Source organism: Somniosus microcephalus, chromosome 9, assembly GCF_052327205.1.
Source record: "Somniosus microcephalus isolate GS21.2 chromosome 9, FLI_Smic_1.0, whole genome shotgun sequence".
NCBI lineage: Eukaryota > Metazoa > Chordata > Chondrichthyes > Squaliformes > Somniosidae > Somniosus > Somniosus microcephalus.
In genome coordinates, this window is record NC_140995.1 from 141,437,978 (window position 1) to 141,510,066 (window position 72,089).

Below are 72,089 nucleotides of genomic sequence, written 5' to 3' on the forward strand. Positions count from 1 at the left end.
GGCCGGAGGTCACTGTGATGAGGTCTACCACGGCAGAGAAAACAAGTGAGAAACTTGGTGAGATGTTCAGCCGTTATGGCTCACCGGAACAACTCGTAAGTGACAACGGTCCACAATTTGTATCACAGGAGTTTGCAACCTTCCTGCATGTGAATGGTGTCCAACACATCAGGTCTGCACCCTATCATCCCTCTACTAACGGCCTGGTGGCAGAAAGGTTCGTGCAAACTTTGAAGCACGCCTTGAAGGCATCGCAAGGTCAGGGCTCAATCCACCAACGTCTGAACAGCTTCCTGTTGTCCTGCAGGAACGAGCTGCATGCCACAACCAAAACTACCCCCGCTTCGCTCATGATGAAGAGGCAGTTGCGGACAAGTTTTGACTTACTCAAACCTCCAAGGGCAGAGCAGGTTGTCCATCATCAACAACAAGCTCAAGTTGAAAAGAGAGAGAAAAGAGCCAAGAAGAGATGGTTTCACCCTGGAGAGCACGTCCTAGTTCGAAACTACAACACTGGACTGAAATGGGTTCCTGCTACGGTGATCGCGCAGATGGGCCCTGTGTCTTACATGGTTGAGACTGCTGAGGACGTCATCTGGAGAAGACACACAGATCAACTGTTGCTAGGAGCAGAGACAGCCACAGAGGCTCCAACGGCTGGTTGGCCTGAACTGTTTCCGGATGATACCGCAAACCAGCATCCTTTGCCACAGTGCTCTTCTCCAACACAGGAAGTCAAAGAGACTGTTCCACCTGTGCAAACTCCTGACTTTCGACTGACACAGGCACCTTCTCTATCTAGGCCTGTGTCAATGCCTACTGCTGTGGAAGCCAGTGATGATCGCCGGTATCCTGTCAGAGAGCAGCGGCCACCAAGACACTTGGATCTGTAGGCTTAGTGACTTACCCACAAGACTGGGGCAGGATAAACCCCAGGGTAAAGTCAGGGTTTGAGGCAGTCTACCTCTACCCTTGGTTAGTTGAGTGCATTGAAAGTAACTTACCTGTTGAGGAATAATGTGGACCTTTCATTTAAGAGGGGAGGAATATGTTATGTATTGTGTGTTCTCCTCCCACCTGCGGTGGCGCTGTCACAGCAGATAAATGGTTGGGGTTGTTCTCTTGGTTAAATTTTAGTTCTCTTTATTCAGTACTCTCCAGAACCTTCTTTTTGAATAAAGCACTTCATGTTTGAATCTCTGAGTTCTGAGTTCTTATTGTGTCTAGGTAGAAAGGTACAGACACAACACATGTCACTATTCAAAGAAAAGCAGGGGAGTTCTCCTCGGCATCCTGGCCAATATTTATCCCTCGACTGACATCAGAAAAATGGATTATCTGTTTCTGTCAGAAGCCCAATTTCTGTCTGGCCTCAGGGGTCTTCTTGAGTTTGGGCATGCACTGAAAAATGGGTCATAATAAGTTTTTTCCCCGGTATATTTTTAGTCCAACAAGAAAGGAGGCAGTCCTGGATCTATTCCTAGGAAATGAGGTAGGGCAACTAGGTAATAGAAGAGAAGGGGAAACTTGTAAGAAACAATAACCATAACAAAACCAGTGGGCGAGGTTTTAATGGCTGTGTTTACTGTAGAGTACGTGAGATGACCACTACATTCTCCTGTCACTTTTCAGGGCACAAATTATCACCAGTCCAATAGACACAGGCTAATGTTGTGTCAAATACATTTACAGGTGAAATGATATACAGAAGGAAGATACTAAAAGTAAAATAACCACACTTAAGCAAGAAATGTTTTTTTTAATCAAAATTCTTTTTCAGTATATAGAGGTGAGGTAAATAGGTGGAAAGGAAATAAGGAACTCATGATCCCAACAAACTTGATTCAGAACATTTTTTTCTTTGAAGAACACTTTCTTCACAATAACCAGGTGATTTAGGTTTTTAAAGGCATGAACTGAGGCTTCTATGCAAACTAATATGAAACTAAATTAGGAGAGACAGTAAGTGGTGCAGATGGGAGCAGGAAATTGCTATCCTCCGCCTGCTTCACGATGACATGCAAGCCATGATCCTGACCAACGGTTCCACCACAGACCCAATTCACGTACGAACCGGGGTCAAGCAAGGCTGTGTCATCGCACCAATGCTCTTCTCGATCTTCCTTGCTGCAATGCTCCATCTCGCCCTCAGTAAGCTCCCCACTGGAGTGGAGCTAATTTACAGAACAAACGGGAAACTGTTCAACCTCCGTCACCTCCAGTCCAGATCCAAAGTTGTCCCATTCTCTGTCGTCGAAATACAGTATGCAGACGACACTTGCGTCTGCGCTCACTCGGAGGTCGAACTCCAAACCATCGTCAACACCTTCACCGAAGCGTACGAGAGCATGAGCCTTACTCTAAACATCCGTAAGACAAAGGTCCTCTACCAACCTGCCCCCGCCACACAGTACTGCCCCCCAATTATCAAAATCCATGACAAGGCCTTGGACAACTTGGACCACTTTCCATACCTTGGGAGCCTACTGTCAACAAGGGCAGACATCGACGACGAAGTCCAACACCGCCTTCAGTGTGCCAGTGCAGCCTTCGGTCGCCTTAGGAAGAGAGTGTTTGAAGACCAGGACCTCAAACCCGGCACTAAGCTTATGGTCTACAGAGCAGCACTGATACCAGCCCTGCTGTATGCCTCAGAGACATGGACCATGTACAGCAGGCACCTCAAAGCACTGGAGAGGTACCACCAACGCTGCCTCCGCAAGATCCTGCAAATCCATTGGCAGGATAGGCGCACCAACATCAGTGTCCTTGCTCAGGCCAACATCCCCAGCATCGAAGCTTTGACCACGCTCGATCAGCTCCGATGGATGGGTCACATCATCCGCATGCCCGATACGAGACTCCCAAAACAAGCGCTCTACTCGGAGCTCCGGCACGGCAAGAGAGCTCCAGGTGGGCAGAGGAAACGCTTCAAGGACACTCTCAAAGCCTCCTTGAAAAAGTGTAACATCCCCACCGACACCTGGGATTCCCTGGCCCAAGACTGCACAAAGTGGAGGAGAAGCATCTGGGAAGGCGCCAAACACCTCGAGTCTCTTCGCCGGGAGCAAGCGGAAGCCAAGCGCAGGCAGCACAGGAGCGCACGTCAACCCAAGCACCCCACCCACCCGCCCCTTCAACCACCGTCTGCCCCACCTGTGACTGAGACTGTAGGTCTCGCATTGGACTCATCAGTCACCTGAGAACTCATTTTTAATGTTGAAGCAAGTCATCCTCAGTTCCGAGGGACTGCCTAAGAAGAAGAATATGAAACTAAATTAGGAGAGACAGTAAGTGGTGCAGATGGGAGCAGTAAATTGCAATGGGACATTGATAAAACTATGGCAGATGAAGTTTAATGTGGGAAAGTGTGAGGTCATCCAATTGGAATATTTTCTAAATGGTGAGAAACTAAGAACTGTAGAGGAGCAGAGATTTGGGAACCAAGTACACGAATCATTTAAAGCCAGTGGACAGGTACAAAAATCAAAGGTGAATGGAATGTTGGCCTTTATTTCAAGGGGGCTGAATTACAAAGAGGAGGGAGGTATGCTTCAGTTGCACAGAGAGCCTTGGTCCGAACCTATCTGGAGTACTACATTCAGTTTGAGCACCGAACCTCAGGAAGGATATATTGGCCTTACAGCAGGTGCAGCACATGCCATTTAGCATCAAAAATCAGCTTGAAATGAAATCTGCTAAAGGGAGTAGTGTTAATAAAGTTATACTGACATCACTGAACATAAGAACATAAGAAATAGGAGCAGGAGTAGGCCATTTGGCCCTTCGAGTCTGCTCTGCCATTCAATAAGATCATGGCTGATCTTCTACCTCATCTCCATTTTCCTGAACTATCCCCATATCCCTTGATTACCTTACTATTCAAAAATCTATTGATCTCTGTCTTGAATATACGTAACAACTGAGCCTCCACAGCCTTCTGGGGTAGAGAATTCTAAAGATTTATTATTTAAATCTCAGCAGTATAAATAAGGGAGGCTAGAGTGCAGTTTGCCACAGAGTGCAGCTTGGAACAGAGTGTAAACCTGTGAGTTTGCCTCCAGGAGAGCAGGAGTTAAAAAGCTGCACAAGAGGGGACAGCGAACCAGCAGGAGTTCAGCTCTGTGACACCTCCCAACCACATTTGGAGAAAAATAAAAGGTGACATCACAGGGAAAAGGTAAGTGCTTGGTTGGTGAGTATTTTGCTCACTTCTCTTATCTTTTAAAGCCCTGGAAATGTATTAATAATTGTAAGGTTTCATTAGTATTAGTAAAGTTTAGTAGCAGTAATAAATCTTATTAGGTGTAGTAGGGTTTATTAATTATTAATTAATAAAAATAAATTAATTAAGACTCAATAACGATGGCAGGGCAGGTGATGTGTTGCGACTGCAGTATGTGGGAGCTGCTGGATGCCAGAGTGATCCAGGATGAACACATTTGCAGTAAGTGTCTGCGGCTCAAGGAGCTTCGGCTCAGAGTTGATGAACTGGAGGCTGAGCTGTGGACAATGCGGTGCATCAGGGAGGGGGAAAGTTACCTGGACACTTTATTCCAGGAGGCAGTCAGACCCCTTAGGATAGGGTCTTCTGATTTGGTCAGTGGTCAGGGACAGGAGGATGTGACTGAGAGTGAGGCAGGTATGGGGACCCAGGAGGTGGAGGAGCCTCAGCCTTTGCAATTGTCCAACAGGTTTGAGGTTCTTGCGGTCTGTATGGATGAAAGCGGTGGCTGCAGGGTGGATGAGCAAATTGACCATGGCACCGAGGTACAGGAAGCCATTCAAGCGGGGGGAGTTAATAGGAATATAGTGGTAATAGGGGACAGCATAGTCAGGGGGCTAGATACAGTTCTCTGCGGCCAAGGGCGAGAGTGCAGACTGCTGTATTGCCAGCCTGGTGCCAGGGTTCAGGACATCTGCTCTGGGCTGGAGAGGAACTTGCAGTGAAAGGGGGAGGAGCCAGTGGTCATGGTCTATGTACCAACAACATAGGTAGAACTGGGAAAGAGGTCCTGCTGAGAGAGTATGAGCAGCTAGGGGCTAAATTAAAAAGCAGAACCTCAAGGGTTATGTTTGCATTATTACCTGAGCCACGAGCAAATTAGCATAGTGTAAATAAAATTAGAGCGATGAATGCGTGGCTCAACGACTGGTGTGGGAGAAATGGGTTTTCGATTCCTGGGGCACTGGCACCAGTACTGGGGAAAGTGGGATCTGTATTGTTGGGACGGTCTTCAACTGAACCATGCTGGGACCAAGTGGCCACGTGGCCTATTCCTGCTCCTATTTCTTATGTTCTTGTGTTTTGGCGAGTCGTATAACTAGGGCGGTAGAGAGGGCTTTAAACTAAATAGTGAGGACAATGGATCAAATTTGGGAAGGTGTGGTAAATCAAAGAGCAGAGACAAGGCAAGAGAGAAAGGTCTTAATATGGGAAATGATAAACAGACTGTGACAGGAAGGGATAGAGAGTACAAATCTAAGAGTAAATCAACAGATAAGGCTAGAGGTTACAAAAATAATGAAAGGACAAAACTAAAGGCTCTGCATCTAAATGCACGTAGCATTCAAAACAAAACAGATGAACTGATAGCGCAAATAGAAATAAATATGTATGATCTGATAGCCATTACAGCAACATGTCTGCAGGATGACATAGATTGGGACCTGAATATTGAAGGGTACATGACATTTAGGAAGGACAGGAAGCTAGGAAAAGGTGGAGGGGTGGCTCTGTTAATTAATGATGGTATTAGCACAATAGAGAGGGATGACCCAAGTTCAGGAAACCAGGACGTAGAAGCAGTTTGGGTAGAGATGAGGAATGATAAAGGCAAGAAGTCACTTGTGGGAGTGGTGTACAGGCCCCCTAACAGTAACCACACGGTAGGATGGAATATAAAGGAAAAAATAATGGGAGCTTGTCAGAAAGGTACGGCAATAATCATGGGGGATTTTATTCTACACATAGGCCTCGATTTTCATTGGGCCGTGAGGCAGGCTTTTAGCCGTGTGGGGGGTTAAAATCGCAAAACCTAGGGGTCACGACCTCCCCGCCTGGTTCCCGCCTCCACGCCATTTTAACCTAGGTGTGTCTGATTGACTTGAATCAGTCCCGCCTGCAACAGGTGGGACTGGTCTTTAGGGCCCTTAAACAGCACTGATTGGCCTTTATAATCCCATTTTAACAGGCCCTTGCCTGTTTAACCCTTTCCCCACGTAAAACACGCCTGGTGGGGATGACGCCTGTGAAACCTGACGTGAACACTATTGGCTTGCTGACTATCAGCTGCAGGTCCAACATTAAAGAGGATATTTGATCAGTCATCATTTGCAGGTGGCAGGACTTTGTTGTCTCTGGTCTGAGGGAACTTTTACCAGGCCTAGCCACACCTGTGGAAGGTTGTAGCCTCACACACTTCTCCAGTGTGGCCTCCTGCGAGACCCCTCTCGCCACCCTCACTCAGCACTTCCTCAACTGAGGCATCTACCAGAAGCATGGGAGGCCTTTTTTTCCTTCCCTTCTTGGCATTAGAGGACCTCCAGCACCAGGCGTGCCAGCAGCAGAACTAGGCACAACAGCAGCACCAGCAACAGTTGCAGCAGCAGCAGCAGGAGCGACAGGCTGCTGCTCACACACCTGAGGCAGCACAGGCCAGAAGGGGCCATCGCATGGAAGCCCGTCGGCACAGGAGATACCCCCCAAACAGGGTCTACAGACACAGAGTCAGCTACCTCAAAATGACTGAGCAGCAGTACCAAAGGCGGCTCCGACTTTCACGACAGGTGGTGACTGACATCTGCGCAATGATACAGCAAGACCTGCAGCCCAGAGGACCAGGTGGACACACCTTACCAGTGGCCATCAAAGTCACCACCGCACTCAACTTTTTTGCCTCAGGCTCATTCCAAGGATCAGCAGCAGACATCAGCGGCATCTCCCAGGCGGCCACACACACTTGCATCACACAGGTAACCGATGCCCTCTTTGCCCTCGCGCACAATCACATCTATTTCACCAGGGATCGCGCAAATGTGACGGCACGAGCAGTTGGATTAGGTCATCTGGCAGACTTTCCAAGGGTGCAGAGCGCTACAACTACAGCCACATTTCCACCAGATCCATAATCGAGCAAACCATCGGCTTGCTGAAGATGCGCTTCAGATGCCTGGATAGATCAGGTGGAGCCCTGCAGTACTCAGCAGCCAGGGTCTCCGGAATCATCGTGGTTTGCTGTGCACTCCACAACATGGCGTCGTCGTCGTCGTCGCCGCGGCGGCGGCGGTGGTGGTGGTGGTTGTTTACGCGAGAACATTGCTGCCCGGGATGCAAGGAACGCACTCATCCTGGCCAGATTTGCTTAGCCTAGTAAATCAAACTCTTTTGCCTCACAGCTTCTTACTTGAGCATTGACAATGGCCAAACCCTGTGGATTCCGAGCTATTTGACCAGCATCCTGACAACTGCAAGTAATCCTAAGCCCTCAATGTGAAAGCCCCATTCGCGAAATGACACACGCCAGAACTGCAGCAGTTGCCATCAGAATTTTTATGAAACACACATAACTGATGGCATTTTTCCAAAATACACAGCATTTCACCCAAGTGACTACCCTTGTGAATATTTGTGCTTTATTTTCCTCTTCCGCATGCTCCTACGTAGTGGTTCCCCTGTGGCTTCAGCAGATGTGGAGGCCCCTTGCTCACTTTCCTGCTGCTCCTCTCTCGACACCTTTGGCCGGCGTCCTCTTGGGTGGCGAGCATGTGAGGGCTCACCAGCAGTCTGCTGCTCCTGCGGCTGTGCAGGAGCTGAGACGTCTATCTCCGTTGGGTGTGGACTCTGGCGGGGCTCTGACCGAGGGCTATGCAGTGGCATGGAACTGTGAGCGCTTGGAGAGGAGCCCCCACTTCCTTGAGGTCTGCCACCAACCTCCCTCTCATTGGTCAGGTCCCCCTCAGTGCCTGCAAGTGGCTTGAGAGCAGCTTGCTGCACATCAGGGGGGCCATGGGGACCCGTATCTGCAATGGCAGTCCTACTCAGAAGGACTTCCATGAAGGTCTGGTTTCTCTGTTCAATAGATGCCCATCGCTCCTCATTCCATTCTGAACACTCACCATGTTTTCCATACCCTGGCGACTAACCTCCTCCATGGCCATAGCCCTCCTCTCCTCTACCATAGCCAGCCTTACCACGGAGGCAGCAATCATTTCCACGTAGGTAGCCATCCTTTCCGTGTTCATGCGTTCATGCGCCACTGACTCCACAAAGGCTCTGCTCATGTTCGCTATGGACTCCTCCATTCGTTCCACACTCGCAGTGACCCTGGAGACAAAACCTGCCAGAGACTCCTGCATCTGTGCCTGGGGTTCCATCACCTCTGATCTTACGGATGGACCCAGAGGCAGAGGGTCGACATGCAGCTGAGCCGAGCTGGCAGAGTCCTGCGCCCACCGACGAGGACTCTCCACTGCTGTCCCTGCCTCCACAATCTGCTGATGCTCACTTGTGAGCTGTGATACACCAGGTGACAACTCTACTCTATGTCCCGAAGTTCCCACCGAGGCGTAAGTGACTGCGCTGGTGCTGGGTGCGCTTATTTCTGATGATGCTGTGCCCTCAGAGGTTGCAGATTCCTCTGAGGAGTCTGGCTGCTCAGGCTCTTCTTCCTGCAGAGTGGGGACGGGGGCTCTCGATGGTCCTGTGGGGGAGTCAAGGAAAAAGTTAGAGATGTGATGCCAAGGTTACATGCACATTGCATTTTGCAGATGATCATAAGTTCATATGATGTAGCTTCAGAATCATTATCAGCGACTCATGCAATGCCAATGAGAGGGAAAACTATTCTGTCACCAGCTTGCGGGGATGCTCCTGTCTGTCCTTCCCCAACGTCCACATCTCGGTCAGCCCCGACAATCTCCAGGACACCTTCCTCCCAGGGGGTGAGCTGGGTTAATGAGGGCGGCCCTCCTCCTGGCTCACTCTCTCCTGTTGTGAGCTCTCTTTTCCTGCAATGAGGGAGACAAGTGGAGGTTGAGTGAGAATGAAGGAGTGAGTGCAGAGATTGCATAGCATAGATACTTAGAAGGAGACAAAGATGGAGTGAGGTTGCAAGACCAAAGGCCCTCCCTGTGTGTAGTCAGTTGTGTTCAAAGCATCAGAGTGAGAGGGAGTGTGAGGGCTGCATGGTGGAATAGTTCTGTGATTGTGAGCATAGAGAGAGAGGGAATGGCTAAGGGTGCATGGATGTGAGTGTCTAGTGGGATGTGCAGGAAGAGATTGCTAAAGCTGAGTACTGGTGAGGAAAGGCAATGGGGAACAGATTGAGGGTGATGGAAACTTCATACAGTACTTAATTTTCCAGTGCGAAGAAGGTCATGGAATCTTTTCCTGCACTGCAACCATGTTCTTTGTGTAAGCCCCAAGGAGTTGACTTGACCTGCCACCTCTAGCCACACAGCCTTGGTCTGGCTGGGAGGCCTCTTCCTCCCTGAAGAAGGGAAGAGGTCCTCCCTGTGGGCCCTAGCACCATCCAGCAATGCCTGGAGTGAAGCCTCATCAAATTTGAGCACAGATCTGGCCCTTCCACTGGCCGTTCCTCCTGCAGGCTCCTGTGCCATCTTAATGCTGAAGGTTGGGAGCCTGCAGAGGAAGTAAGGCTTGCTGTGGACCTTAAGAGCAGCAGCAATGATGACGTCATATTCTGTGACTTTCTGACTGGAAATACTCAATTGCCAAGGCTTCTCACATGCTGGAAATCAATTGGCCAATTGTGTTAAATTTGCATCAATCTCACAGACCCATGTACAATCGTGTCAGAATCACTAAATTCGGGGAACCCGCCAATTCCCCGCACCTGAGCTAAAATCGACCCCATAGACTGGAAAACTCAGATGGGCAAAGGTAGCATAGATGAGTTCATAGAATGTTTTCCGCATAGTTTCTTAGAACAGCACATTCTGGAGCCAACCAGGGAGCAGGCTATACTCGGCCTGGTATTGTGCAACGAGATAGGATTAATTAATGACCTCACAGTGAAGGCGCCCCTAGGTAGCAGTGATCATAATATGATTGAATTTTGCATTCAGTTTGAGGGAGAGAAGAGTGGGTCCATGACTAGTATTTTAAACTTAAATAAGGGCAATTATGAAGGCATGAAAGCAGAGCTAGCTAAAGTGAACTGGCAAATTAGGTTAAGGGTGATATACCTATCAATTCAGTTCATGAAAAGCGACGAGTTAAGTTAGTAACTATAGGTTTTTATTGGCTAAATAACAGAGCCCACCCTCGTGGGTGATCAGATCCAACAAGGAGGAATACCAGCCAGTCGACCACCTTTATACCTGGGCAAGCAGGCGGAGCCATGGGCGGAGTCAGCTGTGGTCAGCCCAGGTATAACAGCGTGGCAAGAGGTAACCTTGTGTAGTGATACAACAGTGTAAACAGTGATAACCATAGTGTAACGATATAAACAGTGATAACCATAGTGTAACGATAGTGAACGATAAAAGTGGTTTACCACATTCACCCCTTGTTTAAATTTGAGTCCGGCGGGGTGAAGTGTACTACCAGTTCGGGTATGTCAGTCTATCCGGAGGCCTCGTAAGCCTTTCTGATCGGCGCACAGCGGCGGCGGAGGTGTAGTATTCGAAGTTAAGGCTGGTGTCTGCGTGGTCGGCAAAGGCTCATGGGGTTCCGGCATGCCGTCTACCGGGGCTGGATTTGGGGGAGTGGTGGGGGGTAATGGTGGTGTCTCAGGGATGCCCGAGGGTGCGAGGTTTCGTAAGGAGACTGTGTCCTCCCGCCCGTCTGGGTATGCCACATAGGTGTACTGGGGGTTGGCGTGCAGGAGGTCCACCCTCTCGACCAGGGGGTCCATTTTATGGGCCCTCACGTGCTTCCGCAGCAAGACGGGCCCCGGAGAAGTCAGCCATGTTGGTAGCGAGGTTCCCGTAGTCGACTTCCTGGGGAAAACAAACATTCGTTCATGGGGGGTGGCGTTAATGGCAGTGCAAAGCAGTGCCCGGATGGAATGCAGCGCTGCCGGGAGGACTTCCTGCCAGCGAGAGGTTGGGAGGCCCTTAGACTTTAAGGCTAAGAGAACGGCCTTCCAGACTGTCGCGTTCTCTCTTTCCACCTGGCCGTTCCCTCGGGGGTTGTAGCTGGTGGTCCTGCTTGCAGCAATACCTCTCGCTAGTAGGAACTGGCGAAGTTCCTCGCTCATGAAGGATGAGCCCCGGTCGCTATGTATATAGTTCGGGAACCCGAACAAGGCGAAGAGGTCGTTCAGGCATTTGATGACCGTGGTACTGGTCATGTCTGGGCGTGGGGAAGGCAAAGGGGAAACGGGAGTACTCGTCAATAATGTTGAGGAAGTACACATTACGGTCAGAGGACGGGAGGGGCCCCTTAAAATCGATGCTCAAGCGCTCGAAGGGGCGGGTGGCCTTGATCAGGCTTGCTCTGTCCGGCCTATAGAAATGCGGTTTGCATTCGGCACAGGTTTGGCAGTTCCTGGTCATGGTCCTGACCTCCTCGATGGAGTAGGGCAGGTTGCGGGCCTTAATGAAGTGGTAAAGTCTGGTGACCCCGCGGTGGCAGAGGTCGTTGTGGAGGGTCTGCAGTCTATCAATTTGCGCGTTGGCGCATGTACTTCGTGATAGAGCATCTGGGGGTTCGTTCAGTTTACCAGGCCGGTACAAGATATCGTAATCGTAGGTGGAGAGCTCAATTCTCCACCTCAAGATCTTGTCGTTCTTGATTTTGCCCCTCAGCTTGTTATTAAACATAAAAGCGACCGAACGCTGGTCGGTGAGGAGGGTAAATCGTTTGCCTGCCAGGTAATGCCTCCAACGTCGTACAGACTCCACGATCGCCTGGGCCTCCTTCTCGACAGAAGAGTGTCGGATCTCAGGGCCCTGGAGGGTCCTTGAGAAGAAGGCCACAGGTCTCCCCGCCTGGTTAAGGGTTGCAGCTAGAGCGAAGTCGGATGCATCGCCCTCCACTTGGAAAGGGATAGACTCATCCACCGCGTGCATTGTGGCCTTAGCAATGTCTCCCTTAATGAGGGAGAAGGCTGCGCATGCTTCTGCTGTCAGGGGGAAGGAGGTGGACTTCATGAGGGGTCTGGCTTTGTCCGCATAATTGGGCACCCATTGGGCATAGTAAGCGAAGAGCCCCAGGGTTCTCTTCAGCGCCTTTGGACAGTGGGGGAGGGGAAGCTCCATGAGGGGGCGCATTCTTTCGGGGTCGGGGCCGATGACTCCGTTCTCTACTACGCAGCCGAGGATGGCAAGGCGCGAGGTGTTAAACACACATTTCTCCTTATTGTAGGTGAGGTTCAGCCATTGGGCCGTACGGAGGAATTTCTCCAGATTAACATCATGGTCCTGCCGGTCGCGGCCGCAGATGGTGACGTTATCTAGATAAGGGAACGTGGCATGCAGCCCGTTCTGGTCAACCATCCGGTCCATCTCCCTTTGGAAGACCAAAACCCCGTTGGTGATGCCGAAGGGAACCCTAAGGAAGTGGTAGAGGCGGCCATTCGCCTCGAAGGCGGTATACTGGCGGTCCTCAGGGCGGATAGGGAGTTGGTGATAGGCCGACTTAAGGTCGATGGTAGATAACAGCGTGGCAAGAGGTAACCTTGTGTAGTGATACAACAGTGTAAACAGTGATAACCATAGTGTAACGATATAAACAGTGATAACCATAGTGTAACGAGTGAACGATAAAAGTGGTTTACCACAAAGGGATAGGTCAATAGAGTTGCAGTGGCAAACATTTAAGGGGATATTTCAGAATACACAGAAAATATACATTCCAATGAGAGAAAAATTCCAAGGGGAGGACCCACCATCCGTGGTTAACTAAAAAAGTTAAAGATAGTATTAAACTTAAAGAAAAAGCATATAATTGCGCAAAGATGGGTGGCAGGTCAGAAGATTGGACAGAATATAAAAAACAGCAAAGAATGACTAAAAGATTAATAAGGAGAGAAAAATTAGCATACGAGAGAAAGCTAGCTAGAAATATAAAAACAGATAGTAAGAGCTTCTAGAGGTATTTAAAAAAAGTTAACAATGTGAGCGTTGGTCCTATAAAAAGTGAGCCTGGGGAATTAATAATGGAAAGTAAGGAGATGGCAGTTGAATTGAACAGGTATTTTGCATTGGTCTTCACTATAGAGGATACAAGTAACATCCCAGAAATAGCTGTAAATCAGGAAATGGAAGGGAGGGAGGAACTCAAGAAAATTACAATCACCAGGGAAGTGGTACTGAGGAAATTGTTGGAGCTGCGGACTGACAAGTCCCCGGGTCCTGATAGACTTCATTCCAGGGTCTTAAAAGAAGTGGCTAGTGAGATAGTTGATGCATTGGTTTTAATTTTCCAAAATTCCCTAGATTCGGAGAAGGTTCCATTAAATTGGAAAATAGTGAATGTAACTCTTTTATTCAAAAAGGGAGGGAGACAGAAAGCAGGAAACCACAGGCCAGTTAGCTTAATATCTGTCATAGGGAAGATGTTAGAAGCTATTACTAAAGATGTTATAGCAGGGCACTTAGAAAAGTTCAAGGTAATCAGGCAGAGTCAACATGGTTTTGTGAAAGGGAAATCATGTTTAACCAATTTATTGGAGTTCTTTGAGCAAGTAACATGTGCTGTGGATAAAAGGGAACTGGTGGATGTACTGTACTTAGATTTCCAGAAGGCATTTGATAAGGTGCCACATCAAAGGTTATTGCAGAAAATAAAAGCTCATAGTGTAGGCGGTAACATATTGGCATGGACAGAAGATGCGCTAGCTAACAGGAAACAGACTGTAGGCATAAATGGGTAATTTTCTGATTGGCAAGATGTAATGCATGGTGTGCCACAGGGATCAGTGCTGGGGCCTCAACTTTTTACAATTTATATAAATGACTTGGATGAAGGGACTGAAAGTATGGTTGCTAAATTTGCTGATGACACAAAGATAGGTAGGAAAGTAAATTGTGAAGAGGACATAAGGAGGCTACAAAGGGATATAGATAGGTTAAGTGAGTGGGCAAAGATCTGGCAAATGGAGCATAATGTGGGAAAATGTGAAGTTGTCCATTTTGGCAGGAAAAATAAAAAGCATATTATCTAAATGGTGAGAGATTGCAGAGCTCTGAGATGCAGAGGGGTCTGTGTGTCCTAGTGCAGGAATCACAAAAGGTTAGTATGCAGGTACAGCAAGTAATTAGGAAAGCTAATAAAATGTTATTGTTTATTGTGAGGGGAATTGAATACAAAAGTAAGGAGGTTATGCTTCAGTTATACAGGGCATTGTTGAGACCACATCTGGAGTACTGTGTACAGTATTGGTCTCCTTATTTAAGGAAGGATGTAAATGCATTGGAAGCAGTTCAGAGGTGGTTTACTAGACTATTACCTGGAATGGGTGGGTTGTCTTATGAGGAAAGGTTGGACAGGCTAGGCTTGTATCCACTGGAGTTTAGAAGAGTAAGAGGTGACTTGATTGAAACATATAAGATCCTGAGGGGTCTGGACAGGGTGGATGTGGAGAGGATGTTTCCTCTTGTGGGAGAATCTAGAACTAGGGGTCACTGTTCAAAAATGTGTCGCCCATTTAAGACAGAGATGAGGAGAAATTTTTCCTCACAGAGGGTCGTGAGTCTTTGGAACTCTCTTCCTCAGAGGGCAGTGGAAGCAGAGTCTTTGAATACTTTTAAGGCAGAGGTAGATAGATTCTTGTAAAGCAAGGAGGTAAAAGGTTATCGGGGGTAGGCGGGAATGTGGAGTAATCAGATCAGCCATGATATTGAGCAGGCTCGAGGGGACGAGTAGCCTACTCCTGCTCCTAATTCGTACGTTCGTATTTAGCACTCACTGAGTGAAGACATTTCTCCTCATCTCAGTCCTAAATGGCCAACCCCATATTCTGAGACTGTGACCTCTAGCACTAGACTCCCCAGTCAGGGGAAACATCCTCCCTACATCTACCTGTCAAGCCCTGTAAGGATTTTGTATGTTTCAATGAGATCACCTCTCATTCTTCTAAACTCTAGAGAATATAAGCCTAGTCTACTCAATCTCCCCTCATAGGACAACACCCCCATCCCAGGAATCAGTCTGGTAAACCTTCATTGCACTCCCTCTATGGCAAGTATATCCTTCCTTAGGTATGGAGACCAAAACTGTAAACAATACTCAAGGTGTGGTCTCACCAGGGCCCTATAATTGAAGTAAGACATCTTTACTCTTATACTCAAATCCTCTTGTAATAAAGGCCAACATACCATTTGCTTTCTTAAATACTTGTTGTACCTGCATGTTAACTTTCAGTGATTTGTGTACAAGGACACCCAGGTCCCTCTGAACACCAACTTTTCCCAATCTCTCACCATTTAAAACTCTGCTTTTCTTTTTTTCCGACCAAAGTGGATAACTTCACATTTCTCTACATTATATTCTATTTGCCATGTTCTTGCCCACTCACTTAGCCTGTCTATATCCCCTTGAAGCCTCTTTGTATCCCCCTCACAACTTACATTCCCACCCAGCTTTGTATCATCAGCAAACTTGGGTATATTACTTTTGGTCCCCTCATCCAAATCATTGATATAGATTGTGAATAGCTGAGGCCCAAGCACTGACCCTATTAGTTACAGCCTGCCAACCCGAAAATGACCCGTTTATTCCTACTCTCTGTTTTCTGTCCGTTAACCAAGCCTCAATCCATGCTAGTATATTACCCCCAATCCCATGAGCCCTAATTTTGTTTAATAACCTCTTTTGTGGCACCTTATCGAATGCCTTCTGAAAATCCAAATACACCACATCTACTGGTTCCCCATTATCTATTCTGCTAGTTATAATCTCAAAAAACTCTTAACAGATTTGTCAAACACGATTTCCCTTTCATAAATCCATGTTGACTCTGCCCAATCCTATTATTATTTTCTAAGTGCCCTGTTACCATGTCCTTAATAATAGATTCTAGCATTTTCCCTACTACTGATGTCAGGGGTCTGTCGTTCCCAGTTTTCTCTCTCCCTCCTTTCTTAAATAGTGGGGTTACATTTGCCACCTTGCAATCCGTGGGAACCATTCTAAAATCTATGGAATTTTGTAAAATGACAACCAATGCATTCACCATCGCTATAGCCACCTCTTTCAAAACCCCAGGATGTAGGCCATCAGGTCCAGGGGATTTATCATCTTTCAGTCCCATTAATTTCTCCAGTACTTTTTTTTTTTTTACTAATATTAATTTCTTTCAGTTCCTCATTCTTGCTAGAGCCTTGGTTCTCCACTATTTAAGGGAAGTTTTTTGCATCTTCTTCTGTGAAGACACAAAGTATTTGTTTAATTTCTCTGCCATTTCTTTATTCCCAATTATAATTGCTCCTGTGTCAGGCTGTAAGGGACCCACATTTACTTTTGCTTATCTCTTCCTTTTTACATACCTATAGAAGCTTTTACAGTCTGTTTTTATGTCTCTATTTTGCTTTAATTCTAATTTCCCTTTCTTTATTAATTTCTTCATCCTCCTTTGCTGAACTCTAAAATCCTCCCAATCCTCAGGCTTACTATTCTTTTTGGCAACATTATAAGCCTCTTCCTTTGAACTAATATTATCTTTAACTTCTCGTTAGCCACGGTTGGACCACTTTACCTATGGGGTTTTTGCGTCTTAAAGGAATTGTTGTAAATTATGTATTAATTCATTAAATGCTAGCCATTGCTTCTCAGAATCACAGAATCACAGAAACCCCACAGTGCATATAGAGGCCATTTCGGCCCATCGAGCCTGCACCGACATATATCCCACCCGATCCCCGTAACCCATACACCAACACATAGCCCACCCTATCCCCGTATTTAATCCCCCTAACACTAAGGGTCAATTTATCATAGCCAATCAACCTAATCCGCACATCTTTCTCTACCATCATACCTTTTAATGTAGTTTCCCAATCTACCTTAGCCAACTCACCCCTCATACCTATGTAGTTTGCTTTGTTTAGATTTAAGACCCTCAGTTTCAGATTTAACTAAATCACTTTCAAACTCAGTATATAAAATTCTATATTATAGTCACTCTTCCCTACAGGCCCCTTTACTACAAGGTTATTAATTAACCCTTTCTCATTGCCAATACTAGATCTAAAATAGCCTGTTCCCTCGTTGGTTCCTTAACATACTGATCTAGAATGTATCTTGCATACATTCCATGAATTCATCCTCCAAACTATTACTGCAAATTTGTTTTGCCCAGTCTCTATGTAGGTTAAAGTCCCCCATGATTACTGTATTACCCTTGTTACATGCGCCTCTAATTTCCTGATTTATACTCTGCCCTACATTACAACTACTATTTGGGGGCCTATAAACAACTCCCACCAATGTTTTCTGCCCCTTGCCGTTTCTTAGCTCTACCCAAACTGATTCTACTTCTTGATTTTCAGAGAGTGAAGATCCTTTCTCTCTATTGTATTTATCTCATCCTTTATCAGGGCTACCCCTCCTCCATTTCCTTTTTGCCTATCTCTTTTAAAAGTTAAGTATCCTGGAATATTTAGTTCCCAACCCTGGCCACTTTGCAACCACGTCTCCGTTATAGCTATTAGATAAAACCTGCTCATTTCTATCTGCACTATTAATTCATCTATTTTGTTGAGAATGCTTTGCGCATTCAGCTTTGACCTATTTGTTTTTCCTTGGTGTCACTTTCGTCACTGAGGTCTTACCTTTGTTACTCTCTCTGTCCCTTCCTGACCCACTCTGCTTATTTTTACCCAAAACTCTACTCTGCTCTGGAGCCTTGACATTTCTCTTGCTGCTTTTAAATTTGCTTTTTCCCCAAATCCCATTAGCTTAAAGCCCTGTCTACTGCCCTCATTATTCAGTTCACCAGGACACTGGTCCCAGCCTGGTTTAAGTGGAGCCCATCCCAATGGAACAGCTCCCTCTTTCCCCAGTATTGGTGCCAGTGCCCCATGAACTGAAACCCCTTCCTCTCACACCACTCTTTGAGCCACACATTTAAACCTCTAATCTGTTTGTCCCTATGCCAACTTGCGTGTGGCTCAGGTAACAATCCAGAGATTATCACCTTTGAGGTTCTGCTTTTTAATTTGGATCCTAGCTCCTCAAACTCCCTCAACAGAACCTCTTTCCTAATTCTACCTATGTTGTTGGTTCTTATGTGGACCATGACAACTGGATCCACCCCCTCCCACTCCAAGTTTGTCTCCAGCCGCAAGATGTCTTTAACCTTGGCACTGGGCAGGCAACAACCTTCGGATCTCTCGGTCACGGCTGCAGAGAACAGAATCTATCCCCGACTATACTGTCCCCACCACAACCACATTCCCTTTCACTCCCCCCACTTGAATGGCACCATGGTCAGCATGCTCATCCATCCTGCAGGCTTTTCCCTCATTCACACAGGCACCAAGAACCTCATACCTGTTGGACAAGGGCAAAGGCGGATGCTCCTCCAGCACTGCACATGGGTCCCCTTACCTGCCCGAGTTGCAGTCACACCCTTCTGTCCCGGAGCACTAAACAGACCTGTACCACTACCTAACCTAAGGAGTGTGACTGCCTCCTGGATTGAAGTGTCCAGGTAACTCTCCCCATCCCTGATGCCCCAGCTCAAAAACTCAGCTGAAGTTCCTCAAGATGCAGGCACTTACTGCAAACGTGGTTGTCCGGGATCACAATGCTCTCCACAAAATCCCATGTTGTAGTTGTGGCACACCACCTGCACAGTCATCCCTATATGACCTTGTTTTATTTAATTAAATTTGTAATTAGGTAACTTAGTTTACAGTATAGTTTCTTGACTACTTACTTGATCTAGATTGTTAAGGGTACTAAAATTAAATATCTATCTATAACACAAAGCACAAGTAGTGTAGGCAAAAAGCAACAACTCTTTCCCCCTCTTCTCCAAATTCCCAAAAACATTCTGTTCAAGTCCACTCCATTTAATCCCGCTCTGTGCTCTGCAGAACTGCACTTTGCTCTGACAATTTTTTACCCAAGTAACACATTGCTACCCATCATCAAGTTCATAAAATAGCATAAGACCAAGGTGATTGAGAAGACATTACCTACGAGAGAAATTAAGATTTTAAACTATGACAAATAGAAAGGGCAAAAAGAAAGCGCAAATCCCTTAACACAGCACCATCTGTTTATTGTCTCATGTAAGTGAATGCCTTTGGGAGCCACCAGGAGAAAACTAGGGAGAAGTTTTAAATGCCTAACATTCTTGAGATCTGCATAATTCCAAGCTATTGGCAAAATTGTGCTGGTGAATAGAATAAAATCAGTTTTTACGACAAGCCAGACAACTTCATGTTCACTTTTACCGATGCTGACTTTTTATTTACAGATTCTTTTAAACTGAATTCAAATTCTCAAACTGCAATAGTGGGATCTGAATTAGTGTTCTCTGGATTACTAGTTCAATAACCTAACCACTACACTACCATACCCTAGAACCACTGGCTTTCCATCACACTTATGAAATATGCTACTCATCATGACAAGCAAGGAGGGACTATGCTACTATTATACAAACATGGACAGCAGTATCATCCTAATAAATCAAGAAACAGCCAAACAAAATGCATGCAGAATGTCAAATTCTTTTGGTGCTTTCTAAATGTGTTACCCATCCTCATGAGATTGCTGACCTTTGTAGCATGCATCTCCTTTTTCTACCACCTGCTATGCCTTAAAGCTGCAGTTCTACAATATGGCACCTCAAATAGAAAAGATTATCCAGTGATGTATTTCAGCCATATTCATAAATTTAGAGACACATAGCCCTTGTGGGTTAAGCTGCAGTTTATATACTGCACTTCCAGAAATAGCAAGATGGAATTTTTATTTTTATTCATCTGTCAGAATACAGTATATTCCATTCATAAAAATCCAAGTAGTCTTGTTATTTGTAAAAATTGGTTTTACATAGTGCACATGTAGCCAAAGATTACAACCATAATTAGAACTTGGTGAAATGAAGCTGGTCTTAGCTGCGTACCATCGCAGTGTCCAGTTTTGAGACAAATGTTCAGTCACTTGTACATTCAGTGCACATCTCCATCTGGATTTCACAGTGTAATTGGCACTGTTTACTTGGTTTTGGTAAAGACAACTCTTAGCCCCTTTTCCCCCCTCTTGCAGCTTCCCCCCAAAATGAACTCAACCATATGGTATGAAATTGTTTATTTTCTGTCATGTAATAACTAAGAACCAAAGCTGGTGTGTGATTTAAGGGAGATTAACATTTTTTCTTTGAAACATTATGAGCTGTGCAAAAAAAAACTAGCCATTCACCCATACGTGAACACTTTAGGACTGAGGACTGGATTTTCAACAAGCTGAAAATGCCGCAGTGCTAATAATACTTTGCTTTCCCTCAGCAGCCTATCTCTACATTATGATACAACTTTCCTTGTATATAACCTTCCTTATCCAATGCAAGTTACTGCCTTGTAGTAGAAATTACTTTGCCATCTGACAGACATCCATCAGGCTTGCATGAATAACATATACACTGGTGGACTTGTATCTTCAGGTGTGATTCGGCAATGCGGTTGCTTTCATTCAAATATGACAAATCACTTTTATTCAATTATTTTAATTACATAGGCCAAGTCAAAAATATCATACCATTTGATCATAGTTCTATTTAACCCCAGTTCTAGTTAGTAGCACCAACAGGAATAGAGCACTTCCATTTCCCCAAAATGTTACATTTCCAATTAATGACACTTAACTCTCATCTATGGCATCAGGTTTATTAATGTAAAGGACGGCTATGCATCAGCCAAAAGGACATATCACTGGATTCCTATGCTCTTCTTCCCTGTGGTGATAATGTTTATGACATTATTGTATCGGAATACCTGCTGCTGTGATGAGGCACAAGGATGTGGATTTCCCTCTTCCGCACTGCGATCTATGCCATATTTGTACTTTTAAAGTAATGTTATCATAATACAATATTCTTACAACAGCAGAAACACACTGCAAAACCATAACTCTGCATATACATAGTCATGTGTATCATGCATTGGCTTAAGTCACAAATGACAAATTTATATCAGCGCACCCACCATAGGGAAACTTAAGGGCTCAGACTTAAATCAGTCAGATTTTAAAACTTTACAAAAAAAATTGCATTTTGTATATGCCATGTTATATATAAAAATAAAATTGAGGCAGTTGCAAGCAATGTCCCTTGCTTATATTATATACCAATCGAGCTTCACTTTTGTGGTTTATGATGCAATCAGAACCTCTTTATATTGTTCCTTTGCGCTTCTCTCCTAAGTATCCAGTTTTATACAAAAAATGGCATTTAAACAGATTCCCTTACCCATCACTAACTGCTAATAAATCTGGCCCAATGAAACTGAAAAGGTAAAGTAAAATGAAATCTAAACAAGGCATGTTTGAACAATAACATTCAAGGGGCAATTCATGCCTTAGTTTGGTTTTATCCTGCAGCTATTACAGAATCACACACTGGTCTACAAAACATCTATAAGAATGCTAACTAGCCCATGATTGTGCAGCTGCACCACAGAGAGCAAGTACAAACCAAGTTGCACATCATTAACGATACAATGGAATAGTGCAGTCTCTTACTTTACAATACTCAGTTTCCATATTTGTACTGTTAAAGCTTTAAAGGGAAACAAATAGCTGCTTTTAAACCTTTAGCTGTATGCGATCAAACATCCCTGGTGCACTCTTTAGTTTAAGGCTAACTAAAATTCATCGAAACTCTACATGTTGCATTAAAATAGTACTTTAAAATTGGAATAGGATCATTTTTATACATTTATTGAACACTCATTTAGTGCAAGGCATTGTAGATAAATTATTTTGTCCATATCATCCAAGGAAGAAGAGTCCAATGATAATCCTTTGAACATACTGTTCTTTTTCTTTATAAAAAGGTCCCATTTGAGAATGCCTGAATTATTGTCAAGCTCAATTTTGCTCATTTTTTTTTTTTTTTTAAAACACAGATTGACCCTCACAGACACTTACACAACTAAGAATTGGACAAAGAAGACACGTTCTTATCCTCAGTTGATAAAGAAAGACACTGAGCTGGGCTTCAATGGTTCACAGGTGCTTGTAAACATTGGATATTTTGGGTCCCTTTGACTGAAGCCTGGAACTGATTCCATGTTGACTTGTGGTCATTTTCCCATACGTTGTTCACAGGCTGCGAAGTGTTGGAGGGCAGAAATAAACCTTTCATAACTTAAGTTGATGTGTGAAGGCAATGATCTATAGGGAGATGAGTAGAAAAGGGTATTTAGCTTCAAGAAAAAACACATTAAATGATAACATTCCATATTCCTGAAATTCAAAATGCACTCATTAGATGTTAAGAAACATTTAAATGATCTGGGTTAGCCACATTGAGGTTGATTTTGACTTTTACGCTACTAACCAGTGCAGCGTGCCAGCTGCTCACCTGCAACCACGCCAAAGAGGTGATCGCAATTTCGAGTCCCGGCCTCATTTAAAATCAGGTCGACGAGCTGCAGCATGCCAAATAGGCAGCTCACCGGATCAAGGCTTGCCACTATCCGGCCACCATCGAGGCAACTTCTTTGAGGGGGCTCGCGATCGTGGGGAGGGGGTCCAGGTCAGCAGTGGCCCAGATAATGTTTATGTGACCCAGAGGAGCCCTCCTGCTTCTTTGGGTCCCACAAAAATCTTTACAGTTTCCTTAGCTGAGCCTCTTTGGCTCTATTGCCCAGAGAAATGATTGGACGATGCTCCCACCAGTTCCAACCTAAAATGGCAACTGGGGAACCTAGGACCCTTATTTTCATATCGAAATGGGCCTACTGTCTGAAACAGGCAGGTGCTTTGGGCACTCAGAGGTAAGCCCCTTTCAAAATGGTACCTGCAGCATCATCGGGGTAACAGGATGGCAAGACCATCGACCCGAGGCAAAGCAAATTAAAAATCAACCCCTTAGACTTTCTGTAACTAACAATTTACAAGACCACAAGTTTGATTTGGACAGCCTTCAGCCACATCTGATTTCATCTTTTCTGAATACCAACCCTACTGTTTTCCTATTACAGCACCAAGCTGTTTCATAAAATGAGTCCAACACAATGACCTTAACCACCCTTCCTAGCGATTTTAGGTTTTCATTGCCTGCTGTAAAGAAATAATTGATGATATCAGTCTTAAATTTGCCTTTTACAGCCCGGAGTCTGTGTTCTTGTCTTGCTGTGCTGCTATATCCAACGTTGCTTTGGGTTTACTTTCTCTATCCTGTTTATCATCTTATCTCTGTAATGATGTTTTTAAGATAGTTTGAGACTGAAGACCCTTAGCTTATTAGGTTGCCTCTCAAAAACACAAGATGCTGGGGACCAGCCTCGTTGCTCACGTATTCACTGCCTCTAGGGCTTGGATGCCCCTTTATACTATGGTGAGCAGAACCACACAATACTCCAGCTGCAGGACACCATATAGCTTTAAATGTACGGGGCTTTGAATGCAACTGATTTGGCAATATTACCTAGCAGCCTATTATTTATTGCCACCTCACTGTTGGACATGGTGAGAAATGAGTCAACTAAAACACCCAATTTCTTCCAACCTCCTCCTTGGCAAGTTCTATCCCATCCATGGAGTACATGTGCACCCTTATTCTTACTTCCAGTATACATTTCTCCAAACTGAACTTCATTTCCTACTATCAGCTTAGATGCAAACCCCATCAAGCTCTGCGTTAGATCTCAGCTGCTTCCTTTTGAGTCCCACCCGGCTTGGTGTCATCTGATAATTTAATTAATTTACAACTAAAATGGTTCTGCGACTAAAAATACAATTAATATGAAAGTTTATAATATTTACAAGGACCACACAGATTGGCTTTTCTTTCCTCAAAATATTAAACGATTTAGGTTGGAGTTTAGAAACACTGAAATTTGCTTGGTTTTGTTGAAGTGAAAAAGGGGTTTTCTCAAAGTGCTGTCTCTCCAAACACATCTTTATCCACATACCACCAATCTTTTTAATATTTTGTTCAGATCTGTGCATTTCTAATTTCTCCTTTTCTAGGTCATTTGGCATCACCTTGTCTAGGTGACGGCACATAATGGTCTAGAACCAGTTAATCTATACTACTCTTTCATTTAGCAGATAGAAGATTTTCCTTTCTTCATGGCTGTAACATCTTATCACACTTAGGGACTAATGAGAGGGAGGAGCCGACAGAAATTAGTATCTCTAGGGATATGGTGTTGGGTAAGTTGAGGGGACTGAAGGCCGACAAATCCCCGGGGCCTGATAAACTACATCCTAGGGTACTTAAGGAGGTGGCCCTGGAGATAGCAGATGCTCTAAGGATCATCTTCCGGAACTCCATTGACTCGGGAACAGTACCCGTGGGGTAGCTAATGTTACCCCAATATTTAAAAAGGGGGGTAGAGAGAAAGCAGGGAATTATAGACCAGTAAGCCTTACATCGGTTGTGGGCAAAATGCTAGAGTCCATTATTAAGGATAAAATAGCGGAGCACTTGACAAATGGGGAAAGGATCGGACAGAGTCAACATGGATTTACAAAGGGTAAATCGTGTTTGACTAATCTGCTGGAATTTTTTGAGGAAGTAACTGGTAAAATAGATGGGGGAGAGCCAGTGGATGTGGTGTACCTTGACTTCCAGAAAGCCTTCGATAAGGTTCCACACAAAAGATTATCATGCAAAATTAAGGCTCATGGGATTGGGGGCAAAGTATTAACGTGGATAGAGAACTGGCTGGCGGATAGAAAACAGAGAGTTGGAATAAACGGCTCGTTTTCGGAGTGGCAGGCAGTGACCAGCGGGGTGCCGCAAGGATCTGTCCTGAGACCCCAGCTGTTCACAATATATATAAATGATCTGGATCAGGGAATTGGATGCAATATTTCCAAATTCGCTGACGACACTAAACTAGGAGGAGGGGTGGGCTCTGATGAGGATGTCAGGAGGCTACAGTGCGATTTGGACAGGTTGGGGGAATGGGCGGATACGTGGCAGATGCACTATAATGTGGATAAATGCGAGGTTATCCACTTTGGGGGTTAAAAACAGGAGGGTAGATTATTATCTAAATGGCAATAGATTGGGAGATGGGGAAGTGCAGAGGGACCTGGGTGTTCTTGTGCACCAGTCACTGAAGGAGAGCATGCAGGTGCAACAGGCGATTAAGGCGGCAAATGGTATGTTGGCCTTCATATCAAGGGGGTTCGAGTATAGGAATAGGGATACCTTACTACAGCTGTACAAGGTGCTGGTGAGACCGCATCTGGAGTATTGTGTACAGTTTTGGTCGCCCCATCTGCGGAAGGATGTTCTTGCCATGGAAAGAGTGCAGCGGCGATTCACCAGGCTGATACCTGGAATGGCGGGAATGACCTACGAGGAGAGATTGAATAGTTTGGGCTTGTACTCACTGGAGTTTAGAAGATTGAGAGGGGATCTCATCGAAACATATAAAATTATGGCAGGCCTGGACAGGCTGAATTCAGAGAGAATGTTTCCAATGGCAGGGGAGCACAGAACCAGGGGCCACAGTCTAAAAATAGCGGGCAAATCATTTAAAACAGAGATGAGGAAGAATTTCTTCACTCAAAGAGTGGTGAGCCTGTGGAATTCCCTGCCACAGAGGGCTGTGAAGGCTAATTCAATAAATATTTTCAAGAGAGAATTGGATATATTTCTGAAGGCTAAGGGGATTAAGGGTTACGGAGAAAAGGCGGGGACGGGGTACTGAACTGGTAAGATCAGCTATGATCTCAGACGAAGATCAGCCATGATCTCATTGAATGGCGGAGCAGGCTCGAAGGGCCGAATGGCCTACTCCTGTTCCTATCTCTATGTAACTATCTTGGAGCCAAATTATCAAAAACACCTGAAAAAGAGAACAAGCATCACCAAACCTGGTACTCTGGAAGTCAAAGTGATTTGCCTTGGGGAAAAAAAAAATTAAACACAATAGTGTCATAAGCCTTTAAATTCCCAGGTTGTGCTGTCGCAGATCTTATCTGGGGTGGCACTGGAGCAACAGAATTAGCTGTACTGCCCTCTACACAGGAGGAGGAAATATATTGCCAGGGTTCTTGCTCACTACTCAGTAACTTCTGCTGGATCACAAGAGAGTCAGATTCAGCCATGAATTTTTATACCCTGTAACCTCCTACCCTCACCGCTCAGTATTAGTAAGCAACATTACAGCACTCGTACAAAAACTGAGGCATTTTGGGAGTATGGACGTCTGTTGCTGTAATGGAATTCAAACTGCCCAAACCAAATTTCTGTTCCAATTAGATGGGCTCAAAGAATGGAGCTGCAAGTAGCTACACTAACGCAATTTCATTATTTTAATTCAGATTGGAGGCTAAGAGATTCTGTTCATGGGTTTTCCATTGATCATTCTATAATTCGATGATCTGAAATGATCAGCACAGGAGGTCAGCTCATCGTGCCTGTGACAGTTCTTTGAAAGCTATCCCACCCCTCAGCTCTTTCCCCACAGCCATGCAACTTTTTTCACTTCAAGTATTTATCCAATTCCCTTTTTGGAAGTTATTATTGAATCTGCTTCCACCACTCTTTCAGGCAGTGCATTCCAGATCATAACTCGATGCATATTTTTTTCCCCCTCACGTCACCTCTGGTCCTTTTGCCAATTACCTTAAATCTGTGTCCTCTGATTACTGACCCTTCGTCACTGGAAACCGTTGCGCCTTATTTACTCTATCAATACCTTCATGATATTAAATCTCCCCTTAACCTTCTCTGCTCCAAGGAGAACAACCCCAGTTTCTCTAGTCTCTCATCCTTGGTACCATTCTAGTAAATCTCCTCTGCACCCTCTCCAAGGCCTTGACATCCTTCCTAAAGTGCCCAGAATTGGACTCAATACTCCAGCTGGGGCCTAATCAGTGTTTTATAAAAAGGTTTAGCACAACTTCCTTGCTTTTGTACTCTATGGGTTCGATTTTCCAAGCCCCAAGGAGGCGGGCATGGAGGCGGGACAGCACGTAAAATCGGAAAAATTGGGGGCGGGTGGCAAACCCTCCCCCATCCCGCCTCCATGCCCTTTTGCCAGGAGGCGGGAGGATGTGCAGCTTTGAGTCCCATCTCCTGGAGGCGGGAAAGGCTTTTAATCCTTTTAACTGCCTGTTAACAGGCAGAAAAAGGGATTAGTGCCATTTTACCTTCACAGGTGAAGGCTTCCTGACCTCGGAGAACCCCGCAGGGTTGGAAGAGACGTGGAGGAGGCACCTGGAAGGTGTAGAGGTGAGTGATGGGTGCAAGTGTGGAGTGGTAAGTATGGAAGGTGAGTGACAAGTTTAAAAAAGTGTTCACTTACCTTTTTTAAAAAAAAACATCTGTAGCCTTTAGCCGTGCTGGATCGGGAGAGCAGACATCCACCTTGTCATTTTCAGGTAACGGCTGATGGAACCTCCGATCCATCAGTTACCTGAAATTTACTTTTTTTTTTTAAACAATGTTTTTTCAGTCCTCACCACAAAAATGAATCAGACTCAAGAGAATGTCAGTGTTTGACAGCTTCACAGAGCTGTCAAACACTGTAATTTCTTCTTTCAAGAAGTCTTGACAGATAGCACGTCTGACGTTGACGTGATCTGTCAGTGACTTCTTCCCTAATTGGCCTGCTGAGCCCGCCGGGTGGGCTTAACAAGCTCAATCAGGGGAAAATCCCTCAATGGTCAGGCGAGGATGGGGGCGGGACATTGACACGACAAGCAGCAGTCCTGCCTCCAAGTCACCTCCATTGACAAAATCCAGCCCTTTGCCTCTATTTATAAAGCCAAGGATCCCATAAGCGTTAACAGCCTTCTCAACATGTCCTGGTCACCTTCAAAAACATGTGTATGTACACACCCAGATCGGTGTTCCTGCACCCCCTTTAAGATTGTACCATCTAGTTTATATTGTCTCTCCTCATTCTTCCTACCAAAATGAATCACTTCACACTTCTCTGCGTTAATTTTCATCGGTCATCTGTCTGCCCATTTCACCAGTCTGTTACTATCCTCACTGTTTACTGTATTTCCGAGTTTTGTGGGACAGGCAAATTTTGAAATTATGCCCTGTAAACTTAAGTCCAGGTCATTAATGTACATCAAAAAGAGCAGTGGTCCCAACACCAACCTATTGGGACACCACTGCACATTTCCCTCCAGTCTGAACAACTGTTCACCACTACTTTTGTATCTATGCAGCCACTGCCCCTTTAATCCCATGGGCTTCAAATTTGCTAACAAGTCTATTATGTGGTACTTTATCAAACGTCTTTTGAAAGTCCATATATACATCAACCACACTACCCTGATCAACCCTCTCGGGTACTTCAAAGAACTCAAGTTAGTCATATCCGATTTGCCTTTACCAAATCAGTGGTGGCTTTCATTTATTAACCCATATTTTTTTCCAAGTACCAATTAATTTTGTCCTGGATTAACGTCGCAAAGTTTTCCCCACCACCGACGTTACAGGCCTGTAGTTGCCGAGTTTCTCTCTCTTTTTTTTATAAAAACAGGGGCGTAACATTTGCAATCCTCTAGCACCATTCCCATATCCAAGGAGAATTGAAAGATGGTGGCCTCCGCAATCATCAAGTTTACTTCCTTCAGTAACCTAGAATGCATTCCATCCGGACCGGGTGACTTTTCTACTTTGAGTGCTGCCAACCTTTAAGTATCTCTATTTTTATCCTATCCAATTTCTCTATTACCTCCTTTACCATGACATTTGTAGCATTCTCTTCTTTAGTGAAGACAGATGCAAAATACTCATTTAGCACCTCAGCCATGCCCTCTGCCTCATGATTATCTCCATTTTGGTCTCTAATTGGCCCCACCCCGCCACTATTTATATATGTTTATAAAAGCCTTTTGGGTTCCTTGCTAATCTAGTCTCATACACTCTTTGCCCCTCTCATTTCCTTCTTTAGTTCTTCTCTGTACTTTTTGTATTCTTTACTGAATAATGAACCAGACATTTACCATAAGCCTCCTTTTTCAGTTTCATTTTAATCTCTATCTTTAGTCATCCAGGGAGCTCTAGCTTTGGATGCTCTTCCTTTCCCCTTCATGGGAATGCACAGAGTCTATACCCGAACTATCTCCTCTTTAAAAGCCTCCCATTGATCATTTATTGTTTTATCTGCCAATCATGGATTCCAATCCACCTGGGCCAGGTCCCTTTTCAGCTCACTGAAATTAGCCCTCTTCCAGTTGAATATTTTCACATTTGATTTGTCCTTGTCCATAACTACTCTAAACCTAAATGATAGTGATCAACATTTCCCAAGAAGTTACCAGAATGTGCTGCCTGTGATTCAGTAATATTGTTCTGTTGTATTATTGAGTTACAATTAAGTTGAGACAGTGGATGCCTGCACAGAAAGCATGACAGCTACACACTGTCACCTAGTGGTTGCACAAAACAAGAACAGGAAAAGCACAAACAAACCACTTAAAGTTAAACACAAGAACATAAGAATTAGCAGGAGTAGGCTATACGGCCCTTCGAGCCTGCTCCACCATTCAATAAGATCATGGCTGATCTTCGACCTCAACTCCACTTTCCAGCCCAATCTCCATATCCCGTTATTTCCCCTAGAGTCCAAAAATCTCTCAGCCCTGAATATACTCAACAGCAGCATCCACAGCCCTTTGGGGTAGAGAATTCCAAAGATTCACAACCCTCTGAATGAAGAAATTCCTCCTCAACTCAGTCTTAAATGGCTGACCCTTGATCTTGAGACTATGCCCCCTAGTTCTAGACTCTCCAGCCAGGGGAAACAACCTGTCAGCATCGACCCTGTCAATCCTCCTCAGAATCTTATGTTTCAATGAGACCACCTCTCATTCTTCTAAACTCCAGGGTATAGGCCCAATCTACTCACTCTCTCCTCATAAGACATCCATCTCGTGAACCTTCATTGCACCGCCTCCAAGGCATGCATGACCTTTCTCAGATAAGGAGAGCAAAACTGAGCATCGTACTCCAGGTGTGGTCTCACCAAAGCCCTCTATAATTGTAGTAAGACTTCCTTACTCTTGTACTCCAACCTCCTTACAATAAAGGCAAACATGCCATTTGCTTTCCTAATTGCTTGCTGTACCTGCATGCTAACTTTTTGTGTTTCCTGTACGAGGACACCTAAATCGCTCTGAACACCAACATTTAATAGTTTTTCACCATTTAAAAAATTCTCTTCTTTCTATTCTCCCTACCAAAGTGAATAACCTCACATTTCCCCATATTATCCTACATCTGCCACCTTATTGCCCACTCACTTAACCTGTCTATATCCATTTGCAGGCTCTTTGTGTCCTCCTCACAGCTTACTTTCCCACCTAGCTTTGGATCATCAACAAACATGGATACATTGCACTCGGTCCCTTCATCCAAGTCGTTAATATAGATTGTAAATAGCTGAGGCCCCAACACTGATCCTTGCGGCACCCCACTAGTTACAGCCTGCCAACCTGAAAAAGACCCGTTTATCCTTATTCTGTTTTCTGTCCGTTAACCAATCCTCTATCCATGCTAATTTATTACCCCCAACCCCATGAGCCCTTATCTTGCGTAGCAACCTTGTGTGGCACCTGATCAAATGCCTTTTGGAAATCCAAATATACTACATCCACTGGTTCTCCTTTATCTACCCTGCTAGTTACATCCTCAAAAAAATGAATAAATTTGTTAAACATGATTTCCCTTTCATCAATCTGTGATGACTCTGCTTTTAAGTACCTTGTTACCACTTCCTTAATAATGGATTCCAGCATTTCCTGATGACTGGCTAACTGTCTCTCCTTTCTTGAATAGCAGGGTTACATTTGCTACCTTCCAATCCACTGGGACCGTTCTAGAACCTAGCGAATTTTGGAAGATCGCAACCAGTGCATCCACTGTCTCTGCAGCCACCTCTTAGAACCTCAGGATGTACGCCATCAAGTCCAGGGGATTTATTGGCTTTTAGTCCCATTAGTTTCTCAAGTATTTCTTCTCCACTGATGCTAATTAATTTAAGTTTCTCACTCATATTAGCCCCTTGGTTCCCCACTAATTTTGGCATGCTTATTTTGAAGTACCCCTGGAATGATTCCCTCTTTCAGTAACTTGGTCACAAACAGGTTGAATGGCTTTTATAAAAAAAGCCTTTCATGCTATCCTGTACCCAAGAAAACCATCACCCGTCACCGACCTTCAATGGCACTACCATCAACATCTTACGGATGACTGCTGACTAGAAGCTTAACTGGACCAGCCGCATGAACACCATGGCTCAAAGCACAAAGCAGAGGCTGGGTACTTTGCAATGACTGGTCCATCTCCTGATCCCTCAAAGCTGCTCCACTATCAGCAATGCTCAAGTCAGGTGCGTGATGGAATACACAACACTCACCCAGATGGCTGCAGCCGCAACTCTCAAGAAGCTCAACACCATCCAGGACAGCACAGTCCACTTGATTGTTGCTGCTGCCACTCTGCTCAATATCCACTCCATCACCGGTGCAGTGGGGCTGCAGTATGCACTACCTACAGGATGCAGTGCAGTAACTCACCAAGCTTACTTCAACAGCACATCCCTGTCCCGTGATCTCTACCTGCAAGAAGGACAAGAGCACTTTTTGGGGATCTGCAGGTTCCTATTCTACCAGTCAATTGCCTAATACAATGAAGTTCCAGTATGTTAAAGCACCTGTTGACACTAGTTTCAAAATACACTGAATATTTTGCTAAAATACAAAACAGCAATAACCTCCATCAACGGTGTCCTCAGCAGTAAACAGCCATTATGCTTTCATCAAAGATTTTAACTTGCAGCTCAGGACTTTAACTAGTACACAATGCATCTGATTACTTAAAACACTAAACAGACTTTTAATTAAATTGGAGTCCAAAAGACACTTACATAATCTCAGTAAGTCTGATGTGCCATGGCAGAAAGCCAAGAGTGCTGTCCACAGGGCCAAATTTCAACACTAGATCCGGGTCAGGTAAGCCTAAAGCACCTTCTAAAAGGGGAGAAAGTAAAATGTATTGAATACACGCATTAAATATGCAAGTATCAAATCATACAGTACAAGACTGCTTATGTGAGTATATACCCAAGAATAAGGCTGCTGACTACAGAACTTCTACATAAAAATAACTACCTACAGGGCAAGGAACTGACCAGCACCACAATACTGCCTCTGGTTTTACAAGTCTAGTACAAATGTGGAAAAATGCAATTATAGTGCAACTTGACTTAATGCACTAAAGTGCAGACAGGTAAAGAGCACTGCACATTTAAATAATTTTACAGTGGTGGTGTAGCCAGTGCTAGTTATCACTGTAGTTTAAAGAGAGGATCAATGAAGCAAAAACATTAAGTTCTGTAATTCAAACGTCAAATACATTGTACTGTGCTACTGAAATAATCTTTAAAAATTACATAGGCAGCTTGTACAGTGCATTGGTGCTGGGCAGTGGCTTTGCAGAGATTAGGGTGTGGTGGCCCCCTCCTATCTCATCTACTTGCTGCCCCTCAGCGACATCATCCGAAAACATGTCAGGTTCTACATGTATGCTGACGACACCCAGCTCTAGCTCACCACCACCTCCACCGTCACTAATTTCTCACACTGCTTATCTCACATCCAGTACTGAATGAGGAGAAACTTCATCCAACTAAATATTGGAAAGACTGAAACCACTGTCTTTGGTCCCCACCACAGATTGCATCCCTCTCCTGGCAACTGTGAGGCTGAACCAGACCGTTCATAACCTTGGTGTCGTATTTGACCCAGAGATAAGCTTCCGACCACATATTGGCTCCATCACTAAGACCGTTTACTTCCACCTCCGTAACATCGCCCAACTCCACCCCTGCCACAGATCGTCTGCTGCCGAAACCCTCATCCGTGCCTTGTTACTTCTAGACTTGACTTTTCCAACTCTCTCCTGGCCAGCCTTCCATCTTCCAACTTCCATGAACTTGGTCATCCAAAACTCTGCTGCCCGTGTCTTAACTCGTACCAAGTCTCGTTCACCCATCACCTCTGTGCTCGCTGACCTACATTGGCTCCCAGTCCGGCAACGCCTCAATTTTAAAATTCGCATCCTTGTTTTCAAATCCCTCCATGGCCTCACCCCCTACCTATCTCCAACCTCCTCCTACCCTGAAACTCTCATACCTGCGCTCCTCCAATTCTGGTCTCTTGCGCATCCCCGATTTAAATCGCTCCACCAATGGCAGCCATGCCTTCAGCTGCCTAGGCCCCAAGCTCTGGAATTCCCTCCCTAAACCTCTCTGCCTCACTACCTCTCGCCTCCTTTAAGACTCTCCTACCTCTTTGACCAAGCTTTTGGTCATTTGTCTGAATGTCGCCTTATGTGGCTCAGTGTCAAACTTTGTTTGATAACGCTCCTGTGAATGTTTTACTATGTTAAAGGCGCTTTATAAATGCAAGTTGTTGTTGGCATGCTCTTGCACAACATACAAACTACTTTCAGGGAGGCAACGGTGTCAGCAGATTATCTGCTTACCCGCTCAACTGGAATGTGTGGTGCATAGTAAACAATACAAGGATAGGGAAAAATAGCTGTCAACATTTAATTTTAGTTAGGACCATCCACAATTACCCTCAGGTATATAAGCACTCTTCTATAAAACAAGCCATATGGATTCATCAGAATAGCAAGACAGATCACCAAGTATGCTTATGAAGATAAAACTTAACTGTTTTCAGATTAGATCCTTTATTACAATTTAATTCTAGGGAAGGGAAAAGAGAAATGACATTTGACTTTGCTAACAAACCATGAAAGGGGCGAATAAGGTTTGTCCCAAGTGATACTTTGATGCTAAAGATCAAGTTAAAGTAATTACAAACTAGTCTCTTCAATTAAGAATCTAACATTACAATTTATGAAAAAGGAAACTATGTAAATTTTGGAAATAAAAATGTACTTTTTAAACTTTTGAACACTGCATTTTAATAAAATGGGCCCATTAATAATAAACTCTAAACAGTGTTAAGAATTACTATTTTTAGTCAAAGCAATTAAGTAAAAATATAATTTCAATAGAACACATATCTAACAGTATTTCACTGGCACGAATGGGTGGTTCTGGGCCCATTCTCAAACTGTACAAGCAAATTCAAACTGTGTGTTCCTTCCACTAAACAGATGGCACTTACCTCTGAGCAAACTGTCCATAATATTCACATTTAGATCAGCGGACCTTCTCTGCTGCTGAGCAACTAACTGACAGTACTTCTTAGCAGCTTTCACTATATCTGCTTTCCCATCATCAGGTGAAAGCACTTTCACTGTAGTCGGACAAGATAATACTAAAATACAAAAGTTAAAAGAATTTGAATATACTGGACATCAATAGTATAATGAGTGCACACAGACTCAATTTTTAAAAACTACACTATTGAGTTGACAGTGCTCGAACAAGTAAAGAAATACAGGATTTGGTCAGCTATATTCCATGATGTGATTTTATAATCCGGCAAGCTTTTGCTACCCAAGAACTCCAAAATCCTTTCTTCCCCATTCACCCTCAAATCACCGATGCAGACAAATAAAACAACAAGCAGCCCAAGAACCTGACCATTTAGCTACAGCACTTATAAGAACTCCCTCCCTAACAGCACTGTGGGAGTACCTTCACCACATAGACTGCAGCGGTTCAAGGTGGCAGCTCGCCACCACCTTCTCAAGGGCAATAAATGCTGGCCTTGCCAGTGACACCCACATCCCATAAACAAATAAAAAAAAGTGAACTGAATCCTTTCAATTATTGTAGGGGACCCTTATAAAAATCTAACAATAAAAACTTTGGTCATTACATGAACGTTAAGTAATCTATCCAAATTGCTTGATATTAGGGTGGGGCCTGCAGATTATCAATAGCAGTTTCAAGATTTGACCTGTGTAGTATGTTTTCAAGTAAGGACTTGTTCTTAGAAGAATCTGCTTCACAAACTCAGCTACAACAATGCCATGTCAGCATGCTCATCGCTGCAAACTGTAATAAAGTCTGTACTTTTAAAATTATTTTAATTATAACCAAAACTATATTTCTCATGGATCCATCACATGGCACTGTACAAATCTAATCATACAAAGATTTACTATGACAATGGACTTCAGAAACTGGTGTACAATTTAATCTTTCCAAAATAAATCTCAAGCTACAGAAAATGCAATTTAAAAAAATCACATTGAATAAGATATTTAATAAAATTACCTACCTTGTTCAACTTTCTTGTTACTATTTAAAATTTCAGTAGAATACTTTGAACAGTCCAGACCTAGTAACTCTTGCTGTTGTTTTAAGATTTCCTCCATTAGCCTGGAATTGTTTCTCTTGAAAATACCTGAAAGACACACACAGGGCACGTTAGTTAGATGATTAAAAACAGTGATTACCATAAGCAAAACAGCAGCCAAAGAGACTAGAAATAAGATTGAAGCAGCCAAGACTGGTCAGTGACCTCATCAAGGACATCAGCGAGTGACTTAGCCCACATTTGAGAAATCTGGTTTACAGTAGCAAATTGCAAGATACAAAAAGACCAATGGCAGAGAAAAGGATTAATTAAAGATCTTCTAGAAGTGATCAGAACCCTTAGCATCTTTGTTTTTGGTACTCGTGGCTCTGAATCATTTCTAGTCCTTCATTTAGCAGCAATGAGCGAGTTTAGCGATCAGTGCCAGGAGTACACAAATGTCACTTTTACCACTGATGTCAGATAAAATTTACAGTACTTTTAAAAGAGGTGAACAAAACCCAACTGTACGCAAGACTTTAGTTGCTGCCTGTGTAGAAAAGATTACAGTTATAGGGTAGTGTTGGTACCTTAAGGTAAAGGAAAGTTGGCTGCATAAATACTCCCTAAAAATCACAAGTTGCTTGCTACAATTTGAATGCGCTCGCTACAATTCGGGCTTTCTGCAAACATGTTTGCATTGTACACAGGTTAACAGGCATCAGAAGAACTGAACCCAGTGTGATGCGAATGGAATACTGCAAAACAAAGTTGGGGGGGGGGGGGGTGGGGGGAGAAAAGAGGGAAACAGAAAAACAAATGTTCCTGTTTGAGCATGAATTAGCTGTTTCTTTAAGTGTTAAATTTGAGAACTCCCTGAAATATCAGTAGTGACTTGGATTGCATCTGTACCCAAACAGGAGAATATCATCAGATTGTCAAATGGATGAATGTGACACAAATCCCATTTCACATTAATAAAATCATTCATTTTCATGGAAGTTATACACTGGGAATTTGAAAGAGCACAATATAAATCTTCATTCTCATAGTTATTGCTGAAATAAAATCCTTGAGAAGTTTATAGCTTCAAGAGATTAAATTTGGCGTCCAGGGTAAAAATGTTTCGATTAGTTTTAAGGATCATACAAAAAATGGACAAGGAAGAATATAGGGCCATTCTGGTTCATCCGGAAAGACCCCATGACCCCATTATAGCATCCACCCATTTAAATGATTTCAGATGGATTTCAGTTAAACTCTCTTAACTGGAAATCCATCTCCACCTAAATATAGGCACAGCCTTTAAAGCTTATAAAAATACATTTTAAAAGTTAATTAGTTCTGTGGCTACTGCTATGTTAAGTATCTTCAACTCAAACCTAGGCTAAATGAAACATTTCCAACTGGTCAAAGTTTTTGCTATTTTCTAGATGCAGACCCACAGGAAAGGTGGTTCAGGACCTTCAGACTATGGATTTAACACCTCTACAGTGCAACAGTAATTGGAAATAAAAACCCATTTATAATCATGGGGCATATTTTCAAAATCCTATTAATTTCACTTTTCTTAAGTGTCCAACATATCTGTAGGGCACAAAGTGACTGATAACTTTAGTGAATGATAAATAAATTCTTAGGCTTCAATATCAGCCTTTTCAGTATACACACACCTACACTGAACAGAACTTAAAAGTAGAATTCCATATATTTGAAGACATTCAAGCCACATTTATAGCAATAAGTACGAGCTTTCAATTGCGTGCAGCTTCCCAGTAACTATATTAAAAGTCACTGAATATTGCACAGCTCTATGGTCAGAAATTGTAGGAAAGATGGCAAAAAAGAAAATAAGCTAATTAAACAGAGAAATATAAAGAGAAAGAGAAAACAATGAAATGGAAAATGATTTAATTCATAGATGATCATTTCTCTTAGTCAAATCCAACCACAGAATGCTGACAAAGCAATTGTTCAAGTCCAAGGTAACACGAATGACACTTTTATATTACAGAAAAGCCCCAACGTCCTGCTGCAGTTAAATTGCTCAGAGCACAATTTGACTCACCACAGCAGATTCATCAATAATGGAACAGCTGGGCACATGCAAGCTTTGTGCTCGTGTAGTTACTCAGAAGTCAGCAACTTGAGGTAACTGCTCCTGCACAAATCTTTCACATGTGCAACTAGAACAAAGTTGCAATTTAAAATTCTCATCCGCGTGTTCAAATCCCTCCATGGCCTCAGCGCTCTCTATCTCTAATCTCCAGCTCTACAACCCTCCGAGATCTCTGCGTGCCTCCAATTCTAGTCTCTTTTGCATTCTCAATTTCCATCGCTCCACCATTGGCAGCCGTGCCTTCAGCTGCCTGGACCCCAAGCTCTGGAATTCCCTCCCTAAACCTCACTGCCTCTACCTCTCTCTCTCCTCTAAGACACTCTTTAAAACCTACCTCTTCAACCAAGCTTTTGGTCACCTACCCTAACATCTCTGTGGCTCCATGTCAGATTTTATAGTTTAAATGATCAACAGCTCCAACTAAAACTGTTAATTATATCATTTTTAATAGAGCTCTTAATTGCACTGTACAGAAGTGGACAGTCCTGCCGTCTCGCTGCAGTCCCTCACTTGACAAGTGGTGCAGAACTAGAACTGAATCCCAGCTGTCTACACCCCACAGCCAGGCAAGCAGAAATACGTGAAGCAGGAAGTCTGCCGACAGTCACAAGTAGCCACCACAGATTATTATAAACACCACTGCGGTAAAGGAATCTTTACACAATTAGCCACATCTACAATAATGTATAATTGTAGTTAAACTTTCAAGACTATAATTTTGGTCCTGCAGGTCACCCAAAGTATTAAAATATCCAGGGACTTGAAGAGCTATTTGTGACACAGTGGAGACCTAAGAAAATCCTTATTATCTGATGAAATATGTTCACTTTTTCTGAATGACTGTTGAGCTGCACAATCTGAGCAACACGAACGCAAAACTGAGTACAAATTGCATTTAATTTTGAGAAGAATGGTTTGAGAATGTTCCAATTGTCCACATGCAAGAAACACTCAAATATGCATAGGACACAATACAAAGCAAATGGTATAGCATTTCACAGAATGCTCAAAACTAAAGTTTCATTTTACAGATAACAGAAAAATATCAAATTAAAATCTGATACAAACCTCAACAAATACATATTCTACTGTAACTAAATTTGTAACTAGAACTGTTCTTTGAGTTTATGCTTCCCCCCCACCCCCCAAAGTGGCCCAAACTGAACTAATTGCAACAGCCCCAAAAAATGGCCCAAACAGAACCAATTGCAACATACACCATCAGGTATTGAGGGGTGGGGGACAGGCAGTCGGCTTCCCACAGAAGGACCCGATCTATAGTTTTTGTTCCATCAACCTTATCCTCAATCCTTAAAACACATTATTTAATTTGAATGTGGAGAAAACATTTAATTTTTTGACACCACTACAATTGCAGCAGAATCTTCCAAGCAAAATAGAACCAAACACTGCAGTTGTTGCTCTATTGTGCCAATATTCACAAACTGCTTGTATGGCTGTATTCCGAAGTGCAGCATGGGACTGATGAAAGTTGTCAGGTGACCCTCCCCTGAAAGACTTCCAAGAGATATGGTATTGGCAACTCAACATCTGTCTTTTGGGTAACCATCCAATTTCTTCCAATATATGTGGTCGAGCAACAATTTGCCTGGAGTTGCACCAATTCTGCTCTAGGAAAATGACACAGCAGTATACATGATCATAATAGCTCACCTGCTTCTAAGAAGAGGCGGAGGACTCTCAGGTAGAAATAGTCTGTAACCTGTAATGTCACCATAAAAATAATAGGGCCTTGGAGACCCTTGCTCAGGCAATAGGGAACTTAATTCCCTTGTTACTGAACACCCAGTACAGAACTCCTTACAGTTTGTTTCAATGATTCTTCCCTCTCTCCATCCATCTTAGGTTTGAATCACCTTTGAATGGCCCTCATCTCTGCTCCCTTAAGTCCAAGAGACGCAGACTTGAACGGATATGGTGGACAACTGGTTTAGCTATTCACCGCCAGATCTGGCTGAAGCACAAAGCACTAATGAGTCTGCCATTAACTGCTCACTATTCCAGAATCATCCTGGAATGCAAAGATAACCCCTGGCTTCTTTTCTCTACTGCAACCCATCTTCTTAAGCCCCTCTCCCCCGATTCCTCCACAATGGTAGGATACTGAGAAGTGTAGAGGAACAGAGGGACCTTGGAGTGCATGTCCACAGATCCCTGAACGTAGCGGGACAGGTAGAGAAGGTGGTTAAGAAGGCATATGGGATACTTTCCTTTATTAGCTGAGGCATGGAATACAAGGGCAGGGAGGTTATGCTTGAACTGTATAAAACAGTAGTTAGGCCACAGCTAGAGTACTGCGCACAGTTCTGATCCCCACATTACAGGAAGAATGTGATCGGACTAGAGGGGGCGCAGGGGAGATTTATGAGGATGTTGCCAGGACTGGAGAATTTTAGCTATGAGGAAAGATTGAATAGGCTGGGGTTGTTTTCCTTGGAACAGAGGAGGCTGAGGGGAGATTTAATTGAAGCGTATAAAATTATGAGGGGCCTAGAGTGGATAGGAAGGGCCTACTTCCCTTAGAAGAGAGATCAATAAACAGGGACATAGATTTAAAGTAATTGGTAGAAGGATTAGAGGGGAATTGAGGAGAAATGTTTTCACCCAGAGCATAGTGGAGTTCTGAACTCACTGCTTGAAAGGGTGGTAGAGGCAGAAGCCCTCACTGCATTTAATAAAAGTGCTTGGATGTGCACTGGAAGTGCCGTGGCCTACAAGACCACAGATCAAGAGCTGGAAAGTGCAATTAGGTTTGATAGCTCTTTTTGAGGAGAGCGATGACAGCAGATTAGAAAAGGGTGGCAGGGGGTGGAGGGGGAAGGGAAGAGGATGGACAGTACCCGAGGAAAGAGAACCGTTAACAATGTCAGCCAACATGAGAGCCAGGAAGGGAAATTGGGTGGTCAGACTGTTCGCAACCTTGGTGTTGCATTTCACCCCGAGATGAGCTACCGACCACACATATGCGCCATCACTAACCTCCGTTACATCACCCGACTCCACCCCTGACTTAGCTCAACTGCTGTAAACCATCAACAAGTATTTATATAGCACCTTTAACATAGTAAAACGTCCCAAGGCACTGCACAGGAGTATTTTAAGACAAAAAATTTGACACCAAGCCACATAAGGATAAAATAGGGCAGGTGACCAAAAGCTTGGTCAAAGAGGTAGGTTTTAAGGAGCATCTTAAGGAGGAAAGAGAGGTAGCGAGGCAGAGAGGTTTAGGCAGGGAATTCCAGAGCTTAGGGCCTAGGCAACAGAAGGCAGGGCCTAGGCAACAGAAGGCACGGCCACCAAAGGTTGAGCGATTATAATCAGGCATCCGCTGCCTTTGTTACCTCTAGACTTGACTATTCCAATGCACTTCTAGCCATCCTCCCACATTCTACCCTCTGGAAGCTGGACGTCATCCAAAACTCTGCTGCCCATGTCCTAACTCGTACCAAGTTCCGTTCGCCCATCACCGCTGTGTTCGCTGACCTACACTGGCTCCCAGTTAAGCAATGCCTCGATTTTAAAATTCTCATCCTTGTTTTCAAATTTCTTCATGGCATTGCCCCTCCCCATCTCTAATCTCCTCCAGCCCCAGAATCCTCAGAGATATTTGCGCTCCTCCAATTCTGGCCTCTTCAGCATCCCCGATTTTAAATCGCTCCACCATTGGCGGCTGTGCCTTCAGCTGCCACGGCCCTAAGCTCTGGAATTCCCGCCCTAATCCTTGCTGCCTGTACCTCTCTCTCCTCCTTTAACACACTCCTTAAAACCTACCTCTTTGACTAAGCTTTTAGTCATCTGTCCTAATGTCTCCTTATGTAGCTTGGTGTCAAATTTTGTTTGATAACGCTCCCGTGAAGCATCTTGGGACATTTTGTTACTTTAAAAAGGTGCTACATAAATACAAGCTGCTGTCATTGAACAAGTCAATGCCTACCCTCTGTACCACTCAGCATTCTCCAATAGGTCGATAAGAGGAACACATCCCTCCCTCCTTAACAGCAGTACCTCAACTGCCCTATCCTCGCTCATTGACCTTCCCAACCAGCAAGAGTATGGTGGCAATTTTCAGAACAAGGGTTAAAAGTCATTAAGAAGCCGATAGTAAGAACTCTACTCAAACTCCTCAGGCCTTGTACGGTTTTCCAGCCAAGGGTTTTGGACAAATTATTGTCCTCTGCCAACACTGCTTTTGAGTAGTTTGCTGAGTAACACGGAGTTGACTCTTCCAATTTTGTGCCCCTTATAATGCAGTATCCTGATGGTATTACACATCAGGAACACATTAGTCAAATCGGCAGATGCAAACCCACATTCCCTGTACACAACACAATTGATGTTTTGGAGAATCACGTCACCTACATGCTCTGAACTTGATTTCTACTACTTCCTTTCATTTGTACTTTTACATTATCTAGCCTCAGATTGCTACAAGGTTCATAGAATGTGCAGCTTCAAAATTCACTCCATTTACATGGCCTTGCACCGGCTGGAGTGAGGAGTTCAAAATGCAATACTAAATCAACAGCACTGAAGAGTTGTTGAGGCAGAAGTCACACCCATCTATCATTATGCATAAAACTTGTGACTAAGTTACTACCCATGAAATCAAAAATCTAACAAGCATCATACAGACACCACAGATTTAGGAAACAAATGTACTACAGTAATTATCTTGCCAGGACAATTACTTTACAGCTTTGGTAACCTTTAAAATGTCTTGCTCTCTACAGCTTCAATCTCTTACATTTCTCTTCCCCTTGGACATTGCACATCTTGAAAAATACACAACGGATCTTTTAGTCACATCCTTCACATTTGACAAGCAAAAAGTATTCTGCCCAGCTAGTTTTCTGAGCAAATCCAAAAAGAACATGCCTTGCCCTGAATGCAAGGACAGAGTACTATACTAACTCTTCTTGACCTCTTCAGCAAAATTAGAGTTTGCATACCTGAAGTGCAGCTTACAATTATCACCCCTGCCCAAGCTAAAACCGGTTTGAAACAGGCACGTACAACTATTGCTCAATTTTAACTGTTTACTATAGGCAAACATGTGTACCAAAGCCTGGTGCCCAATTAAATATTCTTCAAAAAGTTTCATTTTACCCAGTTAATCTTCTGTGTTCACAAATAAAGAAAACTCTTTGAATCTGTTTCCCTACTCATTCCCCACTCTTTCTGACTCCCTGGCCCCAATACTTACTGGGGCATGGTTTTGGAGCTGGGGGAAGTGAAGGAGTTATGGTCGGGAAACCCAGAAGTGCAGGTTTCCTCAATGGCCTGGAGCTTAAATTCCAGGGCGTGTTTTAATTTCCACCCCCCAGGTTCCCCGCTTGACAACCAGCCCGAATGACTGGCTTGGCTGCCTGTCTGATTGGGAGCATAGAAACATAGAAGATAGGAGCAGGAGTAGGCCATTCGGCCCTTCGAGCCTGCTCCGCCATTCAATGAGATCATGGCTGATCATCCAAATTCAGTACCCTGTCCCTGCCTTCTCCCCATATCCCTTGAGCCTTAAGAAATATATCCAACTCTTTTTTGAATATATTTAATGAACTGGCCTCCACCGCCCTCTGTGGCAGAGAATTCCACAGGTTCACCACTCTCTGGGTGAAGAAATTCCTCCTCATTTCAGTCCTAAATGTCCTACCCCTTATTCTTAGACTATGACCCCTGGTTCTGGACTCCCCGGCCATCATAAACATCCTTCCTGCATCTAGTCTGTCCAGGCCTGACAGAATTTTATAAGTTTCGATGAGATCCCCTCTCAATCTTCTAAACTCCAGTGAGTATAAGCCCAATCGACACAATCTCTCCTCATACGTCATTCCTGCCATCCCAGGTATCAGCCTGGTGAATCTTCGCTGCACTCCTTCCATGGCAAGAATGTCCTTCCTCAGGTAAGGCGACCAAAACTGCACACAGTACTCAAGGTGCGGTCTCACCAAGGCCCTGTACAACTGTAGCAAGACATCCTTGTTCCTGTACTCGAACCCTCTTGCTACGAAGGCCAACATACCATTTGCCTTCTTAACCGCCTGCTGCACCTGCATAATTACCTTCAGCGACTGGTGCACAAGAACACCCAGGTCTCTTTGCACTTCCCCTTCTCCCAATCTATTGCCATTCAAATAATAATCTGCCTTCCTGTTTTGGCCACCAAAGTGGATAACCTCACATTTATCCACATTATAGTGCATTTGCCATGTTTCTGCCCAATCACCCAATCTGTCCAAATCGTACTGGAGTTTCACGACATCCTCCTCACAGCTTACCCTCCCACCCAGCTTTGTGTCGTCTGCAAATTTGGAGATATTACATCCAATTCCCTTGTCTAGATCATTAATATATATTGTGAACAGCTGGGGTCCTAGGACCGATCCTTGCGGTTTAGTGGTGGTGGGGAAGGGTCGGGTGATCGTGGGTTGGGGGGCCGCGGCAGAGGTTCATTGGGCCTGGAGAAAATACTCCTGCTCCACAAGCTATGCTGTGAAGACACTTACCTCTCGGTTCAAGCCCTTCTCGCCTCCTTTTACTTGCCAGGGAAATCTGACCGACAGTAGTTAAAAATAGAAACCTTGTTAAAATGAAGGCACGCAGCCAAGGTTTCAACGACTGACCTGCCACATACGAGTGGATTGGTCACCAGTCTCCCTTTCCGCCTCCATTAAAACCAGAAGTGGGCGGGTTAGAGGCGGATTGGGGCGGTCTTTGAAATTTAACATTTTTACTTGCCACCAGACCCAAACCCCACCCTTTTTGGGGGTTAAAATTACCCCATCCCTCTTTTGTGTTCATTTTCCACACCGTCTTGCTATTGCCGCTTGCTGCCACTCCACCCTCCCGGCCCCACAAACAACCATTTTTACATTGCAATAGTGCCACGGACTTCTGACTCAAGGGGCTAGATTTTCGGGGAGCTGTCAGGCGGGGTTTCAGGCGTGTGGCGGGGGGGGGGGGGGGGGGGAATCCCGACTTTGGGGGTCCCGACACCATCCCGCCCAAAACCCCACCCCACGTAAGTTTCAGGGGCGGCAGGTACCCGCCCCGCACTGGGACCCGCCGAAACCAGGCGGGAAGGGATTAGTGCCAATTAACTGCCTGTTAACAGGTAGTTAACAGGCAGTTTTTAGCCTAATCCCCATTTTGAGGGGTTTCGTGTGGGTTTCCCGACGGCTCCAAACCATGCCAGGTTAGAGCAGCGGGCTGTTGGGTTGAATGAGTTGGAGGGGTCGCGATATCGGCGCTCAGGTGAGTGATGGGTGCATGAGTGTAAAGGTAAGTGTGTTTGGTATGTCTAAAGTGTGTAAAGAACTTTTACTTACCTTTACAGCCTTTCTTCCTGTAGCCGTCGGGAGCGCAGCACTCAGCCGGAACTGAAAGCTGAACGGCTGCGATCGGTCAAAAGTGACAGCCTTCAGCTTTTAGTGCTGCTGAGATTTCTAAATGAGTCTGCGCAGAAGGACTCATCTTAGAAATCAGACTGTCAGTGTTTGACAGCTTCAAACAGCTGTAAAACAGATATTTCATCTGTCAGAAATCTTGACAGATGAAATTTCAGTCTGTGACGTCACCTGCTGCCGGGTGGCCCTTAATTGGCCTGCTGAGCCCGCTGGGCGGGCTCAACAAGGTCAATCAAGGGAAAATCGCGCGGAGTGGCCAGGCATCGAAGTAGGCGGGTCAGAAACCCAAAAGGGGGAGTCCCGCCTTCTTCCCGACAGGTTCCACAAAATCGACCCCAAGGGTTTCACACAGTTGACAGCATCGCTGAATATAAACCTACAAAGGTTGAGTTATTACTTCAGCAGAGGTCTTACAATCTACAGGCAGCAACAGAAGTGCACTGGTCGGACAAATGGTGAAATGAACAATCATAGGTAGCACAGATCGGATTCTTTTCATTCTTAATCCATGAGCAACACCATATCAGATCTAGTAGTAAAAATAAGAACCCCACCTAACTATTCGCTGGTTACTGCCACAATCAAGGTGTGTGAATAATCTATTCTATATTGTAGGAGTGCTTTTAAGAGTTACATTTTTTTTTAAAAAGCCCAGAGATACCAGAAATCCACCGCTCATATCTTTGACAATATTCAAATTATTACTCCTAAAAACTGTGACAACTGTTTCTCTTCACCACCCCTTTCCCTCCTCTGGTTTCTTTTAAAGAGAATGCATCAGCATTAGGTAAACTCTAGTTATAGCTGTAAGTAACAGACACTTTTTCTTTTGCCCATGTCTGTAAACTTTTAGCCATTTAAACAGCAGTGTTACTAGGTTTATTTCGAGTATTAAGTGAGCTTGGTTCAAACAGTAGCACTCTCACCAGAGTCAGAAGGTGCAAGCCCCTCCATGAGCTTGAGCAAATAATGTAAACTGACACTTCAGTGGAGTGTTACATCGTCAGAAGTGCTAAAGATGAGTTAAACCATGGTCTATCTGCCTGTTCTGGTGGATGCAAAATATCCCATGGCAGTATTCAAAGACGTTCTCCCAGTGTTCTAGCCAACATTCATTTCTAAACCATCATCACTAAAAACAGATTGCTTGATTATTAAATTTTGTTGTTTGTGGGACCCTGTCATAGGCAAATATGGCACCCAGTTGGCACAACAGTGACAGCATTTCAAAAAGTAATTCATGGGCTGCAGGGCGCTTTGAAATGTCCCCAGGACATGAAAAGGCTCTCTATAAATGCAAGTTTTTTTTTAATAATTGGTACAAATGTGTTAGAAAACAAAAATCACCTAAGCCAATACAATTTAATGCAGTCAGATAACTTGTGCAATCTTGCCTCAAATTATTCCTGCTACCAATGACAAATCTGCAATCATCAGCAGCCTACAGATTGGAGAGGTTATATCCACCAGGAAAGATTGAACCGGCTGGGGCTCTTTTCTCTAGAAAAGATAAGATTGAGGGGTGACCCGTGAGGAAATCTACATGATATAAGGGGTTAATTTCAAGTGCTTGCTTGGTAAAAGTTTTCAGACTTGACACAGGTAAAGAGTCGATGTGTAACTAGAGCTATTGCACGAACCTGGATTACAGCCAAGAACAGATGTCTGCCCACCTCATAAGAATGTAGAAGTGAAACAATGGGTTCCGTTTGATTTACCCAGTGACCTGATAACTTGCGACCGTAAGCAAACTAGCCTCCCAATACATGATTAAGATTAAAGAGGACCTCCGGTTACACAATTCATGCCCTGTTATAGATTAATGGTTGACTTGTGTCCAGGATCCTTCTGTCAATATGTCATAAGACCTGATGATTAATCTAAAATGTATCCTGATAGAGGAACAAAGGAATGTCAATCAAACTTGTTTGTTACACTGTATAAATATGGAACGCTTACGCTGTATCATTGGAATAGTAGCCTCACCCCTTGAGTAGAGGTGCTGATTCCCCTTGCAAGAAGTGAAATAAAAGGCCTGTCCGTCTGACGAATCCAAGTGTGTATTGAGTCATTACCCAGAGCTAAGAAGTAAGGCACTTCTACACCCGATAAAGGTCTTTAAGATTATAAAAGGGTGTGATAAGGTAGACATAGAGAAGGCGTTTCCACTTGCAGCCAAGACCAGAACTAGGGACTATAAATGTAAGATAGTCACTACAGGTAGAATGTCCCGAATCCGGCAACCTCAGGACCGGGGCCAAGCCAGTTTTCGGGTTTGTCCGGACTTCGGAATGTGTTTCTGATGTCCGAAGTCTGGAAACGCCTGAGCCCAGGTTGCGATATTTCCAGACTTCAGACATCAGAAACACATGCTGAGTCCGGAAATGCCGGGGTCCAGGTTCCAGTTTTTGGCAAGCCTCCCTCGGTGTCCGGATTCCAGACCCCCACCACCAATCGTCCCGGAGTCCGGATCCCGGAACATCGGATTTGGGACGCTCAACCTGTAATAAATCCAATAGGGTATTCAGGAGAAATTTCTTTACCCAGAGAGTGCTTAGAATATGGAGCTCACGACCACATGGAGTAGTTGAGGCAAATAGCATAGGTGCATTTAAGGGAAAACTAGATAAACACATGAGGGAGAAAGGAATAGAAGGATAAGTTAATGGGGTTAGATGAAGAGGGGTGGGAGGAGGCTTGTGTGGAGCATAAACACCAACATGGACCTGTTGGGCCAAATGGCCCCTTTCTGTGAAGGTAATACATTTATTAGTTTTGAATCCAGGCTGAGTGACAAAATTGGTCTAACCAAATTTGTTACCCAATCCCTTATTTAAAAATATTTACTTCAATAACCGACAGCATATTTTGGTCAAAGATAAAGAACCTTGTTGCAGTCTATTGTACATTATCCTCCAATACACTCAGTGCAGCCAAACATTGCTCATGGTTTTATAAACAGATATACAGTTAGCATAGAAGTGCGCTCTCATTTTAGGGACAAGAACAAAAGAAAGAATGTCATCCATGAGACTAGAACTAGGGGGCATAGTTTAAGAATAAGGGGCTGCCCTTTCAAAACTGAGATGAGGAGAAACTTCTTCACTCAGAGGGTAGTAAATCTATGGAATTTGCTACCCCAGAGAGCTGTGGAAGCTGCAACATTAAATAAATTTAAAATGGAGATAGGCAGTTTCCTAGCAGATAAGGGAATTAGGGGTTACGGGGAGCGGGCAGGGAAGTGGACGTGAGTCTAGATTCGGATCAGCCATGATCCTATTGAATGGCGGAGCAGGCCCGAGGGGACATATGGCCTACTCCTGCTCCTACTTCTTATGTTCTTATGTTAAGTGACAGCTAATCATCTGCCATTTTCTTTTAAATGAAATTAAGGTTTTTTTTTGTTTAAATTGCCTTATCACTATTAATAGCAGACTCATCAATAAAACATGGATAGTTAGCCCTGCTGGCACTTGTATAGTGCATCCAAGGAATGGGATCAGACACTTTGAAAAGTATATATACTGCTTTCTTTTTATTATAATACTACCACTAACAGCAGCACCAACTTTGATAACTGCACTGTAATATAAATGAGGGAGTACTGGTCAGTCCACTGGTATGGACTTTTAAACAGCTGTAGAGGGAAAACTTTTTTTTTTGCACGAGTGGTTAGGATTTGATAGGGTGGTGGATACAGAGTCAAGAGTAGCCTTCAAAGGGAATTGGATAAATACTAGGAAAAAAAATTGCAGGAATATGGGGAAAACAGCAGGGGGAGTGGGACTAACCAGATTGCTCTTCGAAAGAGTCGGCGCAGGCTCGAAGGGCCGAATGGCCTCCTTCTATACTGTACTATTCTATGTGTTTAAGATTCAGTGTAATTGGACCGGATTCCACGGCACCAGCACATTGCAGGAACACCGGTTTTAGCAGAATATATATCCAATTAACAAAATTATGCTGGAGTTTCTTTTAAATGCCATGAATAAATAAACGCAACAATTTTAAAGCAAACTTAGTACCACTCCTGCTATGGCAAATAATCAAGTTAAATATGCTTTTTCAAATCAACACATCGCCGATTCAAATTATGGTAGTGTAGTACAAAGTGCAGAGTTAGTGCGACGTTGAGTCATAGTGTTCTGCTCACTGCACCTACGTGGATCCTCTTACAATAGCCAGCAATCAAAATTTTACCCGAATAAAATAGAATATACATTTGTCAAGCCTGAATTAAATTGGGTTGTTCCTTATATATAACCTATATATATTTCCTTTCTGTTGAGAGATCAATAGAAAACCCCAAAAGATGGGAGAAAACATACCAAGGTGAATAAGGTAGATAAAAGTGCAAAAGTAAAATGAAAATTTTTAGCAAAGAATAATTAAAACAGAAAGCACTAATCAAGCTGGTGTTTGGGCTTTCAGTGACCATACATTTCCCTCTGTACTCCCTAGATTTTCTGCATAAAAATGTTCCAAAGTCAGAAACATTGTTAAACAGTAAAAAAAAAATTAATTATACTTGGCTGAAACTGATGCATTAACTTGCAGGCACCTTTTGAAATAGGCCCCATGCATTAAAAACTGGTTATTTAGTGATGCATGGTCAGATTCCATGACACTGGCAGAACTGCCTGATCTTCAGGAAAAAGTGCAATGAGATCTCTTCCGTCCACCTGAGCAGGCAATGAGACCTAGAAACACCTCACTTCTACTAATGCAACACTCAACTCAGTACTGAAAAGCCAGTCTAAATTATGCTCTCAAGTCTGAGGCTTGAGCTCACAGCTTTGACGCAGATGAGAATGTTACCACCGAGCCAAAATGACTAGCTGAACGTTGTAATTATCTGCAAAAAGATATCTAGTTATTATACACTAGTATCTGAAGTTTTTAAATTAAATTTCAGAGTACCCAACAGGTTGATTATGCACCTGTGCTTACAGAAACATTAGATTTGGTTATGTGACAAATAAAATTGAAATTGAAAGGCACGTGAGTAACAAAATATTTGAATCTTTAAACTTAAGAGAATTTGAATTAAGCAACTTTAAATTAGCAGGGTAGAGTTTATAACTATAACCAAGTGAAACCACACACTAACACTGCCGTGCCCAAAAAAAGTAAATTCTTCTCTTACATCGGTGTCGAGGCCTGGCCAAAATGGCCATTAACTGGTCCAGACAGCGGGCGGGCGAGGGGGTCGTTCGGCCCGATTGCCTGCCTGCCTTCCGCGGCTATGTTCGCGCCCGGGTGGCCCTGGAGAGAGAGCACGCGGTGTCCACCAGCACGCTCAAGGCCTTCCGCGATGGGTGGGCGCCGCAGGGACTGGAGTGCATCATCACCCCAGCCAATCAAATTTTAATTTAATTTGTTAATAAAACATTAAATAAAACTTAAGTTACAGACTATTCGTTTAATCACCCAACCAAGATGAGACACTAAACCAGGGCTGTCACGAATTGCGATTGTTGCCAATTACTCGTTGTCCGGACTCAATATCGAGTTCAACAATTTCAGATCATAACCTTGGCCCCTATTACACATTTTTTTCTTGTAATTTTTCCACTCCTTCCCCCCCCCCCTCTTTCCTTTGGTTTCTCTCTCACACCTGGCAGCTATCTCTTGCCCTGCCAGTACACTTTACACCTAATCTCAGCCTATTACCATCTCGTCTAGCTCTTTTGTTTCTTTCACTTCTTTTGTCTGATCGCAGCCCTGCCTTCGATCTATTTTCTTTTCTTTCCAGTTTTGAAGAAGGGTTGACCCGAAACGTCAACTCAAATTTCTCCCCACGGATGTTGCTTGACCTGCTGAGTTTTTCCAGCATTTTCTGTTGTTACTCGTTGTCAAGGCTCGTTGAACGAAAGCCAATCCCTCTATCGGAATGTCCTGTTCTTTAACGCAATTGCTTGCTCACTCTGTATCCTGAATAGGAACACAGGAGGGCCTGGTATGACATGACGCTGCTTCAAGTGGCGAAAATAAGTGAAACGCCGAGTCACAAGACTTTTGTTTTTGCTCTCCTGGCTCCAAGGGAGGCATGGTCCTCTTGTAGTCTCAAAGACATGGGTTAATAGAAAAGAAGTTTACGTGACGTGCGGAGTGGATGTCCTTTCAGCAGCGTTACTTCCCCCCACCCACTCCTCTTACCTTGGTTGTCATAGACGCTGACATAAGAGATGCCCACGGCCATGCACCACACCACCAGGCTGGCGATGTCGGTGTAGCTGCTCTCCTCCTCAGTGACCACCAGCCCCAGGTGTAGCGGCAGCTTCTTCAGGCTGCGGCCGTCCGAGCGCCAGCGCGCGCGCCGGCTCTTGCCTTTGTTGCGGGCGCTGTGGAAGCCCAGGCCCGCCGGCTTCCAGCGCTTCCAGGCGCACATTCCATTCCGCAACCAGGCGCACACAGTCCGCTGCAAGCACAGCACGGCGTGCAGCACCCGCCACACCAACTCAAACAGTGCCATCACCTCACCATGCAACTGCAGGGGGAGGGGGGGCGGGTAGAAGCCAAAAATTAATGCTAACAAAAAAAAGACTTCTGGATCGAAAGATTCACATTGGGGAAAGAGGTTTTTTAAAAAAGGTCAGGTTGCCCAATAAGACTTCTCTCTCTCAGAATGATTGCCAGTCAGTGCCAACTCCCAAACACGCCAGGCGCCATCTTTACTTTTTTTTGGTCTTAACTTTCACCTTTGACTGAAGCAACACATGGAGCGCGGGGATTGGTTAAAAATTTTCACTTGACGTGCACGTCGGCCTTCACTGCAAGGAGACAAGGAAAATGTTCTCCGCTATTAGTCTGGTAGTCGGAGCTCCAGCGCCCCCTAAATAGGCGGAGCAACATTAAAAATAACTCCATCTGTTGGGTCGAAATCAATCAATGCAATACTGAAGGAGAAAAGCAAAATACAGCGAAGAGTTACAGGCACGTCTATGCAGCTGTTTACACAACAACATTGGAAAATAGGTCACGTTGCCAAGTACAATTTTCTGCATTGCACAGGGACATAAAGAAAAGAAAGACTTGCATTTTATATGGTGCCTTTCACGACCACCGGACGTCCCAAAGCGCCTTACACCTAATGAAGTACTTTTTGAAGTGTAGTCACTGTTGTAATGTAGGAAACGCAGCAACCAATCTGCACACAGCAAGCACTCACAAACAGCAATGTGACAATGACCAGATAATCTGTTTCAGTGATGTTGATTGAGGGATAAATATTGGCCAGGACACCAGGGATAATGACCCTGCTCTTCTTCGAAATAGTGTTATAGGATCTTTTCCATCCACCTGAGAGAGCAGACGGGGTCTCAGTTTAATATCTCATCTGAAAGACGGCACCTCCGACAGTGCAGCACTCCCTTAGTACTGCACTGGAGTGTCAGCCTAAATTTTTGTGCTCAAGTCTCTGGAGTGGAACTTGACTCAGAGGGTGCTACCAACTGAGCCACAAGGGAGCAGGAACTTAGAGTTAGCCTGTAAAAATAGATATATGTTTATATGTAACACAATAATTTATACAAATTACCTTTGAATTAAGGGTGACGACACATATAAGATGTCTGTAGCACTCCTACAAAATATTATTTTAATCTCATTCAACCATCACCTCTGTGCTCGCTGACCTACATTGGCTCCCATTTCAGCAACGCCTCAATTTTAATATTCTCATCCTTGTTTTCAAATGATCAAAGCTGATTATTAAAAGCACACTTTTGTTAATTGTTAAAATCTTTATTCCAAATATGCTCCCCTGTAAATGTGATGTTGAGAGTTTAAAGCACTACTGGTCCAAAATTTGCAATGGGAATAACAGTGAGGCTATCAGCGTTCACCGTTAAAATGGAGGAAATGTAACAGCAACATCTGGAGTACACACATGCACAGTTAACTGTGGAAATCCAGAAGTAGCTGTCAGAGAAACCCAGCTCCTCCACAGGGTGCGCTGTTGCAGTCCTCACCTATAGTCTCGACATTAAAACGACTGCAACGACGTGAACTTGCTGTGCTTGCCCACTAGTTCCACACTAAAAATAGGTGAAAAAGTTAGGGCTGGTGCATTCAGGAATGAGTTTTGAATAGCATAATAAGTGATAATTACTACTGAACAATCCTCTGGTACTGTGAAATTAATTTTACAAGTGTGGAGTCTCATTCCATCAGAAAAAAATGTTAGAGATTTAGAAAAAATGTAAATATTTTATTAAACTTTTTCTGTTTGTCTCTTTTATCTCTCTCCCTTAATCCCATCTGTATTTCCCAGTCTTTATTTTGCTTTTTGTTCATCATTTAAATCTAATTTATATTTCCTGCTTTATACTTCCTGGTTTGGACACTATGGGCCGGATTTTTCCAGCTTCGGTGGGTCCGTGGCGGGCGACGTGTGTGATTGTTTGTCTCAATCCCGGCCTCCAACATGATTTTCCGTTAATAGGGCTTGTTAAGCCCGCCCTGCGAGGTTCCCAGCCAACTAATAGGAAGCGGGTCTCATGACGTCATTTGATGACGCTTCATCAGCTGGTTTCCTTAAAGGGACCATGGCCACATTCATTTTGACACTTGTGCTGTCAGTGTTCTGCAACATTGAGGTGCTGCAAACACTGACAAACACTGCACAAAAGTGCACCCAGGCTCTCCGGCTCTCCCATTACTCCCCCCATTTGCTTATGGAGGGAGTCACAGCATGCAGGGAGGTTCTCTTCCCTTCCCATGGGTGGAAGACACCTCCCCAGGACACCAATGCAGCCTGGTTGCACATTGCACAGGAGGGCACAAGCAGGGATGTTGTCCGGAGGACCAGGCTGCAGTGGCGCAAACCTTTCAACGATCTCAATAGATTACAAAATGTTACTGCAAAGCAACACTCAGCCTCATCCTCCTGTGCCACTCATCACATCCCCATCACTCTGCCTTCCCTACCCTACTCCTGCACATCCTTACTTACACTAACTTACCTTACACCTCCCCCATCCCTATCTACGTTATTACTTCCCCATCTCACTAGCCACCCCTCACACTCACCCTATCCTTGTCCAATAATTCAAACTAACAACACACAAGGGTAGGCACTTGTGTACTTTAGCCACTGTACATGTAAAGTTTCTGTTAATGTGTTGTCAAGCATTGAAATCTTTATTGTCAACACTTTGCGTTCTTGGACAGATTTGTGTGCACCTTTGGATGTGTCTTAGCGAGTTCCAGTGAAAATGGGACAAACACCCAATTGAGATCCTACATGCAGAATTCTGTAAAAGTATCCTCCGGACTCAAAGGAAAACCGTAAACAATGCATGCAGGGCAGAACTAGGCCAATTTCCACTAATAATTACTATCCAAAAAAGAGCCACCAAATTTTGGAAACACCTAAAAATGAGCAACCCCCACTGCTATCATTACGAAGCCTTGAAATGCCAAGAGAGGACCATAAAGAATAACTCCCTCAGTCAACTAGTCCTGGGACTCAGTGAAGCAACCACTAACGCTACTAACAATAACCAGCCCCAGGACAGTGACATCGTAGCAGAGAGAATTCGACCCAACACAATTGTCACTAAACAAAAGGAAAAATACCTGTCATATTGGGCAGAAACAACAAAAACCCAAAACAAACTCAATTGCTACTTGGCCCTAAACAGACAATACAACATGGCTGAGTACCTGACCATGGTAAAGGATAACAAACTGAGAAAAACCTTGACAAGGTACAGACTTAGCGAACATAGCCTAGCGATCGAAAAAGGCAGACGCAGGCAGACCAGGCTGCCAAGAGAGGACAGGATATGCTCTCACTGCAGTCAGGGAGTAGTGGAGACAGAGATGCACTTCCTCACAGCCTGTGGAAAATATCAGGGCATCAGGGAGAATTTCTACCAAAAATTCTCACAAATATGCCCTGAATTCAGAAATCTGAATGACGACCAAAAACTCCCATACCTACTGGGGGAGGAGAGAAGCTGTGTAGCACTGGCGGCACACTATGTTACAGCTTGCCATGAACAGAGGGACAACCAGTAAACCTAAGAAAAGAGTATATATAAATAATGCGAATGTATATTTATACACTCAGGGATTACCTGTTTATACACTGTATGAATAGAACTGCGTTTATGTGTTCAACCATAAATGTATTTTGATGCTTTGGCAACATAAGATGTACCTTATCATGCCAATAAAGCGATTTGAATTGAATTGAATTGAATGGTGAGACGTAACTCTGCCCCCCACCCCCAATGGTGATGAGTGTGAAAGGAATGGCTTTGTAGGGATGCTTTATGATGCTGGTGTAGGGTGGTGCCAACCTGGCGCATCCATTCTGACACAACACCTGACATACTTACCTGACGTGATCCCCACGTGCCGGGAAACTCGTGGAAAAGCTGGTAAAATGGTAAGTACATGGTAAAATCCTGCTTAACTAATTTTAACAAGTTTTTACCGATCTAAATTGGATGACCCGCCACTTGGTGTTGGGTCTGTTCAGGGATGACAGACCCGACATTGGGAAACTGACACGGAGGCGGGTTGACAGCGGGATAGCGACCCGCTTTCAATCTTTTTGATTTTGACAGCGGACCCGCCTCCGAACCCGCACTCTGAGTGCCTGTAAAATTCCAGCCTATGTGTCTCAGTGAGGTTACTTCAATCTAATTGGGTGAAGAGCCACGTTGTTGCTTGCTCTGTTCACAGATGCCACAGATCCCCTGCAGAGGGCATCACACTGGAAAAGACGCCAGATTAGAGGAAATCGCCGCTGACAAGCCCGCAAAAAGTCTCTGGGCAACTATCAGTGAAGTGAACGGCAAGCGCTGTTCCTTCACCACTGAGAGCAAAATCCGGGCCAAAGTGAAAACCAGCATGTGATTTTCTTCTTTTATAAAAAAATTTTTTAAGTGTTTATATGTTAACTATTAAATGTTTGCCATTTTCCTGTTCCAGATTGTAATCCGTCTTTTTGTAATGATTGGCTTCTGTTTTAATAAAAATATCTTTATTCCAAAATCATCACAAACTGAGTACACCATTGCTAATAGAACATTTGAGCTACCTTTTATTCTTTGTAATTACATTCAATATTAGTAATCTAGCCAATAATAGTAGAAAAACAATAACGCTAGTTTAATGTAAAATTTAATAAACAAAGTAAATCAGTAATGTAAGTAAATTAAACAGTACTGCTAGTTATGCGCCAGTTCTGCGTGCAGTAGTAACATTGATTTAAATTCTGGCACAGATTCAGGACATATAATGATTGTCTTCATATTTAGCAATTTGAATATGCATTTTAGTTAAGATCACTTTAACTAACAGCTAAAAGCACTTTAATTTGCCTGGGACATCAATATATAGACAAAACATTATGCCATTATAAAAGTGATACCAAATTAATCATTTTGATTATTCAAAGTTTTCTGCTCAGTGGAATTGGGCCAATGCTCATGCAAATTTTACTAATTCATGCAGTGACAAAAGTAAATCGCCCAGTAATCTGTTTGAATTGTAGGTCAACAGAGAAAGGGTTCAGGGAAGACACTTAAATTTGTGTTTATCTATTCTAAAAGTTTATGTAATATTTAACAAGCAGTGAGAATACACAAATTGCAAACAGAAAATTCAAGATACAACAGAACATTGATTACCTATGTCACATGACATATACAATCAGAATTATTAAAGTAATTAGCGTATTGGTCACTGATTTTTAATCTGCATCATAGTCATAATAATCTTCATTTTCAGTCGGACCATTGATGTTTGAGCTATCATCATTCTGTGCTATCTTTGCACCATTTTCAAGAAAAGCTTTTTCTTTTACACCATGTCTAGTATTATATCCACAGCTGTTCAGAACCTTGGTGGAATTTAGCCAGGTCTCACCTCGATAATAGGCTGGGGTTGCACAGTAACCACTTTTGGTCTCCAGTTGCCTTGCAGTCAATAAGACTCTGATTTTCATGAGGTCACAGGTACAGTTCCAGGGGTTGCCATCCAGGTAAAGACGTCTGAGGCGAGGAAAATATCCAAACACATCAGGGTTAAGAGATGATAACCTGTTGTTACGCAGATTCAGAACTTGTAGCCGCTTCAAATTTTCAACTGTCTCCTTGCAAATGTCCTGAATGTTATTTCCTTTCAGATCTAACCTTACAAGAGTATCAGGGAGCCTGAAGAAAGGACAAAGGGTAAGAATTATCTCTATCTAATTCCAAAATGAGATAAAAGCTTGCAATTATTAGTAAATACACATTATTGCAGCACCAGCACTGGTGGGAGGATGTAATTATAGCATAACAAATTTACATAGACAGCTTCCATTATAAGTGCAGACACTGAAAAATGTGCTACTGAAGATGAATTAAGGGAGGGAAAGGAGTTCACAAGAAGCCAGAGTTGGAGGACCCAAGGGCTTGGGATGAGATATAAGCTGTAAGGGGTCATGATAGCAGTAGAGAGATTTGTAGATGAAGACAAGGATTTTGAAATAGATGTGCAGTATGATAGCAAGTCAGGGTAGTTTGGCAAGGTTTGGAGTGATGGGCAAATGGGATCTAGTGTGGAACAAGATGTGGGTAGCAGAATCTTTCCCAAGTTGTAGGATGGAGCTTGGAGGATCTGTGAGAAAGGCATTTGAGAAATCCAACCTTTGAAATGACCAAGTGTGGATACAATAGATTTGCACTATTAGGTAACTACTAAAAATATTCATGCTGGGAATTTCCTCAGGGATTCTCCCAATCAGCTGCTTTGGTTGCAAATGTAACACCGCTATTCAAGAAAGGAGGGAGAGAAAAAACAGAGAACTACAGGCCAGTTAGCCTGACATCAGGTGTCAGGAAAATGCTGAAATCCATTGTTAAGGAAGTGGTATCAAGTCACTTAGAAAATCATAACATGATTAGGCAGAGCCAACATGGTTTTATAAAAGGGAAATTGTGTTTGACAAATTTATTAGAGTTTTTTGAGGATGTAAATTGCAGGGTAGATAAAGGGGAACCAGTGGATGTAATATATTTGGATTTCCAAAAGGCATTCGATAAGGTGCCACATAAAAGGTTATTACACAAGATTAGGGCTCATGGGGTTGGGGGTAATATAGTCACATGGATAGAGAATTGGTTAATGGAGAGAAAACAGAGAGTAGGGATAAACAGATCTTTTTCAGGTTGGCAGGGTGTAACTAGTGGGGTGCCGCAAGGATCAGTGTTGGGGCCTCAGCAATTTACAATCTATATTAATGACCTAGATGAAGGGACCGAGTATAATTTATCCAAGTCTGCTGATGATACAAAGCTGGGTGGGACAGTAAGCTGTGAGGAGAACACAAATAGTCTGCAAAGGGATATAGATAGACTAAGTGAGTGGGCAGTAAGGTGGCAAATGGAGTATAATGTAGGGAAATGTGAGGTTATTCACTTCGGTAGGAAGATTAGCAAAACAGAATATTTTTTAAATGGTGAAAAACTTTCAAATGTTGGTGTTCAGAGAGATTTGGGTGTCCTCATGCAAGAAACACAGAAAGCTAGCATGCAGGTACAGCAAGCAATAAGGAAGGCAAATGGCATGTTGGCCTTTATTGCAAGGGGGTTGGAGTATAAGAGTAAGGAAGTCTTGCTACAATTGTACAGGGCCTTGGTGAGACCACACCTGGAGTACTGTGCACAGTTTTGGCCTCCTTATCTAAGGAAGGATATACTTGCCATGGAAGTGGTGCAACGAAGGTTCACTAGATTGATTCCTGGGATGAGAGGGCTGTCCTATGATGAGAGATTGTGTAGAATGGGCCTATACTCTCTGGAGTTTAGAAGAATGAGAGGTGATCTCATTGAAACATACAAGATTCTGAAGGGGATTGACAGGGTAGATGCTGAGAGGTTGTTTCCCCTGGCTGGAGTGTCTTGAACTAGGGGGCATAGTCTGAGGATAAGGGGTAGGCCATTTAGGACCGAGATGAGGAGGAATTTCTCCACTCAGAGGGTTGTGAATCTTTGGAATTCTCTGCTCCAGAGGGCTGTGAATGCTGAGTCTTTGAGTATATTCAAGGCTGAGATAGATAGATTTGGGACTCTAGGGGAATCAAGGGATATGGAGATCGGGCGGGAAAGTGGAGTTGAGGTGGATGATCAGCCATGATCTTATTGAATGGCAGAGCAGGCTCGAGAAGCTGTATGGCCTACTCCTGCTCCTAATTCTTATGTTCTTATGTTCTTACAAACTGGTGAGCAAACCAAGCTACTTATTGGATTAGCTTGCTGAATCATCAGGGAAGGGAAGAAACACATTCCATTTTCATCATCAAGTTTATACTCACCATTGTCTGAACGTTAAGTTATCCAGTCAGATATTATTTGAAACTATTCAGATTTTTAACATAGAAAATTGAACTATTTCACATAAAGAAATTGGCATGTCTTGTGGCAAACGGCAAAAAAATGGTAATGGAGACTAAACACCGAAAGCTATGCTTTTCATAAAATGATTCTTTTTACTATTAGCAGTACAAAGAACAAAATCATTCCAAGGAAGTCAACCAAGTTTGTCTACAACATTGAGCCACTGAAAGCCCTGATTCCATCATCTCTTTATATGTTAAAGTTGTTACTATTCCATTGGGATTGTGCCTGTGCTGTGATGTCATATTATGTGACTGGTTAGCTCCAACAGGGCAGAGATAATGGTCATGGCTGCCCATCAAATCATGTTTAACTGTAGCTTTGGAACTACATGGCACTGGGGCAGTCCTATTTATTGCTAGGTGACTCTGCATCAATGTTAGTCCCGTTCATAATATTCCAGCTACTGGCAGATTTGTATATGAATAAAATAATGATGACAATGTAATTAATTTTCGGTAATTGAAATGTTTAGTCTCTTCCTGTTTCAGTACCTCCATTTTGCCTCACACACTTACCAGTATTACATAGTACCTACCTCATTGGTGAGGTACTGTAGATTTTCAGCCTTAAACCCCGAGGCACCTTACTGGTTAATTATGGCAAATCCACCAGGCCAACACTTCCCCCTCCTCCCCAGCGACAAAATGAAACGCTCTGACCCACCACTCATTGAAAGCTTTTCCCAACCCCCAAATTACCCATGCTGTGATAACTTTCCATCCCACTGAGCTGATATCCCACAATCGCAGCCTCTGAGATACATTCCCAGCAGTGCCCCTTCACCACTACTGTGATGATTGTCCAACAGTACATCCCTTTTAAGATGATTAACTGCCAGTGACACCTCCATACTGTGATGATTTTCTGGTAGTCCTCTTTTCCTCCCAACCTGTGAGATGATTTCTCAACAGTGACCACCTACATCCCGTTACCACCCAACCCCCCACCAATTCCTGCTTGAGTTGAATATTGTACTGGGTCTTGATTTGTCTGCCAAAGAAAACCTGTTTCTTTTAGGTCCATTTTGGATGTGATGTATCATCTAAGCTAAGAGGAGCCACCTCTCCTCCTGAGCGCTACTTTGTCAGGCTCCTGCGATATGTGGAAGAAGCTGGATTGAAGAACATCAGTTTACTTGCATTGTAGTTTCTTTTTCATTTTGCTCCGTGCACCAGAATTCTACCCAATTAACCCCACACTCCTTCTGTTCCTATTACATTACCACTGTGTTGGTTTACTGCTTATTTTGAGAAAAGAACTAAAGCATACTTCAAAAAGGGAAAATAAAGATAAAAAGCTGCAACTATTGAAAATCTGAAATTAAAAACACAAAGCAGTTCTGTCAGCAACTGAACAGGGAGAATATAGGCTAATGGGGTGGAGGCTATTTGTCAAAACCTCAGAGGAAGTGTCTTTAGCAGACATGTGAAGGGACGGCCATGTGGATGGTGTAAAGTCTGTGGGTTATATGGTGAATTAATACACAGACTACAAGAGTAACTTTAACAGGACTTTACTATTCGAAGGTCAGGGCGAATCTGCCCAATAAATCCTTACACAGCACTTAAATACCAGTGTGGTCACCACCGGTATTACAGTATACAGTAGCCAAGATAAAGTAGTGCAACCCTTAAAATAGTTCTCTTAAAGGTGGAACGTTACATACACTACAATCCTCCCTTTTTAGGTTAACAATATATACATATTCCCATTAATATAACATCTTAACATATATACAACTTTATGTGAAACAGTTCACAGATTCAGTCTCTCTGGAGGCTTCCGGACTCTGTCCGGATAACGCCTCGGTGGTGTAGTCGTTTTCGGTGGTGTAGTAGGTTCTTCTGGCAAGGTCGATTCGGCTTGAAGGACCGTTTCAGGTTCATCGGATTCCAGTATTACCGGATCGGAGGTAGATGCTCTGGGTATCTCTGCTTCAACATTAGACGTATAGAGTTGTGGAGTAGGTTGGGCCTTTGTGGATGATTCTATGATCTGGTCAACATGGCGCCTTATTATGCTTTCACCAATGTCCATGGTATACATCAACGGTCCTAGCCTTTTTCCAATAGTTCCCGGCTGCCATTTCTCGGTACGGTAGTCCCGGGCCAAAACTTGTTGACCTATCTGAAAGGATCTAGTTGGCCTTTCATTCATGCCTTGAAATTGCCGGTTCTCTACATCCCTTCTGACGTTTGGCTTAATCAAATCCAGCCGGCATCTTAGTCTTCTATTGAAAAACATCATGGCGGGAGTTTGGTTTGTGACCGCATGTGTTGCATTCCTGTACGCCAACAAGAAGTTATCTACCTTATGTTGTAGATTTATGTCTTCATTACCCATGGCCTTTATGGCCTTCTTGAAGGTCTGGACAAACCTTTCAGCTAATCCATTGGTGGCGGGATGGTATGGGGCGGACGTATAGTGCTTGACCCCATTGCTTTTTAAGAACTTCCTGAATTCTTCGGACACAAATTGCGGTCCATTATCAGAACAGATCTGTTCCGGCAGCCCATTCCTGGCAAATATGGTCCTTAATACTGTGATGGTTTTTTCCGTGGTGGTGGGGGACATTTTTATTACCTCCGGCCACTTGGAGTGTGCATCCACCGCGATTAAAAACATTGAGTCCATAAATGGACCAGCAAAGTCGATATGTACCCTTTGCCATGGAGATGAGGGCCACTCCCATGGATGCAGAGGAGCTTGTGGTGGCGCGTTTTGGACCTTCTGGCATCCTAGACAGCTCTTGGTTATTTCTTCGATGTCTCCATCAATACCTGGCCACCACACAAATGCTCTGGCTAGGTTCTTCATTTTCACTCCACCCAGATGCCCCTCGTGAAGCTCCTTTAGTACTTTCTGCTGGAGTTTGGGTGGAATCACCACTCTAGATCCACACATCAAGGTTCCTCGGCACACTGACAACTGTTCTCTTCTGTGCGAAAATGCTGGCAGCATTGGTTCGCCATGTACTGGCCATCCCTCCACCGTTAAATCGTAGACTCGCGAGAGAGTCGGGTCATTTCTTGTTTCCTTTTCGATCATGGAATTTGTTACTGGTAGACATTCCATTATGGTTGAGTGGAACATCTCCACTGGGTCCACTGTAGTCGCCTCTTCTTCCACTGGCAACGGTAGGCGCGATAACCCATCAGCATTTCCATGCTGTTTGGACCTTTTGTATTCGATGTCATATTGGTGTGCCCCTAGTAGAACGGACCACCTCTGTAGCCTTTGTGCTGTCATAGTGGAAACGGCCTTGTTAGGGTTGAATATGGACACCAACGGCTGGTGGTCTGTCAGCAATGTAAACTTCTTGCCCTGCAGGTAATGATTGAATTTCTTTACTCCCCACACAAGGCTGAGAGCCTCCCTATCTATCTGAGCATAATTTCGCTCAGCGGAGGTCAATGATCGGGACGCAAATGCGACTGGCCTTTCCGAGCCATTTGGTAACTTGTGTGAGAGTACAGCTCCAATACCATAAGGGGAAGCATCACAAGCTAGACGAAGAGGTAGCGTTGGGTTGAAGTGAGCCAACACTTCCTCAGAGGTAATCAACGCCTTGCTTCTGCGAAAGGCCTTCTTACAGTCCTCGCTCCACTTCCATGGTACTTCTTTCCGCAACAGAGCATTCAGTGGATGCAGCACCGTGGATAGATTTGGCAGAAACTTATGGTAATAATTAATCAACCCCAGAAACGACCTCAACTGTGATACATTTTCCGGAGCGGGGGCCTTCACGACCGCTTCGATCTTGTCAGGTGACTTGTGCAGCCCCTCTTGGTCAATGACATGACCGCAGTACGAGATCCGTTTCTGGAAGAACTCACATTTCTGGCGATTAACTCGAAGGCCATATTCCTTCAACCTGGTGAGCACCAGTTTCAAATTTGTGAGGTGTTCCTCCTCGTCTTCTCCCGTAATCAGGATATCGTCCAAGTAACACTGAGTGCTTGGAATACCCTGTAAGACCTGCTCCATGGCCCTCTGCCAAATTGCTGGAGCCGAAGCTACTCCAAAAACCAGTCTATTATATCGATACAAGCCTCTGTGCGTGTTGATTGTGAGATACTGGCGTGACTCTTCCTCGACCTCCATCTGTAAATATGCTTGTGCCAGGTCTATCTTGGTGAAGTGTTTCCCGCCAGACAATGAAGCAAAGATATCCTCAATCCGCGGAAGCGGGTATTGTACCGTGTGAAGCACCGGATTAACTGTGATCTTGAAGTCTCCGCAGATGCGGACCTTCCCCGGTCCCCCTGGCTTGTTACTTGATGAAGACTTCATGACGGGAACAATGGGCGTGGCCCACTCACTCCAGTCCACCTTCGACAGTACCCCTGCACGTTCAAGCTCTTCCAGTTCTGCCTCCACAGCAGGTTGTATCGCGTAAGGTACCGATCTGGCTTTGAAAAATTTTGGGCTTGCATGTTCTGCAATCTTGATTTTTGCCTTAATTCCTCTCAGTGTTCCCAGTCCCTGCTGGAATACCTCTTTAGCCTCGTCCAATATTCTGGACAACCGTTCAGGTTTGACATCTTTCTTTCCGAAATCTACCGTCATTGTGTTTAGTGAGTGCCAGTCTATCTTTATTTTCCTGATCCACTCCCGTCCCAGAAGTGGTGGACCTCCCTCGGGTAGTACATATAAGTCCATTCCTTGGTGATCTTTGCCCTTGTGTCTCACCTTGACTATTATCTTTCCGATGGGGTATACTTTATGCCCCGTGTATGTCTGCAATACTATCTCCGTATCCCGTAGGGGAATATGTTTGAATAACTTTTTGTAATCTTGTTTATTCATGACCGTCAACGCCGATCTGGTGTACACTTCCATCTTCACTTGGACTTTTGCAATCTGCAGTGTGACCCAGATAGTTTGTCGGTCAGCTTCTTTACTCACATTGTGAATCCTCAGACTACCCAGTTCCTTGCTGTTGGGGTCTGGATCCGAATTCAGTTCATCTGGACTCTTCACAGTCACATTATGTACCTTTCTGTACTTCTTCTGCGGTGACTTATTGTTGCTGGTCTTCTTTCCTGACCGGCATACATTAGCTATGTGACCAAGTTTGCCACATTTTCTACATTCCTGGTTTTTAAACCAGCATTGGTTCTGGTCGTGTGTTGTCTTCCCACAACGGTAACATTTCGTTGTACCCGAAGTCATTTGATCCACACTGAGTACCGCTGTCTTCAGCTGCATTTCCACCATGCCTCTCGCTGCGGCTTCGTGCGATGCTGCAATAAGGACAGCCTTATCAAGTGTAAGATCGTTCTCTTCGAGCAGTCGCTTTTGTGTTCCTTCCTTCGACATCCCGCACACGAACTTGTCTCTCAGTGCCTCTATCAGATTTACCCCAAACTGACAGTATTTTGCTAGCCTACGCAGTTCAACCAGGTACTCCGCGTTGCTTTCCTCCTTTAGTTGCGTTCTCCCGTAAAATTTAGCTCGTTCCGCTAACATCAGCGGTGTGGGGTTCACATGATCCTTCAGGACAGCAACAATATTAGCAAAAGACTGATCCGCCGGTTTAGCTGGTGATAGAAGATGCTTCAATAACCCGTATGTCTTCGCACCCATTGAGTTTAGTAAGGTTAGAGCTTTATCATAATTTGCTATCTTATTGACCTTACAATATATCTCGATGCGTTCTACATACGTGGTCCAATCTTCCACATCAGAATCGAATTAGTTGATGTTGCCACGCTTAGGCATCTTCACAATCTTCCTGAGAAACAACAACGAAATTTTTCTTTAACTTTTTTTTTCCAAAAATGGCGGTTTCCCGCGCTTGTCTTCTTCCCCGCCCACTTTCAAAATGGCGGTTTCCCGCTCCTGTCTTCTTCTCCGCCTACTGGCGGGAGGGGTAAGCTTTTCCCTCGGGCGGCGACCGCTGGCTTTCGGGGTTCGCAGCCTGCGCGCCGGCTTCAGTGCGTTCTTTGTTCCCCTTTCTCGGCAGGGCAACCGGCGCTGGGGACAACCCGTTGACGGCGAACAGTTCCAGCCGCTGGCTGAATCTCCTCGGTCTCCGTCGCTCGGCTCTGTCTCTCCCGCTCGCTCGGGCTCTGTCTCTCCCTCAGCGGCTTCCAATCGCGCCTCCCAGCCCTCTCGCAGTCCGGTCCTTTCCTCCCCCGGCTGCGGCTGAGTTCTCCGCGGTTTCTTATTTTTATTTCTTCCCGCGCCTTACGATCCTGGTCGCAGCGCCTCGCGGCCTCGGTAGCTGCCCGGCCTTTCGCCGGTCGCGGTCGAGCTGTCTCACGACGCTGTTGCGTCTCCCAGCCCGCTTGTAGCCCGGTTTCTCACATCGGCTGCGTTCCCGCTGGTAGCCCGGTCTCTCACACCGGCTGCGTTCCCGCTTGCACCGCAGCTTCCGTGCCCCACGCTGCCCCAGTCTCAGCGCCTCTGGGCCCGACTTCTGTCCGGCTCCTTTCCCCCCCGACCGTGGTCGAGTTCACCGCCCTTCCTCCGTTCTTTTTTTTTATTTTCCCCCTACTCACAGTCAACGTGGCCGACTTGCTTCTCGTGGCTGATCGGCTCACTCACCACCGTGGCAGAAGGGACGATCACTGCCTGTTGCTGATGGAAGGCTTCGTGTCTGAATTCTTCCTTGTTCCTTGCTCTGCAGACTCGAGTCTTCTCTCAGCAGAATGACGAGGGCGGGTGCCTCCGCTCGACGCTCGTTAACTGCTTCGGATGTATCGCTGCCGCAGGGTAAGTTCGAACTCGTCACCACTGTAAAGTCTGTGGGTTATATGGTGAATTAATACACAGACTACAAGAGTAACTTTAACAGGACTTTACTATTCGAAGGTCAGGGCGAATCTGCCCAATAAATCCTTACACAGCACTTAAATACCGGTGTGGTCACCACCGGTATTACAGTATACAGTAGCCAAGATAAAGTAGTGCAACCCTTAAAATAGTTCTCTTAAAGGTGGAACGTTACATACACTACAGATGGCATCACTGATGTCTTGATATTTTGAAAAGGCATCTTGATATTTTTGTTAACTTGGGCTTATTCCTGTGCACATATAGGGGGCTGGAACGAAGTTGGCACTTAACTTATTGGATCGCCTTAATAATTGATATAATTTATGGTTTTAATCCACTAGCAGTGTTTACTGCTATTATAAACCCTTGTTTGAAATCATGGGTGGTATTAAAACAGAAAAAAACAAACCTTAATGCCTAAGCTATGATTTTCTGCTTGACAGTAAATTGGGAACAAAAAAATACTTGATACCTAGAAAGTAGCCCCACTCCTGAAACTTTAGTACTGTACTTCTCCCACTCTAATCACACTAACATACCCTTTTGGGAAGGATGACAAATGGTTTCGCTCCAGTGCTAGGTCTGAAAGTTTCAAACAGTGCTGCAGTGCATCTACATCAATAACGGTAATGTTGTTGTACTCCAGAAACAAATGCTTCAGCTCACACAGTCCAGAGAATTCCTGCAGTGTAACTTTTTGTATGAAGTTGTGACTGCAATCCAACATTTGCAGTCGTGATGGTAATCCAATAGGAACTGCTTTCAGTTAATTTTTAGACAGATCCACTAGGGATAAGTTTGTCAAAGCCAGTGCATCATTAGCTGTAGAAAGTTGATTTTCAGAAAGGGAGAGCTCAAAGAGGTGACTGAGGTAGTTTAAGTCTTGATTCCGTAATTCACTGATCAGGTTTCTCTCCATCTTTAAGGACCACAATAACGGTGGCATTTCTTGTGGAAACTTGCAAAATATGTTCCCTGATAAACTGAGAAAACGCAGTGATAGTAAGAAACTGAAGAAATTTGAAGGTAGAGAAGAGAGTCTGTTATTTTGCATGCTTAAACGTTTCAGGTAAGGAAGTTTTAATGGTCCTGATAACAGCTCAAGACTATTACTATCCAAAACAAGACTTTCTAGTTTAAGAGCAGATGACAAAACACTAGAATGGATTATGGCGATCTTATTGTTTTGAAGGTCAAGGACTTTCAATTTTACCAAGCCTTCAAAGTCAGTCTCACACAAGACCTGAATCCGATTATTACCCAGTTTTAGCACCTCCACATTGGAGGGAAGCTTACTGGGAACACTCCTCAGCTTGTTCTTCCACAGTTCTAAGGTTTTCAAATTTGTCAGGGTTGAAAATGTGTGAGCTTCTGTTGCTTCCATTCCACATGAAGACAGTGCAAGCTCTTCAATACCATAAAGTCCACCAAAATCTGATGCCTGCAAAACATCAACACAAGATAGACACTGAAGTGTAATTTCAGTTTACAGTAATTATCTTGCACCAAGATTTAATCACATTTTTCTAATCGTATGGATGTAACATTGGGATAAAGAAAAACACAAATGCTGAAAATCTGAAATAAACCAAAAAAAAACCCAGAAATTGTGCAGTAGAATGCTCAGCATCACATGAAGGGTCATACCTGAAATGTTAGCCTATCTTTCTCTTTAAGATGTTGACTGAGCTGCTATCTTGTGCTTAATGTACTAAAATACGTGTGCAAAAGGTGGTGTAACTTTATTTTTTAATGTTGTACACCATAAGGTTCTTTATATTAAATCCTAAGCTGGAGTTCATTACACCCTTCCTCTGCAACCTCATTCAGCCCTATAGGCTTATTAGCAACATCCAACTCCATTGTGTGTTCTCCCCTCCTCTCTCCAGTCTATCACTGGTGACAGAGCCTTCAACCATCTTGCCCCCACATTCTGGAACTCTCTTCCTAAACTCCTTGTTACATCTCTCCCCACCTACAAAAGCCTCCTAAAAATTACAGGTGTACTGAAGAAATGCATTTTCAGGCCAGTTTGACAAATGAATAAACAATGATGGAAGTGAAGTTCGCCTAACTGAAATTTAAAATGGAACTGGAGTCAGGAAAAACTGGCACTCAGTGTTTACTATATGAGAGTATATTAAATGCCAAAGAATGCTTTTACTGTATGGTTAAAAAGAAACACAAGAGTTACTAATCATATAGTATTCATTTTAGAAACATAGCAACATAGAAGATAGGAGCAGGAGTAGGCCATTCGGCCCCTCGAGCCTGCTCCGCCATTCAATGAGATCATGGCTGATCATCCAAATTCAGTACCCTGTCCCTGCCTTCTCCCCATATCCCTTGATCCCTTTAGCCTTAAGAAATATATCCAACTCCTTCTTGAATATATTTAATGAATTGGCCTCCACTGCCTTCTGTGGTCGAGAATTCCACAGGTTCACCACTCTCTGGGTGTAGAAATTCCTCCGCATCTCTGTCCTAAATGGCTTACCCCTTATCCTTAGACTGTGACCCCTGGTTCTGGACTCCCCGGCCATCGGGAACATCCTTCCTGCATCCAGTCTGTCCAGTCCTGTTAGAATTTTATAAGTTTCAATGAGATCCCCTCTCATTCTTCTAAACTCCAGTGAGTATAAGCCCAATCGACCCAATCTCTCCTCATACGTCATTCCTGCCATCCCAGGTATCAGTCTGGTGAATCTTCGCTGCACTCCCTCCATGGCAAGAACATCCTTCCTCAGATAAGGCGACCAAAACTGCACACAATACTCAAGATGTGGTCTCACCAAGGCCCTGTACAACTGCAGCAAGACATCCTTGTTCTTGTACTCGAACCCTCTCGCTACGAAGGCCAACATACCATTTGCCTTCTTAACCGCCTGCTGCACCTGCATGCTTACCTTCAGCGACTGGTGCACAAGGACAACCAGGTCTCATTGCACTTTCTCTTCTCCCAATCTATTGCTGTTCAGATAATAATCTGCCTTCCTGTTTTTGCCACCAAAATGGATAACCTCGCATTTATCCACATTATACTGCATCTGCCATGCTTCTGCCCAATCACCCAACCTGTCCACATCATCCTGGAGTTTCTCGGCATCCTCCTCACAGCACACAGGCCCACCCAGCTTTGTGTCATCTGCAAACTTGGAGATATTACATCTAGTTTCTTCATCTAGATCATTTATCTATATTGTGAATAGCTGGGGTCCTAGGACCGATCCCTGCAGTACCCCACTAGTCACTGCCTCCACTCGGAAAAAGAGCTGTTTATTCCAACTCTTTGCTTCCTGTCTGCCAACCAATTCTTTATCCAAGTCAGTACCTTGCCCCCAATCCCATGTGCCTTAACTTTACACGCTAATCTCTTATGCGGGACCTTATCGAAAGCCTTCTGAAAGTCCAAATACACCACATTAACTGTTTCTCCCTTATCTATTCTACCAGTTGCATCCTCAAAAAATTCCAGTAGATTAGTCAAGCACAATTTACCTTTTGTAAATCCATGTTGACTTTGTCCGATCCTGTCACTGTTTTCCAAGTGCTCTGCTATTACATCTTTTATAATGGACTCTAGCATTTTCCCCACTACTGATGTCAGGCTTACCGGTCTATAATTCCCCATTTCCTCTCTACTATGTTTTTTGAATAGTGGGGTAACATTAGCTACCCTCCAATCCATGGGAACTGTTCCAGAGTCTATCAAATTTTGGAAGATGACCAGCAATGCATCTACTATTTCTAGGGCCATTTCCTTAAGTACCCTAGGATGTAGATTATCAGGCCCTGGGGATTTATTGGCTTTCAATCCCGTCAATTTCCCTAACACCATTTCCCTACAAATACTGATTTCTTTCAGTTCTTCCCTCTCATTAGACCCTATGTTCCCCGACATCTCTGGGAGGTTATTTGTGTCCTCCTTTGTGAAGACAGAACCAAAGTATATATTTAATTGGTCAGCCATTTCTTTGTTCCCCATTATAAATTCCCCTGATTCTGACTGCAAGGGACCTACGCTTGACTTCACCAATCTTTTTCTCTTCACATATCTATAAAAGCTTTTACAGTCAGTTTTTATGTTCCCTGAAAGCTTACTCTCATACTTTATTTCCCCCCTCTTAATTAATCCCTTTGTCCTCCTTTGCTGAATCCTAAACTGCTGCCAATCCTCAGGTTTACTGCTTTTTCTGGCCAATTTATATGTCTTCTCCTTGGATCTTATGCTATCCCTAATTTCCCTTGTTAGCCACAGTTGAGTCACCTTTTTTGTTTTATTTTTATGCCAAACAGGGATGAACAAATTCTGTAGTTCATCCAAGTGATCTTTGAATGTTTGCCATTGCCTGTCCACCGTCAACTCTTTAAGTAACATTCCCCAATCAATCCTACCCAACTCGCGCCTCATACCATCGTAGTTTCCTTTATTTAAATTCAGGACCCTAGTCTCTGAGTCAACTACTTCACTCTCCATCTTAATGAAGAATTCGATCATATTATGATCGTTCCGACCCAAGGGGCCTCGCACAACAAGATTGCTAATTAATCCTTTAGCAGTTTTGTTAGGAGTATGTGTCTATAAATTACATTCACTTTTACATTAGGATATCAGCTCAATGAGGAGTTTTCAAGCTCACTCAGTGATTCAGTTCCAGAAACTGCATCCTGTGAAAACTCTCTTGCTGTCCTCTCATGTTGGGCACAACAGCTAGTTACCGTACAGCAGATGCTAGAACTGCAGTAACATAATTTTGTTTTGTTGCTTTTTCATCATAGTTTTTATTAAAACCAAGATAAAAATAACAAATTAGTAGTGGCAAATCTGATTGCACTACCAACCATTACTAAAACTGCCTCCATTTAAAAATCAAGGTAAATTTTATTGCCCTTTAACTTTCTACACTCTTTTAGCATCTGACAAATTTTTCAGTGAATTTAATTGGAGTGACATATATATGAATAAACAGAATCCGTCATCATTGGTTCTTTCTGTCACAATATGATATGCCTAGGAACTATTATGCTCCCTTCTGCCATGTGACATATAAACCTGATATCATTCAGTGGCATGGTGGAGCTCTGAGTGGGATGGCTGAGGCACAGGTTTGCATTTTGCAATTCTGCACACAACATGTAGAGACACCGGCCGCGATTTCCCCTACCCCGGTGGGTCTGTAGCGGGCAACGTCGGTGGTGGATCCAGACCCCGCTGCTGGCTCCAGCCCGCTGTGTAGAATGATTTTCCCCTGATTGGGCTTGTTAAGCCCGCCCAGCAAGTTTCCTGGCCAATTGAAGGAAGTGGGTCTGATGATGTAATTTGATGACGCGTCATCAGCCGGTTTCCTTAAAGTGACCATGCGCAAATATATTTTGACATTTGTGCTGTCAGTGTTCTACAGCATTTAGGTGCTGCAAACACTGACAAGCACTGCACAGAGGTGCACCCAGGCTCTCCCATGACTCCCTCCATATACTTATGGAGGGAGTCACAGCATGTAGGGAGGTTCTCGTCCCTTCCAACGGACGGAAGAGACCTCCCCAGGAGACCAACACAGCCTGGTTGCACATTGCACAGGAGGACACAAACAGGGATGTTGTCAGGGGTCCCTGGCTGCAGTGGCATAAACCTTTCAATGATCTCAGTAGATCAAGAAACGTTACTGCAAAGCCACACTCAACATCATCCTGCTGTGCCACTCATCACATCCCCATCACTCTGCCTTCCCTACCCTACTCCTGTACATCCTTATTCACACCAACTCACCTTGTACCTGCACCCATCCCTCTCTTTCTACATTATCACTTCCCCATCTCACTAGCCATGGTTCACACTCACTCTCATCCATGTCCAATCATACCAACTAACAACACACAAGGGTAGGCACTTGGGTGTTTTAGCCAATGTTCATGTAAAGTTTCTGTTAATGTGATGTCAAACATTGAAACCTTTATTTTCAACACTTTGCGTTCTTGGACAGATTTGTGTGCACCTTTGG

General features: G+C 44.0%; 1 protein-coding gene across 3 annotated transcripts; it reads right to left on the reverse strand.

The window, feature by feature from the left end:
* Positions 1–20,635: 20,635 nt before the first annotated feature.
* On the reverse strand, positions 20,636–51,600 carry nus1 (NUS1 dehydrodolichyl diphosphate synthase subunit). Of its 3 annotated transcripts, XM_085997336.1 has the most exons (6): positions 51,065–51,600; positions 35,345–35,470; positions 34,280–34,432; positions 32,005–32,107; positions 30,205–30,211; positions 20,636–22,253 (listed from the first exon to the last, which is right to left on the reverse strand). In XM_085997336.1, exons 1-6 carry the CDS (start codon positions 51,378–51,380, stop codon positions 22,143–22,145), a joined length of 816 nt encoding a protein of 271 aa, XP_085853462.1. In that variant the 5' UTR covers positions 51,381–51,600; the 3' UTR covers positions 20,636–22,142. The 3 variants fall into 3 exon arrangements, with proteins under 3 accessions (XP_085853462.1, XP_085853460.1, XP_085853461.1); XM_085997334.1 differs by lacking the exon at positions 30,205–30,211 and having other exon boundaries at positions 20,636–22,318; XM_085997335.1 differs by lacking the exons at positions 20,636–22,253; positions 30,205–30,211 and adding an exon at positions 31,501–31,696.
* Positions 51,601–72,089: the final 20,489 nt, after the last annotated feature.

Excerpts from the sequence above, each read along its gene's own strand:
- nus1 (XM_085997336.1), bottom strand. The coding sequence starts at position 51,380 with ATGGCACTGTTTGAGTTGGTGTGGCGGGTGCTGCACGCCGTGCTGTGC. Across the intron at positions 34,433-35,344 it reads TAACAAGAAAGTTGAACAAG|TATTATCTTGTCCGACTACA; the intron begins GTAGGTAATTTT and ends TTTGTATTTTAG. Across the intron at positions 32,108-34,279 it reads TATGGACAGTTTGCTCAGAG|AAGGTGCTTTAGGCTTACCT; the intron begins GTAAGTGCCATC and ends CTCCCCTTTTAG.